The sequence below is a fragment of the Lolium perenne genome, chromosome 6, assembly GCF_019359855.2.
Source record: "Lolium perenne isolate Kyuss_39 chromosome 6, Kyuss_2.0, whole genome shotgun sequence".
NCBI classification, from domain to species: Eukaryota; Viridiplantae; Streptophyta; class Magnoliopsida; order Poales; family Poaceae; genus Lolium; species Lolium perenne.
This window is the reverse complement of record NC_067249.2, coordinates 153,102,337-153,173,719: the sequence shown is the minus strand read 5'-3', so window position 1 is coordinate 153,173,719 and position 71,383 is coordinate 153,102,337. Positions and strand designations below refer to the sequence as shown.

At 48.7% G+C, this 71,383-nt stretch overlaps 3 protein-coding genes, 1 non-coding gene and 1 pseudogene across 5 annotated transcripts; 3 read left to right on the top strand and 2 right to left on the bottom strand.

Annotated features, from left to right (window-relative positions):
* The first annotated feature begins 18,063 nt into the window (after positions 1-18,063).
* LOC127310293 (U-box domain-containing protein 52-like) lies at positions 18,064-21,341 on the top strand (annotated as a pseudogene).
* Positions 21,342-34,832: 13,491 nt separating this feature from the next.
* LOC127307182 (probable protein phosphatase 2C 16) lies at positions 34,833-37,808 on the top strand. 2 transcript variants are annotated; one of them, XM_051337896.2, is made up of 4 exons: positions 34,833-36,132; positions 36,253-36,322; positions 37,015-37,120; positions 37,244-37,808. In XM_051337896.2, exons 1-4 carry the CDS (start codon positions 35,923-35,925, stop codon positions 37,275-37,277), a joined length of 420 nt encoding a protein of 139 aa, XP_051193856.1. In that variant the 5' UTR covers positions 34,833-35,922; the 3' UTR covers positions 37,278-37,808. The 2 variants fall into 2 exon arrangements, with proteins under 2 accessions (XP_051193856.1, XP_051193855.1); XM_051337895.2 differs by having other exon boundaries at positions 34,847-36,132; positions 37,266-37,808.
* LOC127307183 (probable protein phosphatase 2C 21) lies at positions 37,369-40,425 on the top strand (the record flags this gene model as incomplete). Its single annotated transcript, XM_071822320.1, has 7 exons — positions 37,369-37,401; positions 38,182-38,292; positions 38,414-38,588; positions 38,671-38,747; positions 38,835-38,887; positions 39,533-39,587; positions 39,853-40,425. Coding segments are annotated over 7 exons (867 nt in total), but the record flags the coding sequence as incomplete, so codon positions are not given.
* A 387-nt stretch (positions 40,426-40,812) lies between these two features.
* LOC139832813 (uncharacterized) lies at positions 40,813-45,697 on the bottom strand. Its single transcript, XM_071822750.1, has 2 exons — positions 42,319-45,697; positions 40,813-41,913 (listed from the first exon to the last, which is right to left on the bottom strand). The coding sequence occupies exons 1-2, from the start codon at positions 45,070-45,072 to the stop codon at positions 40,852-40,854; spliced, it is 3,816 nt and encodes a 1,271-aa protein (XP_071678851.1). The 5' UTR covers positions 45,073-45,697; the 3' UTR covers positions 40,813-40,851.
* Positions 45,698-51,298: 5,601 nt separating this feature from the next.
* Positions 51,299-51,380, bottom strand: TRNAS-AGA (transfer RNA serine (anticodon AGA)). The gene has a single exon. It is a non-coding gene; the product is annotated as a tRNA-Ser (tRNA).
* Between the last annotated feature and the right edge of the window lie 20,003 nt (positions 51,381-71,383).

Sequence of the window (71,383 nt, the reverse complement as noted above, 5' to 3'; positions counted from 1 at the left end):
TATAACGAGGAGGACGAGGAGATGGAGGACATGCCACCTCCATCCACTATGAAGATGGAGGCGCTCTTCCCCGACAACTACGACGAAGAGGCGGCCACGGCCGTCGCCTTGGTAGTGTCAAAGGTTGACGAGGACTCAAAGTGGTCCTGGCCCAGGTTGGAGGAAGTCGTCCATGTGTTTGCACTGGTGGTGGAGCATGTTGCTTCCCGTGCCACCGGCACCGCCATTTCCACCGCACGCGCCAACACAAGCAGCGTGGCACGGCCAGATGGTCCCACCTTCGTAGTACGCGCCGCCGGCCACACCGGCGCAGTAGCCACCGCTACAGCTGCACTACATGTCGCAGCCGCTGGAGGTCCCTGCTTGGGGGCAGCAGGTGTGGGCACCCCTGCCGTTCTTCGACCTCATATCCGGCAACGATGAAGACGAAGACGCTAGAAACTAGGGTTATATTTTGAATTAATGAATTTTTTATCGAATTTTCGTGCACTTTTTAAACTTCATTCCAAATTGTCTGTTGATGTCTACTCACGCTTCTTTTCCTGTAGACAGTGTTGGGCCTCCAAGAGGAGAGGTTTGTAGAACAGCAGCAAGTTTTCTCTTAAGTGGATCACCCAAGGTTTATCGAACTCAGGGAGGAAGAGGTCAAAGATATCCCTCTCAAGCAACCCTGCAACCACAAAGCAAGAAGTCTCTTGTGTCCCCAACACACCTAATACACTTGTCAGATGTATAGGTGCACTAGTTCGGCGAAGAGATAGTGAAATACATGTGGTATGAATGTATATGAGCAGTAGTAACGGCACCAGAAAATAGCTTGATGCTACGACTAGCGTGTGGTTGATGGTGGTAATATTGCAGGCAGTACAGATGCAGTAAAACAGTAAACAAGCGGTGATTGCAGTATTTGGGAACAAGGCCTAGGGATTATACTTTCACTAGTGGACACTCTCAACATTGATCACATAACAGAATAGATAAATGCTATACTCTACACTCTCTTGTTGGATGATGAACACCACTAATTGCGTAGGATTACACGAACCCTCAATGCCGGAGTTAACAAGCTCCACAATATTCGATATTCATGTTTAAATAACCTTAGAGTGCATGATAGATCATTGCAATTACACCAAGTACTAACATAGCATGCACACTGTCACCATCACACTATGAAGGAGGCATAGATCACATCAATACTATCATAGCAATAATTAACTTCATAATCTACAAGAGATTACAATCATAACCTATGCCAAGTACTACACGATGCACGCACTGTCACCATTACACCGTGCAGGAGGAATAGAGTACTTTAATAACATCACTAGAGTAGCACATAGATGAATAGTGATACAAAACACATTGCAATCATAAAGGGATATAAATAAGCACTTCACTATGCCATCCATAACAGTGAATAAGTATTCTGTGAAATATAGCCTAAGAGACCCACACGGTGCACACACTGTCACCTTTACACACGTGGGACAAGGAGTCTCCGGAGATCACATAAGTAAAATTCACTTGACTAGCATAACGACATCTAGATTACAAGCATCATCATATGGATCTCAATCATGTAAGGCAGCTCATGAGATCATTGTATTGAAGTACATAGGGAAGAGATTAACCACATAGCTACCGGTACAGCCCTTAGCCTCGATGGAGAACTACTCCCTCCTCATGGGAGACAGCAGCGGTGATGAAGATGGCGGTGGTGTCGATGGAGGAGCCTTCCGGGGGCACTTCCCCGTCCCGGCGGCGTGCCGGAACAGAGACTCCTGTCCCTCAGATCTTGGCTTCGCGATGGCGGCGGCTCTGGAAGGTTTCTCGTACCGTGGTTTTTCCGTATTGAAGATTTAGGTCAGGGACCTTTATATAGGCGAAGAGGCGGAGTCGGAAGGCTAACGAGGCGACGACACAATAGGGGGGCGCGGCCCACCCCCTGGCCGCTCCAGCCTGATGTGTGGGGCCCCCAGGGCTCCCCTCTGGCGGCTCTCGGGTGTTCTGGAAGCTTCGTCCAATTCTAAGACTCTGGGCGTTGATTTCGTCCAATTCCGAGAATATTTCCTTACTAGGATTTCTGAAACCAAAAACAGCAAAAAATAGGAACTGGCACTTCGGCATCTCGTCAATAGGTTAGTTCCGGAAAACGCATAAAATCATCATAAAGTGTGAACAAAACATGTAGGTATTGTCATAAAACAAGCATGGAACATAAGAAATTATCGATACGTCGGAGACGTATCAGCATCCCCAAGCTTAGTTCCTACTCGTCCCCGAGTAGGTAAACGATAACAAAGATAATTTCTGAAGTGACATGCTACCAACATGATCTTGATCATACTATTGTAAAGCATATGAGATGAATGCAGCGATTCAAAGCAATGATAAAGACAATGATTAAACAACTGAACCATATAGCAAAGACTTTTCATGAATAACACTTTCAAGACAAGCATCAATAAGTCTTGCATAAGAGTTAACTCATAAAGCAATAGATTCTAAATAAAGGCATTGAAGCAACACAAAGGAAGATTAAGTTTCAGCGGTTGCTTTCAACTTCAACATGTATATCTCATGGATATTGTCAACATAAAGTAATATGATGAATGCAAATATGCAAGCATGTAAGGATCAATGCACAGTTAACACAAGTGTTTGCTTCTAAGATAGAGAGAAATGGGTAAACTGACTCAACATAGAAGTAGAAGAAAGGCCCTTCGCGGAGGGAAGCATTGATTGCTATATTTGTGCTAGAGCTTTTATTTTGAAAACAAGAAACAATTTTGTCAACGGTAGTAATAAAGCATATGTATCATGTAAATTATATCCTACAAGTTGCTAGCCTCATGCATAGTATACCAATAGTGCCCGCACCTTGTCCTAATTAGCTCGGATTACCTGGATTATCATCGCAATACATATGTTTTAACCAAGTATCACAAAGGGGTACCTCTATGCCGCCTGTACAAAGGTCTAAGGAGAAAGCTCGCATTGGATTTCTCGCTTTTGATTATTCTCAACTTAGACATCCATACCGGGACAACATAGACAACAGATAATGGACTCCTCTTTAATGCATAAGAATTTAGCAACAAATAATATTCTCATAAGAGATTGAGGATTGTTGTCCAAAACTGAAACTTCCACCATGGATCATGGCTTTAGTTAGCGGCCCAATGTTCTTCTCTAACAATATGCATGCTCAAACCATTCAACTCATGGTAAATCGCCCTTACTTCAGACAAGACGAACATGCATAGCAACTCACATGATATTCAACAAAGAGTAGTTGATGGCGTCCCCAGGAACATGGTTATCGCTCAACAAGCAACTTATAAGAGATAAAATGCATAAGTACATATTCAATACCACAATAGTTTTTAGGCTATTTGTCCCATGAGCTATATATTGCAAAGATGAAGGATAGAAATTTAAAGGTAGCACTCAAGCAATTTACTTTGGAATGGCGGAGAAATACCATGTAGTAGGTAGGTATGGTGGACACAAATGGCATAGTTATTGGCTCAAGGATTTTGGATGCATGAGAAGTAATCCCTCTCAATACAAGGCTTAGGCTAGCAAGGTTATTTGAAACAAACACAAGTATGAACTAGTACAGCAAAACTCACATAAAAATATATTGCAAGCATTATAAGACTCTACACTGTCTTCCTTGTTGTTCAAACCCTTACTAGAAAATATCTAGACCTTAGAGAGACCAATCATGCAAACCAAATTTTAGCAAGCTCTATGTATTTCTTCACTAATTGGTGCAAAGTATATGATGCAAGAGATTAAACATGATCCTTATGAGCATAACAATTGCCAAGTATCAAATTATTCAAGACATCATACCAATTACAACATGTAGCATTTCCCGTTTCCAACCATACAACAATTAACGAAGCAGTTTCAACCTTCGCCATGAACATTAAAAGCTAAGAACACATGTGTTCCTATGAACCATCGGAGCGTGTCTCTCTCCCACACAAGCATTTATTCAAATAAAAACAAAAACAAAAACATACAGACGCTCCAAGTAAAGTACATAAGATGTGACCGAATAAAAATATAGTTTCAAGGGAAGAACCTCATAAATTGTCGATGAAGAAGGGGATGCCTTGGGCATCCCCAAGCTTAGATGCTTGAGTCTTCTTGAAATATGCAGGGATGAACCACCGGGGCATCCCCAAGCTTAGACTTTTCACTCTTCTTGATCATATTGTATCATCCTCCTCTATTGACCCTTGAAAACTTCCTCCACACCAAACTCAAAACAACTCATTAGAGGGTTAGTGCATAATCAAAAATTCACATGTTCAGAGGTGACACAATCATTCTTAACACTTCTGGACATTGCACAAAGCTTCTGAAAGTTAATGGAACAAAGAAATCCATTCAACACAGCAAAAGAGGCAATGCGAAATAAAAGGCAGAATCTGTCAAAACAGAACAGTCCGTAAAGACGAATTTCTAAGAGGCACCAGACTTGCTAAAATGAAAATGCTCAAATTGAATGAAAGTTGCGTACATATCTGAGGATCACTCACGTAAATTGGCGGAATTTTCTGAGTTACCTACAGAGAATTCAACCCAGATTCGTGACAGACAGAAATCTGTTTCTGCGCAGTAATCCAAATCTAGTATGAACCTTACTATCAAAGACTTTACTTGGCACAACAATGCAAAAAAATTAAGATAAGGAGAGGTTGCTACAGTAGCAACAACTTCCAAGACACAAATATAAAACCAAGTACTGTAGTAAAATAAAAACATGGGTTATCTCCCAAGAAGTTCTTTCTTTATAGCCATTAAGGTGGGCTCAGCAGTTTTAATGATGCACTCGCAAGAAATAGTATTTGAAGCAAAAGAGAGCATCAAGAGGCAAATTCAAAACACATTTAAGCCTAACATGCTTCCTGTGAAAAGGAATCTTGTAAATAAACAAGTTCATGAAGAGCAAAGTAACAAGCATAGGAAGATAGAACAAGTGTAGCTTCAAAAATTTCAGCACATAGAGAGGTGTTTTAGTAACATGAAAATTTCTACAACCATATTTTCCTCTCTCATAACAATATCCAGTAGCATCATGAGCAAACTCAACAATATAACTATCACATAAAGCATTCTTATCATGAGTCTCATGCATAAAATTATTACTACTCTCCACATAAGCATAGTCAATTTTATTAATTGTAGTGGGAGCAAATTCAACAAAGTAGCTATCATTATTATTCTCATAATCAAATATAGGAGGCATATTGTAATCATAATCAAATTTATCCTCCATAACAAGTGGCACCAAAAGACTACTATCATTATAATCATCATAAATAGGAGGCAAAGTATCATCAAAGTAAATTTTCTCCTCAATGCTTGGGGGACTAAAAAGATCATGCTCATCAAAACCAGCTTCCCCAAGCTTAGAATTTTCCATATCATTAGCAACAATGGTGTTCAAAGTATTCATACTAATATGTTCCATGGGTTTTTTAATTTTCGCATGAAACCATCCATGTCTTAACTCAGGAAATAATTTTAAAAGCTCACTGTTGCTTTCCATTATGCCAAACTAGTGTAAAACAAGAAACAAAAAGATGCAATTGCAGGATCTAAAGGAAATAGCTTCGAGTACTTACAACGGTGCCGGAAAATAGCTTAGTAGCCGAGATCCGGAGTGTGAGTACCTTTTACCTTTCCTCCCCGGCAACGGCGCCAGAAAATATGCTTGATGTCTACTCACGCTTCTTTTCCTGTAGACAGTGTTGGGCCTCCAAGAGAAGAGGTTTGTAGAACAACAGCAAGTTTTCCCTTAAGTGGATCACCCAAGGTTTATCGAACTCAGGGAGGAAGAGGTCAAAGATATCCCTCTCAAGCAACCCTGCAACCACAAAGCAAGAAGTCTCTTGTGTCCCCAACACACCTAATACACTTGTCAGATGTATAGGTGCACTAGTTCGGCGAAGAGCTAGTGAAATACAGGTGGTATGAATGTATATGAGCAGTAGTAACGGCACCAGAAAATAGCTTGATGCTACGACTGGCGTGTGGTTGATGGTGGTAATATTGCAGGCAGTACAGATGCAGTAAAACAGTAAACAAGCGGTGATTGCAGTATTTGGGAACAAGGCCTAGGGATTATACTTTCACTAGTGGACACTCTCAACATTGATCACATAACAGAATAGATAAATGCTATACTCTACACTCTCTTGTTGGATGATGAACACCACTAATTGCGTAGGATTACACGAACCCTCAATGCCGGAGTTAACAAGCTCCACAATATTCGATATTCATGTTTAAATAACCTTAGAGTGCGTGATAGATCATTGCAATTACACCAAGTACTAACATAGCATGCACACTGTCACCATCACACTATGAAGGAGGCATAGATCACATCAATACTATCATAGCAATAATTAACTTCATAATCTACAAGAGATTACAATCATAACCTACGCCAAGTAGTACACGATGCACACATTGTCACCATTACACCGTGCAGGAGGAATAGAGTACTTTAATAACATCACTAGAGTAGCACATAGATGAATAGTGATACAAAACACATTGCAATCATAAATGGATATAAATAAGCACTTCACTATGCCATCCATAACAGTGAATAAGTATTCTGTGAAATATAGCCTAATAGACCCACACGGTGCACACACTGTCACCTTTACACACGTGGGACAAGGAGTCTCCGGAGATCACATAAGTAAAATTCACTTGACTAGCATAACGACATCTAGATTACAAGCATCATCATATGGATCTCAATCATGTAAGGCAGCTCATGAGATCATTGTATTGAAGTACATAGGGAAGAGATTAACCACATAGCTACCGGTACAGCCCTTAGCCTCGATGGAGAACTACTCCCTCCTCATGGGAGACAGCAGCGGTGATGAAGATGGCGGTGGTGTCGATGGAGGAGCCTTCCGGAGGCACTTCCCCATCCCGGCGGCGTGCCGGAACAGAGACTCCTGTCCCCCAGATCTTGGCTTCGCGATGGCGGCGGCTCTGGAAGGTTTCTCGTACCGTGGATTTTCCGTATCGAAGATTTAGGTCAGGGACCTTTATACAGGCGAAGAGGCGGAGTCGGAGGGCTAACGAGGTGACGACACAACAGGGGGGCGTGGCCCACCCCCTGGCCGCGCCAGCCTAATGTGTGGGGCCCCCAGGGCTCCCCTCTGGCGACTCTCGGGTGTTCTGGAAGCTTCGTCCAATTCTAAGACTCTGGGCAATGATTTCGTCCAATTCCGAGAATATTTCCTTACTAGGATTTCTGAAACCAAAAACAGCAGAAAACAGGAACTGGCACTTCGGCATCTCGTCAATAGGTTAGTTCTAGAAAACGCATAAAATCATCATAAAGTGTGAACAAAACATGTAGGTATTGTCATAAAACAAGCATGGAACATAAGAAATTATCGATACGTCGGAGACGTATCATCTGTCTCCGGTGAGCGGGCCAAATAGCCAGCGGACCAAATGGATGGCGCTGTTGCGCGTACTATCCTGGTTGGCTGGACAACTACCACTGAACTATCCGCGAACCGACCCAAACGTACCAAAATGAGTGAATTACATAAATATATCACAATTGCGGCAGTGGTAATAGGTCAGTACCATTCTTAGATTTTTTTCTAAAAACTATAACTTCAAGGGTAATCCGCAAAAGATTGCGCAAACATCGAGGTGAGAGTAGTTTAAGGGATGCGGGCCCACTATCAGGGCCAACGGCCATTTTCTCTCCGTTAGACGGGAGTTGGTTAAGACTGAACTAGTCGGTTACGAACGCACCAGTCACTCCCCTCTCCAGTCCATTCCTTCCCGCTCGAGCTCCTTTCGTTTCCCGCTCAGATGGAGGAGCCGACGAATCCCGGTGGCGGGGGCGGCCACGGCGGCGAAGAGCACATCGGGTGGAGTGGAGTCTCCGGTGCCGACAAAGGACAGGGTGGCTGAGGCCACAGAGTCGATGACAAAAGCAGCGTTGAAGACCTGTAGGAGCTTTGGTCGTCGCGTCCATTGAATGCGGTGGCGATGCTCGCTCAGAATTGGGTGGACAACCCTGAATCGAGCGAGTGATTCACCTTCGGTCTTGGAGGGATAGAGTATGTACCCGATAACTTCTTTCTTTTCCTTCTAGCATTGGTGTTCTTGGCCACATTGGGGTTTTAGGGTTAGGGTTTACTGATTTGGGGATTTTTTTGACACTGTTGTAGCTTGAAACCAGAAATTTTGGAAGTCAGAATTTACTTAGATGGGATGGATAACCTAGAGAGAAGACTTGCTCGTGATGACATAATTGTGATGAATATTTATGCAATAATAGAGACATAGGGCTTTGCTTTCAGTGACAGTATATATTGCAGACAGGGTGAGGGCATGGTAGTTATTCAGAACAATGACCAGATATATGATTTGCTTGAGCATTATGAGTCAACCCAAGTACTTACCTTGTTAGTCAAGAGAGGCATGCAGAAAAATAATGTTGTGTATGATCATGTGGATGCGAATGAAGATGAAGGCATTGCAGGATCTCAGTCTGCTTCATGCATTATAAATTATGAAGACCTGTTGTGTATGATCTTACTCCTCCACCTGTGTATGTTGTTGATGGTGAAGGCACTGTATTTACAAGTTAGAGTTCTTATTTTGCTACTCAAGAGAACAGAAATGATGCAGCAAATAAAATTCCTGATCTCAATGAAGAAAGCAATGTAGACCTGGACTTTGACATGGGTGTAGCTGATTTCAACATGATGGAGGAAATGAGGAGGATGGAACAAGCTGAGATAGCTGAAAGGATTGAGGAGATGAGGCAGGAGAGAATGGATCCTTTGATGCATTGTGTAGGAGATACTGACATTGAAGATCTATTTGTAACTGAAGAAGTTGAAGCTGCAGCTGTTTATCTTGATTCAGTTGCTCCTGTAACTGCAAGTGAGCCTGTACCTTCAGTTCTATTTGAGAAGTGGAGGATGAAAAGGAAGGGACCAACTGTGAGATGTGAATCAATTCAGAGAGGCATTGATTAACCTGCACATTTCACAGAGTAGGAATTACAGTCATCACAAAAATTATAATGTGAGAATTAGTGTGCAGTGCATACACAGGAGAAGTGCCCTTTCTACATGGTTTCTTCAGAGATAAAAGGTGAGAAAACATTTGTCATAAGGAAGATGCAGCTCATCCATACTTGTGACACAACAACTGACATGACAAGGGTGAGTGCAAGATGGTTTGCTAGGAACTATGAAGCTACATTCAGGTCAGATCCAAATGCCAGCATTTAGACACTGATAGATAGTGCTAGGCAACAACATGGTGTTGAAGTCCCTAGGATATGATGGCCTATAGGGCAAAAAACTTGGCACTTGATGCAGTGTTAGGGGATCATAGGCAGTAGTATGTCAGGCTTAGGGATTTTGCACAAACTGTGATTGACACTAACCCAGGAAGTATGGTGATTGTGACAACTGTGACTCTTCCACCCTCTGAAGAGAATCCTCATCATGGGCCCTCTTTCCATGGGTTATTTTTCTGCATTAATGGAGCCAGAGAAGGTTTTCTTAAGGGCTGCAGACCATTTATAGGTGAGTAATTGTTTGCAAATTTACTTTATATGCTTGTTTATGTGCAGGGTTGGATGGATGTTTCTTGTCTAACTTAAGCTAATGTGCAAGGTTAGATGGATGTTTCATTAAGCTATGCACTGGGGCTCAAATATTGGCTGCTACTGGCAAAGATGGCAACAGCAACATGTATCCAGTTGCACTTGCTATTGTGCCAAAGGAAGGCACAACTAATTGGTTTTGGTTCATGACTCAACTGAAGTATGCTCTAGGTGGGGAAGAGGGTCAATTTGGCAAGTACACTATAATGTCCGACAGGCAGAAGGTTTTTAATTCTTACTTACCAAGCTATACACATGGTTATATTGAGCAACAATGGTAGTTAACATAAACTAGTTGTCGTTGACAAGTCGTTATCGACTATTTTACAATGGTACTTAACCTAAAGTACTTGTCATCGACAAGTCGTCATTGACTATTTTACAATGGTACTTAATCTTAACTAGTTGTTGTCGAGAAGTCGCCATCGACAATTTTACAATGGTACTTAACCTAAACTAGTTGTCGTCGACAAGTCATCATTGACTATTTTACAATGGTACTTAACCTAAAGTAGTTGTCGTGGACAAGTCGTCATCGACTAGTTACATATGGTACATAACCTAAACTAGTTGTTGTCCACAAGTTGTCATTGACTAGTTAAGTAGTGCTATTCGATGATGACCTGTGGACCTCAAATAGTCTACGACATTTGTCTAGGATCTTCAATTTAGGTTAAGTAGTGTGACATAATTGTATACAAACTTTGAGTAGTTATTAATAACTTATTTGCTGATCTAGGGCCTTCTTAAATCAATCAGTACAATATTTTCAAGTTGTTGCCCTCAAAGATATTGCCTACGACACATCTATGCAAACGTTCAAGCAGCAGGATTTCACGGTGAGGACCTTAAGAAATGTATGGATGCAGCAAGTTATGCTTTTCATAAGGATGAGTTTGATATTTCCATGGAGAACTTGAAGACAGAGAGTGAGGATGCATGGAAGTGGCTCAGTGCAATCCCAGTGCACACATGTGCTAGACATGCATTTGACACAAATTGCAAAACTGAGCTGGTGGTGAACAACTGAGTGAGGTGTTCAATAAGTACATCTTGGATGTGAGGAAGAAGCCAATTAAAACAATGATTGAGGGGATTTAAAACAAGATGATGACAAGAAACCATGAGAAAAGGGTAGGTGGTGGTACTGCTAGGTGGAAAATCACTCCCCACTTCACTGAATTGCTTGAGATGGCCAAAAATGCTCAAGGTTTTGCACCCCAAGGGTTGCAGATGTTGGCATGTGGCAGGTGACTAATTCTAAGGGCATTGCAACACATGTGGTCAAACTTTGAAGTAAGAACTTATGGATGGATAAGGTGGGATGTCACTGGGCCGCCTTGCAACATTGCATGCAGTGCCATAATTAGAGCTAAGATGAGGCCACAGGACTTTGTGAACCCTTTCTTCAAGAAGGCAATGTACCTTGAAGCTTTCAAACCAGTCGTCTCCCTAGTGCCTGGACAACATGACTGGACAAAGGAAGATACTCCTGACACTGTACCACCCAAGTTCACCATCCATAGAGGGAGGAAGCAAGAGAAGAGGAGGAAGGGCAAGTATGAAGTGCCAAAACCAAAAGATACATCAAGAACGGGCACAATTACATGTTCTAACTGCAAGCTGCAGGGGCACAAGTACACAAGATGTCTCCAACAGTTGAGGCCAGACTTGCTTATGAGGAAGAACACGCATGTGGTTAGTACTATCAACCATTTATTGATTACAAGTGCTACTCATGTTTTCTCTGCTGCATTTTAATGACATTTCCTTATTTATTGATGTGTGCAGCAGCCAAGTGAAGGTGATCAAGCTGGTCCTTCTGCTGCTAAGCTCCTCCTCCTCAAGCACATGCTGGTCAAGCTCCTCCTCCTCAAGCTCCTGCTCCAAGGCCTGATGCTGCTCAAGCTACTACTCCAAGAGCTCCTGCTCCAATAGCTCTTGCTCCAAGAGATACTGCTCCAACAACTACTGCTCCAAGAGCTCCTGCTCCAAGAGCTTCTGCATCTCAACCTTCTCCAAGCTACACCTTTGTGCCAAGAAGCCATTTCATTCCACCAAGGGCTGCTGCAACAGATGGAGAAGGACCTAGCCAGCTTACAAGAAAACAAGGACCTAGGGATACTTCAACAGTGGGTATGCATCAGATGGTGAAGAAGGTGGTTCTATGTAGTAGATGATTTGTAGTAGACAATGATGTGATGTAATCCAGAATTTTGCTGGTTCTTTTGGTGAATTGCCTGTTGCACTACTAGTTGGAGTAGTCCACTAGTTGATGAGTTGTGGCATGTTAAATGCTTGTGAATTATGAACAAGTCCACTACTAGCTGCTAAATGAACAAGCTGGTTCTTTTGGTGACATTCCTTTGCTGCATTTCTGTTAATTTAACTGTGAGATTCCTTTGCTGGTTATTTCTGTGAATTTAACTATGACATTCCTTAACTGTAACCATAAACTGGAGGTGCCACCATGCTGATGCTGCTGACGGTGACCATATATTGGTAGCGCCGCTGTGCTGACTACACACATCAACTTGTTCACCTAGCAGAAGGATTTGAATAACATAAAATGGTTCACCTGGCAAGTTGTTCACCTAACAGAATTTTCTATATGAAGCAAATTAATAAAATCAGCAAACATAGCCTCACTTAGACACTCACATACATATTAATAACATTGACTGGTTCACCTACACATGGACATCGCATCATTTAGAGAACACCAACATCATTTAGACAATGAGTTCAACAACATAGCATCATTTAGACAATGAGTTCAACAACATTGACTGGTTCACTTACACATAGCCATAGCATCATTTAGAGAACACCAACATCAACTGGTTCAACTACACATTAAGGAGTTTAACAGGATAGCTCGAACTACTTAATTATTACAAGGTCAACATTCATTCCACACATATTTCAGCTATCTTCTTCATCTTCTCCTTGTGAACATGGTGGACCTTCAGCAGATCTGCCACATAGTACTCCAGCTGTGTCTTTTCTTCCATTAAAGTGGCAACTCTTCCCTCTTCCTCTAGCCTCTTTGCCACTTCAACCTCCAGCTTCTTCTTCTCTTTCATCAAAGTGGCAACATCTTCTCCTGCCTTCAACCTTCTTGCTATCTCAAACTCCACCTTCTTCTTTTCTTCCTTCAAACTAGCAACCTGGAGCTATGCCTCCTGCCTCTTTGCAACCTCAAGCTCATGGTTGGTTGCCTCTGCAACATACTCCAGAGTGTCACTCAACTGCTTATGTAGCTCCAAGTTCCTCTTCTCTAAATCCCTTTTCTGTAGGACTAGCTGGTAATTCTTAGTAGCATACTCTACATTCCCATGGATTCTTGAGTCCCTCTTCTCCTCATACATAACCCAAACTTTCATCAAAGCTTTCTTCAGTATACATGGCCACTCTTGATCAACCCAGTGAACTGTATCACACAAAACCTTCTCCTAGATAATACAAAAGTAAGTAAAACCCTAGACCAGAATATAGACAAGACATGAATTATATAGGAAGTATCACAAAGCTTTATAGGAAGTACAAAAATTATGAATGCACTGCATACATTAAACAACAAAGCTTTTCTAGGCAGGGATGAATTATAAATGCAGTAGGTTAAATAAAATATAGGAAGAGAAGATTATTAATGCAGGGATAATTATATATGCACTTGGTAAACTACAAACAATGTGAACCTAAATTGAATTATATAGGAAGTATCAAAAAGCTTTGTAGGCAGTAAACAAATTATGTATGCAGAACTTGCCAGCTCCTTCAAAGCAAACATACCTGTACGTCAGCATGCCATGCTTGCATCCCAAATCACAGTCCTCATACCCAGTGTACTATGTGAGTAAAATGCTTTCTAGCGTCTAAAACATGGCACATGAAGCAAGAATTAAACCTCAATCCGACGAATCGGAGCTTCAATCCAAAAAAATCCCAAATCACTGCAAACCCTAACCCTAAACATACACATACCGGCAGACGGGGGCTAATGTCGTGCCCCTGGTCGAACTCCGAGAGGAGGCTGTCGCCACTGCTTTCTCCGTCGTTCCACGACGGCATTGCGTCAGTAGGGACGGGGCGGCGCTGCGCCGCGGCGGCGAAGGAGAGAAGCAGTGGACTGAGGAAGATTGTGCGAGTGGTGCGGTCGGAACCGACCGAGCCATCTTAACCAGCTCCACTTCGGCAACTAACGAGAAGAAACGGCCGTTGGCCATGACAGTGGGCCCGCATCTCTTAAACTGCTCGCACCTTGTTGTTTGCGCGATCTGTTGCGGATCACCTCTAAAGTTGTAGTTTTTAGCAAAACATTTTAAGAATGGTACCACCGCCACAATTGTGGTAGATTTTTTATGTAACTAGATGATACCCCGCACATTGTTGCGGGACATTCAAAGAGTTTTCTATGATGACGAATTTTAGATTAAGATTTTTTAGTGTAGTGGTTAATTCCATTATAATAAATTTTAATATTGTCTATGCGATACAAAGTATTGGGAGGAAAAAAAAAAATCCTTGCATGTATACATACTGAGCACAAAAACTAACAAATAATCAACCATGGTAAATTATCATCCATTACTTGATTGAGTGATATGCAAATTTTAGTTAGTAGATATAGCCAAATTAATCTGAAATAACATGCTAACAGAGAAGATATAACGATCCCATGCGAATATCAATAATTCTTAATAACGGCCCTGGAAAAAGGTGAGTCTTATTGTGATTAAAATTAGTACTTGTGAAATCTTGCATGTAGCCCACACTACCAATATTTTTTATACAACAAATAATATGCTTCTAATATGAATTGCTAACAACAGTAAATTATAGATCTAAAACTTCTCTTCTAAAAAATATTTTCTAGAAGATTAGATGTCAAATACAAATGATGAAATCCAACACTACATGCACCATGACCATTTATCATCATTGTTTGGACGTAGGAAAACAAACAGCTTAATTTCTCAAGGTAGGCTTTCATAAGTACGGTGTATTTGGTAGTGCCTCCTTCCACTCTGCATGGACTTGCTTGAACGAAAGATGTTCTGTGAAGAACCAAAAGAAAGAAATATATAAGCTCAAACAATACATATTTGAAAGGTGCATTGCCGGCAATATATTTTCAAGGAAGACTAGACAGGAAAAGATTACTTTGCTTAAGTGTACACGCTTACCAACAACACCAACCAAACATCAAGTCCGTTAAAAAGTTGGAAACCAAGCTAAGAGCCACACCTATGCCTCAATTAACTATTAAAGATGTTATATGTACTTAGAATGTAACATGCTTTATCTTTGGCAGGCTCATGTAAAAATTCTTACAGAAAAGATACCCGGTTCCTCACATAGCAGTTTGTACATGAACACTCAAGTTCCAGAATTATATGCGATCGATATATGAAGTCACCAGTATTGAGAAGTAAGTTCTCTATGATACAATCTGCGAAATAGTGAATTACCTATATGGTGTTGGCACTAAATATTCACTTCACGGAATATTTCAAAAGTCAAGCAATTTCTAGAAGTAATTATCTTGTGGGAATATAGATAGTGCCGTAAGATTTATCATAAATCATGTCTAGTTTAAGAGGTATTCCCAACTTGACATGCATAGATAAAAGAACCAATAAGACGCCTGTGTGCTTGTACATGCAGCTATAAATGTGATGAGAAGTAGTATAGAATATATCACTGGACATGAGAGTATCCAAAATAAAAGAATCAAAATTTTCTTACAAATCTCATAGACCAGAACAGGGAGTCAAGGAATACCTATCAGGCAGTTGACATTAGGGGTATTCTGTAGAGCAGCAGGCAGGCAAGTAAATACCCGTTGCTGCACTCCATCAACGTAGAAGATGAGGGCATAAATCTTGCATTAGTGCTCATGGGATGCAGGGCGAATCCACCAGGTAACCTACTACCCAACATCCCATCCCTACCAGATCCCTATGGATGAAATAGAATTGACGAGAATAGTGTGATCTGCAATGACATTTAGAGAGAAAGAGAGCCAATCCTCGTCCCAGCCTATCGGCAGTTTTGCTCAGCTCATATGCGAGCGCCTACACTTCAAGGCAAGAACCTCAGAATGCCAACAAAGATCAGAGGTTGGAGAAACGTAATGGAAACTCGAGGTAGACAGAAAGTGATGTTCTCGAAGGGGGCGAAGGAGGGACACTGAGAGGAAGTAGGTATATATACACCTCAAAAGGAAGCATGATGGGGGATAAAATTTAAGGGAAGAACCATGGTGGGAGATGGAATGGGAGGACACATCATCATAATGGGAAGGTAAGGGGAGCTGAAGGGGAACGGACCATGCCAGACTTCGGAGCGCTGATCAATGGCTGCATAATGGTGGGGGTGATGTTACTTGGTGTTGAAAAATAGAGATAATAATGCTATAGACATAATTTATTTATGATGCGGTGGATGACATGGTGAATGATGATGTAAGGCTTGCATGACTTGGCAAGTTAGGATTGGTCAAGGATGTTTGACGAGGTGGATAGGCTGCATGTGAAGAGAAATGAGATCACCTATTAAAAATAGAAAGATTCACTCTACCAAAACAGATCAAATCTATTTCCGATCGGCCCGATGGATATGGCCTTAGGGCATCTCCAACCGCGCGACCCAAACGGACGCGTTGGCCGTTCGTTTTGGGCCGTTTGGGTGGCCGAGCGGACACGCGGACAGCGGCCCGCGTCCGCGTGTCCGTTTGGGTCGCACGCTGCGCCCAACGCGCGGACGCAGCGCATATGTAATAAAAAACAAAAATGAAAATGAAAAAGGAAAAGGAAAACAACAAAAAAATAAATTAAAACTAGTTGTTAATTAAACTTAGCCCTATTTTGGGAAATTTTTTACACAAAAGAAAGCCCTATATAGGCTTTAAACTAAAAAAAAATCAAACCCTAGCAAGGGTTTGCGAGCACGCGGTGGCCGCCGGCAGTACTACCCCCAGTAGTACTCGTCGTCGTCGGCATCGATGACGACGATGCCCCCCGGCGGCGAAGTGCTGTTCCGGCTCGAAACGCCGGAGGGCGCCGGGGACTCCGGCCAGGGCGACCACTGCGCCCTTTCCTAGGCGGAGTGCGGATTCGGTAGGCTCGCCGTCCTGCGCAGCCGTGCCCTCCGCGCGGACTCCTGGCGGAGCTGCTCCTCCTCCTCCGCCCGGAGCGCGGCCCGGCGCTCCTCCTCCTCCCGGAGCGCCGCCTGGCGCGTGTCCTCCTCCTGCCGGCGCGCCATCTCGAGGAAGGCCCAAGCCTCCGCCTGGGCGTTCTCCTGGGCCTTCCTGGCCTTCTCCACCAGCGCGGAGGCGCGCAGCGTCTCAGCGAGGTGAGGCCATTTTTCCATCTCGTCGAGGTCGCACTGCTCGCGGGACGCCGCGAGCGCCGCCTGCAGCTCCGGGTCGTCCTCGTCCTCTTGCTGCTGGGCCTGTGGCAGGGTCTGCTGCTGGGGCTGGGGCTGGGGCTCGGAAATGTACAGGCCGCCGGGGCGGCGGCCAGCCCGCTTGGCAGGTTTGCGCGGCTGCGCGCGAGGCCGTGCCGTCGCCGACGTGAAGCACGTGTGCCGGCGCGCATCGTGCTCCACCTCGAACCACAAGTCCTAGTTGGGATTTGCGTCGCCGGGGTCCTCCTAGAGGTCCGCCGGCAGCTGTGCGTGGCGCCTCCGGATCTCCGCGACGCGGGCGCGGCCGGACGCCGGGATGGGCGGCACCGGAACCCGATCTGGGCTCAGGTGCCAGCCGTGGGGGAGGTGCACGTCCCCCCACGGCATTGGGACGCCGGCGTCCCAGAACATCTGCGCCACCGCAACGGTGACGTAGATCCGGTCGCGTCTGGGGATAGCTGGCGGCCCCATGGCGAACGCTGCCGGCCTCGTGGTCATTCGCGGACGGGAGAGGGGCCATGGCGGCGCGGAAGCTCGAGCCCGCGCGTGCGTGTGGCCGGAGTGGAGAGTGGGGACTAGATAGGGACAGTCCCCCTCCCCCAGTCCACATTTAATAGGGCCAGGGCAGACAATTTGGGCCGCCACGACGACCGACGGCGGACACGCGAGGACGCCGTGTGCCATCCGCGGCCACGCAAACTCGGTCCAGGTTTGCGTCGTTCCGAACGCCGCAGCCATCCGCTTTTGCGGTGCGTCCCCGCATTGGACCGCGTTTTTATCCGGCTGAACCCATCCGCACGCACGGGCACGAGATGGGTCGCCCGGTTGGAGATGCCCTTATGCCCGGTCCAGATGGCCTTAACGAGCTAATCCTGTCACCCCTTCCACATCATGGAAACCTCGGCCTATCAACAACACTCACTTAGGACCACTGATTCCGCACCGTCTCCATGACTGTGGATGTGTTGGTCAAGGCGGCCGCCGGGAGGCCGACGCGCTCGGCGACTGTGAGTACTCTGTCGTCCACCTCACTTTAGTGCTCTCGTTCGGCGCGGAGCCCTAACTGTTTCGGCGGCCATGTCCAGATCCCTTCGCCCAGAGGGTGCTGCTTACGCTGGAGGCGAAGGAGGTGTCGTACAAGATGATGCTCGTCGACCTCAGTAACAAGCCCGAGTGGTTCGTCCATGTCCAATCCTCCTCCTCACTCTAAATGTCCCACCCATGCTAAAACACTGAAACCAAAAGGCACTTTGACAAGTGCTGGGCGGATTTCCAGTTGGTCAATGTCTGATTTTCCGAATTGTTTGAGCCATTTCTGCAGTAATTCACTAGTTAGTTCGCGTCTGGTGAAGTAGGAATACTGGGGACTGAGGTTCTTTGGATTGTGCTATGGGTATGCGGCGCTGTCTAGATTCTTCGGATTTGGTAGATCCCATGCGGAAAATAGCCCTGGAATTGGGACTGATGTTGATGGTTGGTATAGGCTTGGGCTCTGCGCTGTACCTTCCATTTTTGGATTGTGAAAAGCAAACATGAGTAATATGTAAGGGTTTTTTCTCATTGCAAAAAAGTCTACGTTTGATCCAAATTACAAATATACTACTAACAAATCTGTGCCCACATAGGAGTACCATGATAAATTTTGCTCTCTGGGGTGGAATTTCTTCATTGCAAAGATGACCTGTATACTGTAGTAAGTCTCTTGGTTTGTATATGGAGCATATGTTGGGAAGTTGTGGTAAGATGGCTCAAGATAAAAATAACAGAGATATAGTTTAATTTGTTTTTGGTCAACTAGCTTGATAATTAGAAACTGGTTTACTTACGCACTTAACCTGTCTGGATATGCTACATTGCAATAGTTTAACTTTGTCTCAGTAGTGCCTTACTGCCTTAGCAACCAAGACGTGGGCATCTGTTCAGTCTGAACATCTGTCTGGCTTGATCGCTCGAACCAAACATGTGCTAACACCATGACCAAATCTGTGTTGTCAGGGGCCCTACATCAATGGGGAGTACGTGTCGGCTGCAGATCTCAGCCTGGGACTGAAGCTCTTCCATCTCCAGGTTGCTCTGGAGCATTTCAAAGGCTGGAAGATCCCTGAAACTCTGACCAGCGTCCATGCCTACACCGAGGTACACCAGATGTTTACTGAATTAGGCAGAATGGTTGATTACCAAAACTTCTGCCATTTCCAGAACTTGTTCATAGCTGTTAAGTTACTAAGCTTTGCGTTGTGTTTGTTTGTGCAGGCTCTCTTCACCAAGGAGTCTTTTGTGAAGACAAAGCCAGCCAGAGAGCACCTGATCGCTGGGTGGGCGCCAAAGGTGAACCCGTAAGCTCTCACTGTTCGAAAGACCACCCGTTTGTGTCCGTTTGGGCCTTGTCAGCAGTGGTGATGGCCAGTAGGCCTACTATCTAGCTTGATCGCGTGATCTGGGTTGGAATAATGCGAAGCCTTACTGATATCAGTCGATTGAATTAGCTGCAATGCATGGAAGGGGAAGTCCAATTAAGAGAGATGCAGTCCAGGGTGGATAAGGCCAACAAGGACATACAAGAAGAGATGGCACATAGATATGCCGCAGAGGAGGCAAGCGCCCGTGCTAAGGATCTTGTAAGAGCGGAGGTTATGTAGAAAAATAAGCTGCTGGCACAGGCATCCAAAGACGCTGATAAGAAGTTGAGATTGGAGCAGCTCTTTCCATTTCAAGACAACTCATACTTGATGTTCACTTGGGTGGAGATTAATAACGCCACATCATCATTCTCAGAATCAAACAAGATTGGAACTGGATCTAATGGAACGGTAGACGAGGGCTATCTCAAACACTTCGATGTAGCAATGAAGCAACCCCATTCTAATGACAGCACCAGTACCAAGCATATCAACCAAGAGGTATTGTCTGAAATTTGTGCTTCTTCCAGTAACCAGTTCACTGTTTTAGTCAACTTTTCATAGCATAGTCAAACTCTGTCCCATCTTGTGAATGAGTCATATTCATTGTGGTGAAAAGAGAAACAACTTGACTTGGATAGATATACTGTGGTGTTCCCATATATTTTGCCGAATGTTGCCTGTTAACTTGCTGTGTAAACCTGTCCAGTCTGATCACCAGATTGTTTTAAATCTCAAGCGAAGTTAGTGTTCAAATGTTTAATCAAGTGCCTATTTGTGCAGATCGAGGTTCTGAGCAGGATACACCATCCACACCTATTGATGCTCCTCGGAGCCTGCCCGGACAGTGGCTGCTTGGTGTACGAGTGCAGGGAGAACGGCAGCCTTGCGGATCCTCTGCAATGCATAAATGGCACACCAGCAATCCCATGGTTCCACCTCTTCTGCATGGCCTAGGAAATCGTGTCAGCCCTTATGTTCCTTGACAGCACAAAGCTCAACCCGATCATCCACCGTGACCTGATGCCTGAAAACGTGCTGCTCTTAACCTAGTCAGCAAAATTTGTGATGTTGGCCTGTCAACACTAGTCCCACTGCAGGAGTCTTTGTCAAGCCATACGGTGTGCAAGAAGATCGGTCTAGCTATTCTACCTAGACCCAGAGTACCAGTGAACTGGGCAGGTGTCCGTCAAGTCTGACACGTACTCCTTTGGCATGGTGATCCTGCGGCTGCTGACGGCGAGGCCACCGATTGGGTTTACCTGAACTAGTGGAGGGAGCAGTGGAAGGTGTTGAACTTAAGTATTTGCTGGATGAAAGTGCAGGGAACTGGTCCTTGGAAGAAGCGTGTGATCTAGCTTAGCTGGGCCTAAGGTGTCTGGAAATGTGCGGCCTGACCTTAGAAGCATGGCGGCGGTAGAGCTGGAAAGCTGAAGCATAGGAGCGCAACGTGGTCGAGATGTGGATGTGTGAGAACAATGTATCGCCGACGATGAAATCACTGCTACTTAACAAGACGCTGGTGCCTAATCGGTCGCTTCTGACCGTGATCATGAGCTGGAGGTCCCAGGCAGGCATTTTATTGAGGCTAATGGTAAATAGTTAGTCTAACCGCACGTATCTTCAGGGTCAGAGGAGAAGATCAATCTATGTGATGTTATGTTATAGAAGAGGCAGTAGAGCTTTTTTCTGGTCTGTTTGCCTGTCTGTTTGTCTCACCTGCTGTATGCAGTTTCCACATAAAGTGAAGCAGTATTTTTGCAACTATAATTACCATAATGTGTAAGCTTACTATCACTCTATCAGCAGTCGATTGGCTAATGTTTCCACTGAATTTTCTTTTTGACAAACAAGTTAAAGACAAAGGAAAATGTATTCCCTGAAAGAAAGAAAGAAAGAAAGAAAGAAAGAAAGAAAGAAACACAGCAGGGATATTATGACAGTGCCCTTTTTATTTGACATCATGTAGCAGCATAACAAAACAGCAGCGCATCCGGAAAGTACAAATTGCATCGTATCCATGCATACAAACTGGTACTCACTCGTGCTTGAAGCGGCATCGCTCGCCGTAGATGCAGGAACCGATGTTTCGGCAGAGCACGGTCCTGTAGTTGCGGGGTCCGTGAACCTGGAGCAGCTCCGCCTCGCCGTGCGCAAAGCGGCAATCCCTGCCAAGACGGCACCTCCCTGTACTGGCCCAATGTCTGCACATCTCCGTCTTAGGATCACCCTGCCGGGTTAGACGAGGAGCATGGTGCGCTGGAGGAGGAGCCTGGTGGAACGCTGGAGGAGGAAGAGCATGCTGGAGCGCTGGACGAGGAGGAGCCTGCAGGAGCGCTGCACGAGGAGGAGCCTGGAGGAGGGCTGCACGAGGAGGCGCTGGACGAGGAACAGGCAGAGCATTGAGCGCTGGAGGAGGACGAGCTTGGTGAAGCGCTGGAGGAGGAAGAGGCAGAGCACGGAGCGCTGGAGGAGGACGAGCGTGCACGGCTTCGGTAGCAGGCCGAGCGCTGGTGATGGGCATTGGCATCGCATGCCCGAAGTAGTCTGCGGATCGAGCGAGGAAGTCGTCATGCCCGCTGGTGATGGGCATTGGCATCGCATGCCCGAAGTAGTCTGCGGATCGAGCGAGGAAGTCGTCATGCCCGCTGGAGTCGGCGCCGAGGGTCAGGAAGCTGGTGCGGCTGGTCGAAGGCGCGGCGTAGTAGCCGTTCGAGGGCGCGGAGGAGTAGCCGTGCCCGTGCGACGAGCCAGCGCGGTTGCCGTCGCCGTACTGGAAGGCTGGAGGAGCGAAGCCGGACGACGAGGGCGTGCCGTTTCCGTAGGGGAAAGCTGGCGCGGCGAGCATGACGGGGGCCGATGTCGTTGTCGGATACACCTCCCCTGCGATGTTGACGCCGAGGGCGGGGCCCGAGGAGGCCGCGCCGCCGTGGTAGACGAGGCCGGCGTGGGGTGGCGCGGAGTAGTAGGCGGTCGAGGGCGGCGCGGTGAAGCGGACGGGGCGCGATGTGGCCACGGCGTTGTTGAGGCCGAGGGTGGTGGAGCCCGAGGAGGCCGCGCCGCCGTGGTAGACGAGGCCGGCGTACGGGGGCGCGGAGTAGTAGCCGGCGTAGGAGGGCGCGGTGGCGAAGAGGAAGGGGGGCGATGCCACGGCGGTGTTGAGGCCGTGGGTGGAGCTCGAGGAGGACGCGTCGCCTTGGTAGACGAGGCCGCCGTAGGGGGGCGCGGAGTAGTAGCCAGCGTAGGAGGGTGAGGGGGCGAAGGGGACGGCGGGCGATGTGGCCATGGCGGCGTTGAGGCCGAGGGCGGAGCCCGAGGAGGACGCGCCGCCGTCGTAGGGGGGCGCGGGCGCGGAGTCGACCTCCCCGTTGATGATGGCGTCGGCGGGCGCGGTGGTGTGGTGGGTGCTCGAGCCTGCACCGGCCGTCATGCCGCCAGCGAGGAACTTGGCGGCCCGCGCGTCGAGGATGTTCTTCTGACTCATGGTGGCGCGCGGCTGGAGATGACGGAGATGGCTTGCTGCGGTGGAGAGAGACGGGCATATATATACCGAGCGACACGCGCCTGCGTTCGCTGCTTCTGCTTGCGCTAACTCGTTTGGGTATGTCGGTTCCCAACACCATGGTACCATATGCTATGCTAGGAGCCTACTCTACGATGGTCTATGAATCTAGGCACTAGTTAGAGTATCAATGAGATCATGGAAAGTACTCCTACTCCGGCCTCCGGACAAGAGTTTCGCTCGCAACTCCTACTTAGAGCATCTCCACTCGTTGGAGGCCCCCGGGCTGAATTTCGGACGAAATTAGCTCCGGATTGGATCAATTTTTGGCATGAGGGGCAACAAACTTCCAACCATGTGCACCCCACGCCGAGCTGCTCATGAGGTGTTCGACGATGGACAATGCCGGCTACGACCTCGCCCACGCTGGTCTCGCTGGCCTCGACATCCTGCACCTCGCCTCCGCCGGCCAGCCACGACCAGCCTGGCCACGACTTCGCCCGCGCTGGCCTCGCTTGGCCTCGACCTACCGCGCCTCCGCGGGCTCGAGGGCGCCACGGCCTCGCCTCGCTCAGGACGTGAGCAGGTGGGTGTGCGGGGGCCAGCCGAGTGAGAAGAACGGTGCTGACCAAGTGAGGAGAGCGGGCGGCCGCTGGTGGTGCGGCGGCGAGCTGGGACGGCCTCGCCGGGCGCGGAGGCGTGCAGGCGTGGCCGGCGGCGCGGATGGAAGAGGCCCAGCCTCGACGCCCGGCAGCGGGAAGAGACCGGCGGGGACCGGGCGCCCGCCGCCGATGGCGTCAACGAAGGCGGAGTGGCGTGAGGGGCGGCGTGGCCGGAGGGTCGGGAGGGTGGGGCGGTGGGTCGGCTTGGCCGGTGGCCGGCGGGGCGGGAGAGCCAGGGCGTGGTCGGCGTGGCCGGTGGCGTCGGGGAGAGAGAAAGGATGGGAGAGAGAGAGGTGGGTGGGGGACCCGTGTTTATTCTCTATCCTTCACTGACAGTGGCCCAGCGTGCGTGATTCGCTCCATCCGGAGCCCCCGGGAAGACCCCGGGGAACCGGGGTTGGAGTGGGGAGTCCGGATGAAGTAAGCTCAAATCCGGACAAAACGAGGAACCCGGGGCCTGACTGGACCGTTTTTTGCCGTCCGGTCGTGGGGGGACTTCTCGGGGAGACGAGTGGGGATGCTCTTAGCCGTTGTTGGTTCCATTTATGGAATATTGGCAGCCGATTGGGTTTGCAGACACTTTGCGTCATCCATGCATGGGCCCATGGGATGACTTGGAAGCATGCGACGCTCATTTGGCACCCTGACAAGTTACTAGTGACAACTAACCTGGCCAAGTACACAATGCAATAATCTCAATTTTCCTTTCGCTCTTGTTTTGTTTGCAAAGTAATCCATCCTTCTTCAAATCACCACTCCCAAACACAAACCCATGCTGCTTGATCTCCATCTATCGAGTGGACGACGGACAACTCTCCTCCCTGCCGTCAGGCGACCTGAGGCGTTAACGGTGAGGGCCGCGCGGCGCATGGACAGCTAGCTTGGTGGCGTTCCACGCTGGCGGTGCGATCACACGGAGAAGATGTGGCCACTCTAGCTGTTGGTTGTTGTTCGCAATGGCGTTAAGGAGTTGCTGCCTAGTGGGCTCCTCCGGCGGATGTATGCAACCCTTCTTGCCCATATCCGGCCATCCAAGCAATGGAAATGGCTAGTAGGTATAGGAGAGTGTTGCGGTGGTGGAGCTTGGTGTGGTGGATGTGATCCTCGAAGAAGCAGCGACAAGGAGGTGTTGCGGTGGCGACATTGTGGCTCAGTGGTGGCGGCTTTGATGTGCTTAGTGAAGATCCGGTGTGTGAGGGGATTGGGCTTTGACCGTCATTTCTTTTCCTGTTTTCTGTTTTTTCTGATTTCTTTTTTCTAGTATGAACAACTTCAAAAACTGAATAATTTTTTAAATCCAAATAATTTAAATTTGTTAATGTTTTCATAACAGATCAATTTTCAATTTTGAACTTTTTTAAAAATTTAAACATCTAAAAATCCGAACAATTTTTCTACTCCCTCCGGTTCATATTAATGGACTCTAATATGGATGTATCTAGACATATTTTAGTTCTAGATACATCCATATTGAAGTCAATTAATATGAATAAATGTTAATATGAATCGGAGTAGTTCGAACATTTTTCTAATTTTAACATTTTCTAATCTAAACATTTTTCTAGTTTCAACATTTTTTGAAATCTGATTTTTTATTTGAATAGTTTTCCAATTTAACATTTATTCAAAATAAAAAGCACTTGAAAACTGAGAAACCAACCAACGATCGAGTAGGGAACAACCGCTGATAGTGCGACCGCGTAGGTAAATGGGCCTGGCCCAGATCATGTTCGCTTAAGCGATGTGGTATGGTTGGATGGCTTAATGTGATGTATATGTGCACGTGGGTTGGCTTCACTTGTAGTATCCGATAAGCCCCCGATTAGTACCTTTAATGAGACGGCTGATCTTGAGATGTTGATGCAGTTGGCCTTGCTCCTGGATGAACATGCCTGATGAGCCTGATGTCTTCATTGACCTGGATGGAAGGTCTTGTGGGCGCCAATGATCCGGATGCTAGGTATTTAAAGGCTCCGTACGATCTGATGAACAGGTGGTGGAAATCTTTTTTTTTTTTTTTTTTTTTTCGAGAGTACGCGACCGCGTACCATACTTTTATAGAAGGCTGAAAAATAATTACAAGAGAGGCCTACAACAAGCCGCAGGCCTCGGGTCTCCAAGAACACACACACGACTATAGCTACTACTCACTAACCATTGTCAAAAACTCCTCTCCCCTCCCTATGAGCAGCTCTAAGCATTCTGTACTCTACCAGGACCCGAGAGGCCACTCCCCTAGCATTCGTTTGCCGTTGCACATTGTTGAAACAGTAGGCGTTTCTGTTTTTCCAAATCGCATAGCTAACCGTGCATACCAGGCCATCAAACCACCTCCTGTTCTTGTCTCTGAATCTTTGGCGCTCCCTGGTCCACCAGTCTTGGAGGGTACTGTCAAGTGTAGGGATAGAAAACTGAACTCTGAGCTCCTGTTGACAGTAATGCCAAACCTCTCGGGCGCAAACACATTGCATGAGGATGTGCTCGGCCGTATCCTCCTCCTGAAGGCAAAGGTAGCAGGGTGAGGAAGCATTCTGAAGTCCATGCCTCGCACGCCGATCAGATGTCCAGATCCTATGTTGAGCTGCCAACCAGCAAAAAAGCTTGCTCTTGGGCGCAGCCTTGCAGCGCCAGATTGCTTCAGCCAGGACGAATCTGATGCTCCCCTGCGAGAACATGTGATACGCCGATGCCGCAGTGTAAACCCCCGAAGCCGTCCAGGGCCAGATAAACCTGTCTGGCGTGTTGCAGTTCCGCCTAACCGAATTTACAGCAGCCCAAAGTCTGACACATTCCCTGGCACCTAGGGTTGCCACACACCCTTGGATATCTAGCATCCACCTGTTATTTTGCATGGCTTGCTCGACAGTCCTTGCGTTGCGAGCACGCTGCAGCACATACATCGTAATGCCTGGGGCGATCTCTGCAGCCGTTCTCCCAAGAATCCAACGATCAACCCAGAACAAGACCTTCCTTCCGTCTCCAACCTCAATACGAATCAAACTGTCAAAAGCAGCCCGAGCCTTCTCATCCTTAAGCATTGGCAAGCCTTGCCAAGGTCTGTTGGGGTCTACACGCCTTAGCCACTCCCATCTCAATCTAAGGGCCAGCCCTTGCAAGCGCAAACTTCTGATGCCCAACCCTCCAAACTCCTTGGGCTTACAAACTTGCTCCCAGGCGACTAGACATTGCCCTCCATTAGCTCTCTCCTTGGCCGCCCAAAGGAATCCCCTAAATCGTCTGTCGATTTCTTCAAAGACCCAGACAGGAGCATCCATAACCAGCAGATGATGTATGGGGCGCGCAGACATAACTGCCTGTACCAGAACCAGCCTTCCTTGCTTGTTAATAAGTCCACGCTGCCAGGCAGGCACAATCTTTAGGGCAGCCTCCAGCATTGGCATCCATTGCGCCTTAGTAAGTGGTCGAAGCGCTAACTGTAGCCCCAGGTACTTGATTGGAAACGGAGCTACCTGACACCGCAACACCTCAATCACCATCTGTTGCTCGGCTTCCCCTCCACGGATGAGTGTGGCAGCAGTCTTGCTGTAATTGACGCGCAGCCCCGACGCTTCTCCAAACACCCTCAAGAGCTCCCTTACTGTCACCAGATCCTGGACAGTAGGCTTCACGAAGAGGACCACATCGTCAGCAAAAATGGAAAGCCTCTGAACTTGGGTGCAATTTCCCACCGGCAAGAGTAGCCCCTGATCAGCTGCCCTCCTGAAGATGAGTGTGACAATCTCCATCGCGAGCACAAACAGCTGGGGTGACAGAGGGTCGCCCTGACGCAATCCCCTTGCATGCGCTATCTTCCTCCCCGGGCTCCCATTAACAAGAACCTTTGTACTGGCTGTACGAAGAGCAATCGCTGTCCATTTGATCCAGATATCTGGGAAGCCCATTGTTCTCAAGATTTCCAACAGAAAGCCCCAGGAAACAGAGTCAAATGCACGGGAAATATCCAATTTCAGCAACACTCCCTCCTCCTTTCGGCTATTTATCTTCCTTGCGAGCTGGCGAACTAGGATGAAGTTGTCATGCAGGTTACGACCCTTGATGAAGGCAGACTGATTACTGCTGACCAGCAACTCCAATTTCGGCCTAAGGCGATTCGACATAAGCTTCGAGAATAGCTTCGCAAAACTGTGCACCAAGCTTATGGGTCGAAAATCGCACACTTCCTGTGCATCAGTTTTCTTGGGCACCAACGTGATCAGAGCTCTGTTAAGCTTCCCAAAACCACGACCATCTCCCACAAAGAGCTTGAGAACCGCAGCCATAACCTCATTTTTGATCGTACTCCAAGCTCGATGGTAGAAGGCACCAACGAAGCCGTCCGGGCCAGGCGCTTTGTCCGCCGGTAGCTCCTTGATCACCTGCCAGACCTCTTCTTCAGAGAAAATGTTTCCCAGGTCTTGCAAGTGTTCAGACATATCGGCCAGGCCTAATGCCTGTAAGTCGAGAGTGAAGTCCCTGTTCTGAACTTGTCCAAGCAGTCCTCTGTAAGCGTCATCAAACAGGTTCTGGATTGCACTCTGATCCGTAATGAGCTCGTCATTGTGTTTAATGCTGGGTATGAAGTTTCGAGCTCTCCTGCCATTTGCCACCGCATGGAAAAGTCTTGTGTTGGCATCGCCCTCCTTGAGCCATCTAACCCTCGATCGCTGCCTGGCCATTGTTCTTTCCAAAGACGACAGTCCCAAAACTGTTTGTTTGAGCGTTCTCCGCAGCCACCATTCTCCAGGCGTCAACAGCCGACTGTCCTGGGCCTTGTCAAAACAGTGGATCAAGATATTTGCCATCGCAATCTGCAACTTCAGGTTCCCTATCTTGCTGTCGCTCCATGATTGGAGGTGCTTTGCTAGGTTTCTGAAGCATTCATCCAAGCGAGAAAAAGGGTCCACAACACTGTCCCGACATTTCCAACCCTCCTTTACTGCCTCCTGGAAACCATCAAGTTTGAGCCAGAAGAGTTCGAAGCGAAACCTCCTCTTGGGGTAATGGCTGGCGTTCATCGACAGGTGAAGCGGAGCATGATCCGAGACAGATGAGGAGATGGCTTGCAGCAAAGAATTGGGGTAGCTCATCTCCCAATCGATTGAAACCAGTGCTCTGTCAAGCTTGGACAGCGTCGGCGCCCGACGCTCATTACTCCAAGTGAACCTCCTCCCATGCATGAACACTTCCTTCAGCTCCTCAGAACTGACGAAATCCCTAAAGCGAGCCATAACGCCATGGTGAAGATTAGAGTTGTTCTTTTCGGAAGCATGTAGTATCATGTTAAAATCGCCGATGACTAGCCACGCCCCAGGACAGAGAGATCTTCTGACCGAAAGTTCAGTCAGGAACTGACGTTTCTCCGCTTCCTGCTGTGGCCCATAGACCACAGTGAGCCACCAAGCTTCCCCTCCTCTAGTGTGCACCTCCCCAGTTATAGAGTACGTATCATGCGAGATGGACGACACAGCAACCACATCGGAGTTCCAGGCTAACAAAATGCCCCCCCCTGGTCTCCTCCGCCGGCAAGTAGTCAAAGCCATCAAAAGATGGCCCCAAGCATTGATTAACTATGAACGAGTCAATTACAGCCATCTTAGTCTCCTGAAAACACACCAAATTGACTCACAGCGAGTCAACTACCTCCCTAACAGAATCCCGTTTGGCTGGATCATTCAGCCCTCTCGGGTTCCAACATAGCAGCTCCGGGTTTATATCCATAAGGACGATCGGGACCTCTCCTCCTAAGCTATGTGCTTAAGCACACACGCTTATCTCCACCGCGCCCTGGCGCGCCAGGTCTTGTGCGCTCGGCATTGTCTTCCCAAACACAGACGCCAGAACCTTGATGTGCTGCTCCCGAATTGGAGAATCGAAAAGGAGCTTGAACTCCTGCAGGGCGTCCTCGTCCACGTTAAGATCCGCCTGGGTGATGCCCAACGCTTTTAGGAGCACAGCCTCTGCCGCTGTTGCCTTCCTGGGTTGCTTGGCGACCGGAGCTACCGGAGTTACCGCCGCGGAACTGCTCCTAGTGCATCTACGCGGAGTGAAAGGCTCAGCATCCGAGCGTAGGGCCGAAGAAGCTTGGACCTCGCGAAGCAACGGTGGTGCTAGCGCTTTTAGAATTCGAGCACAAAACGCTTTCATTCTCCCCAGAGCAACGATCTCCGCATCCTTCATGCCCCCACCGGCGGCAACGCGATCCTTTAAAACGAGCTGCATGGCACTGTTGGGCCCAGTATAGGACGGCTCAGGCGATTGACCACACGTTTCCTCGCTCCCGGCAGTTCTCTCCATATCCACCGGAGGGCAGGCCGTCCCCGATCGGACTTGGTCTGGGCTGGGCCTCACTGGATCCTGGGCTTCCTCTTCCTCCTGCGCTGTCAGCGAAATCTGAATATAACCCTCAAGATTTCCCGCGCCGTCCGTACGACGATCATCCTCCACGCCCAAGATCGCATCAGATTCCTCCTCCGTAGGTGCAGTGCCCGAGTCAGCAGTGGAGCACGAGTCAGTCGAGACGGACTGACCAGTTCCAACCTGCTCCCGATGCACCACGTCCACCGGACCAGCCTGAACCGCTGGCACCACATCCAGCGCCCCACCCGACAACGCCTTCTCAGTCACCAGAGTGGGTCCCTGCACACCCTGCAACACTGGCTGGGCAGCATCCACTTTGGGATCCTCCTTGTCTGGCGAAAGCTCCTTTGCCAAAGTCACTTCTGTCGGAAGGGGCGGAGCGGCTACCAACGTGTCGATTGACTGCGGCACCAGGTTTGAATCGCTCCTCCTCTGACCAGGACCATCCATGGGCGGAAGCTGCCAACCAACTGGCACCGCAGCTGCCACCAGACAGTAGGACCGTTGATGACCGGCCGTACGTTGGCGAAACCCTCCGCCGCCGCGATTGTCCGGCACCCCGGGGCGCCATGGCAGCCGCCGCGAGGTCGTGCTGTCCCAGTTCCCACCGAAACCCCCCGGCGGACTAGGCAGCCCTTGATCGCTTACCGGAGAAGACGGCCGCATGAACATCTCCGGGTCCTGCTCCTCAACAACGCTGTCAACGTGTATCAGCACTTTGTACCTCAGCATCTTCTTCGCCGTAGCCGGCCTCACCGGCGGCGTACTCCGAGAGTCCTCTGAGCACCCCCTTGCCGGCGAAGGGGTCTCCTCTCCCACCTCCTCCGGTTCAGGTACCACCAGCACCATGGCTGGCGGAATCCTCTCCACATCAGCAGTCCAACCCGACGCCTTGAACAGAGCAAGGTTGGCTCTGGATGCCGTCTCCGGCGCGACCTCCGCCAACGCACACGAAGAGCCCAGCAGACTTTGCACTACCTCCCTGTCCCAGGCATGCGGCGGGATGCCTTCCACTACCAGTTGGACCTTGGCTCTCCAGGACTCCATGGTGGCTTGTGCCTGCCTCGTCCACTTTCTAAGGAACAGCTGAAACCCCCGGTGATGGAGCCTTCCAGCCGATGCACGGTCCCTGAACTCAGCCGAAGCGAAAACGATGATGAAGTCCTCCGGTTGAAAGGGGTGCACTGAGAAGCCATCACGAGGAATCCCCTTTTGCTGCACCAGTGCCTCCTTAACCTGTGCACAGTTCACCTCCGGTCGATTCCCCCCAACATGCGCGACCATGGCAAACTGGAGGCGCCGCTCGAGATCTACCATTCCTTGAGATCGCCGCACGACACACACCGGCACGCCATCTTCCTCCATAGCCAAACCCTGCACCTCCCCACCCAAGGTGCCTCCTACTGCAGAGCGGGGTTGCCGCCACGCCGGCGTGGTGCACAGCAAGTTCGGCTCCTGTTCACAGCGCGCCAGCTTGGCTAGCGCTTGCCTCCGCAGATCTTCCTCCTCCGCACTTGGGCTACGCGGACGCTTGCAGTCCGCCGCCGCGTGCCCGGAGTTGCTGCACCTGAGACAGATGATGTCAAAGGTGCAGTCTTTCTTCTTGTGACCTGGCCTGCCGCACTTGAAACAGAGCCCCCACCACGGCGACCCTTCCGGAGACGAAGAGCGCCGCCCAGCAGTCTCCGCCGCCAGGCGCTCCGCCTCACGACGGCGCTGCTCAGCCTTGCGGCGCCGCCATTTCGCCTTCCTGGAAGGCTCCGGCTGTAGCCACTCCAGCCTGTCTTGGATCCTGCCACGACTCGGTGCAACCTCCGCCGCCGCCCTCTGCTCTTCCGCGGAAGAAGCCGGCGACGACGGACGATCAGAAGCAGGGGAGAGCCCCAGCCCAGACACCACCGGCCGGGCGCTGCTGCTCGCGGAGGAGGCCGATCCAGGGCTCACCGGCTGCCAGCGCAGGCCTCTGCCGGCGCTAGCATGTCCGGCCCCAGATCCGGCCGAGTTGTTCCCCGCCATGGCGCGTGCAACCGACGAGGGCACGAGAAGCAGGGGGTATGAATCCCCTTGAGAAAGCGATGTAGGTGGTGGAAATCCAAGACCCGGATGATTGCTTCCTTGGCGCCTTCTTGGCTCCAATGTGTAAATGACATGCCCGGTAGATCTTGGAACTCTTGTGAACGTGGCAACTTTGATTTCAGCATTCCGGATGTAGATGATCCTCATGAGTCGTTGGAAAAAGTTCCGCTTCTTCTTCTATTTTTTGTGGTAGGGGTTTGTGTATGACTATTCTGATGCTCATATTTTATTATATTTTATTCAGATTTTTTGTGCCTATGTGGCCCAAAAATAATTATTTGTATAACTATTATATTGCAAACAATTTGTAAAATATGCAAATATTGATCGAGTTATGTTGGACAAATAAATCAACGCTTAAAATGAGATGATGACTAAGGGCATGTTTGGATTGAAGCACGCCACATGCCACAATCTCTTAGGACATGTGCAATGGTTGCATGCCACAATTTCTTAGGATATGTGCAAGGGTTGATAAGACATGTCTTACCTTACCCTGTCACGTAACCTTGATATAATGATCAAATAAAATGTGTAATGAGTCATTTTTAGTCTTATCACTACAAGCAAGATATCCAAATATGTGGTGAGAGAGATTGTGCTCAGAGGTCATCTCATAATTAAGAGAAGATAAATCTTTTTTTTTTATTCTGTTTCATCTACCTCATTGTTTATCCTACGTGTCACTGATAAGATATCATCCTTGTACATGCCCTTAGCTCTCTACCTCACATGTCATACTCACTCTGGCCCTAAATAATTGTCATGTGCCCAGTAAATATAGATTTATTTTAGCCTAGCTATATTTTTTCTAAATATGCAAAACTACTTAAGGCCAGAGGGTGCACACATGATATAACTCTTCACACAAGTATGTTGAGCAATTTGCGCACTACAAATGTTGTGACGTGCCACAAGTTTGGAAAAAGAAGTGTGGTATGGATAGGCATCAAGCAAACAAGCAGTAAGAAATAAAGATGGCAAATCACCTTACAAATAGGCGCTACATATATATATGTTCTTTTGTAATTGGTTACACATATATAAATACGATTGATGAAAAGTCAGTTCCGCTTTTTTTGTGTGGTTAGGGTTTAGACGGTAGGGTTTATACTTTAGAGTATGATGTAATCATGACTGTTCCAATGCTCATATTTTATTTGGATTTTCTATACCTAAGTTACAAGAAAATGGTTACTATTTCTTAAAACAATCAATCACATAATTTCTAAAAACATGTAAAGATTGATGGAGTTTCGTTGGACAATGAATCAACACTTAGGGTTACAGACTAACAAATAATGTTCGACAATCAACTTAAAAGAAGACGCTTCAAATCGTGACCCATAAGTGCAGCATCATAAGTAAAGCATATTGAGATTGTAGTTGAGTCTGCACCAAGGTTTCTTTTCTCGACCGGTATTTTCGAGATTTCGTCCAAAAATGAATCTCTAGGTCCCTAAAATGGGCCTGGCTGTCATCCAAATAAATTTGGCACACAATTTAATTAGACCCTCTCAGCCTGCAAATTACAAGCGTTGTAACTCGTAACCCTAGCCTACATATCGCCTTAGCCCACTCACGTAGCCCTAAACCTTTCTCCCATTCGTCCACTCCACTCTGGCACTTCTTCTTCCCACTTTGTGGTATTTCCCAGAAAACTGATGTGGCAGAAAGTTTGGGTCAATCATTCGCAAGGTTCTTGAAACTCAAAAATACATGAAGTAAGGGTTTCTTTCTTCCGATTCCCTGTATCTTTATTTTTTGTTTGTTTGCTGCTGTTCCTAGATCATCATAAGTCTATTGAGTTGTATCCAAAGGCCCTCTTCGTGTATTTGGTCTCTCTTTTGTGATGATTCTAGTAGTGTTTGGTCTCTCTCATGATGGGATTTTACTGAAGTTAGCTACTCTCTCTCTCTCTTCATTAGTGATTCTACGAATACTTGTTGATCTCTCACATGAGATTCTACCTTAAGGTCTCTCCCTCGTGATATTATTGGGACGGTGGTTTGGGACGGTGAAAGCAAACTGATTTTCACCGGGTGGCTGATGTGCGTTTGTATCAAGGTTTTTTTTCTTATTCCCTAAAAAATATCGGTGGGCACTGGTATTACCGGTTACCAAAAATACAAGGAGAAATACCATTCGAGTTTTTTTTCAACTAAAATTCAAATGTTATCTAGAATTTATCAATATCCGTCAAATTTGAGTAGATTACACACATTTTGGTAAATACCGACTAGTAAAATTTTATTATACTAGTACGTACCAAGAAATCGTTTACCAGCGAGATTTAGGAAATTTTGTTCCAGAAAAAAAACCTTATTAGTGGATAGTGCAGGTCCTGCTGGCGGCAGAGACGAACATGTGGCGACGGACCTTCGAGGGAGAAGTCGGGGTGGCAGCAAATCGACGAAGGAAGAGCGTTTGGGAGGGCGATGCGCTGAGGCGACGCGGGAGTGACGCTGGCCACGGGATTGAGGCAGGTGAACTGAACTGAACCTTGGTGTGTGCCTTCCCCCCCGCGGCGGTTAGACTCTTTCACCCTCATCTCCAACGATGGTGTTCCTTCTTCTCTCTGTTCCGGCAACAACATTGCTTCGAGCCTGGTTGAAATCGACCGTTGGTACGGGTGCTCGGAACATAGCACCGCATAAAAGAAGAAACTCGGGACAAATAAGTTTTCAGAATCATCTTGTTTTTCGTATTTTTAGAATCTGGGCTGAGGTAGGAGAAGGGCAAGTGGGTTAGACTTGGACCAGGTTGTACAAGTAGCAAGGTGAAGCCGTCCATGTTCAGTGGAGAGAAGAAGGCCCAATTTCCCGATTGTTGGCTCTCGATCTCTCTCTTCTATAGGAAAAGGCTTTGGTAAAAGAAAAGCGTCTGCTCGCCTTCTCCGGCGGCGCCGCGGCGGTAGGAAAGGAGGCGGGTTCCGGCGGTTCTCCTATGAGGAGGAGGCTGGGGCACGCTATGTTCCGCAGCCACCTTGTGCGCGGGATTTATCTGAGCTCAGGCCAAGGCTAGGAGGGTTGGGGGTGGCCAGCGTGAGCAGAAGCAACCGGGCAAGCAACGGCAAGTGGAGTCGACGGCGAGGGCAAGCGCGGGGATTCCGTGGAGCTAGAGCAGGGAAATCTCCATCCGGCCGGGCGCCGGAGATTTCGGGATGGAGGGTTTCCGCTGGAGCGGGCGGCGAACAAGCGGCGGTCGACGGCGGCGACGGGTGCGGGGATCCGTTGATTCTGCTCCGACGGCCTCCTCCTTCCCCGCTCCGCGCAGATCAAGGCGACTCCGGCGGCGCGACCCCTGCGCGCGGTGGCCGCTGAGCCATGGCGCCGCCGCAGTCCAAAATGGTCCAAGAGCCGAAGAGACCCAGACAACATAATCTCATCCAAAATGGTAAGGAGGTGAGTAGTTTGTAGACGACGGCGACGGCAAACGAGCTCGCCCTGCTGTGCCTATCGGGCGCACAGAGAGGCTGCAAAACGCAGGCTGGAACCAGAACCAGAACCAGAACCAGGGCACGGGCTTGTGGGGTTACCTGAATAATGCAATCTTCTCATGTAACACAAGCATCCTAGAATGCACTCTATCCACCCAGGCTCTGTGAATCCAAGCATACGAGTTAACCCTGCTTACGAAATGCTTTACTTATGCTCTGCAAATAGTTATGCTTTCCTTTCTGCAAATGTAGTTCTAGCTGTTCATGCAGTAACATGATGAAGCCAGCCGCTTAACTATGTTTAAGCCATGATTTCTGGCATGTAATGCAGCCATGTCTGAGAATTTCAGTATTCTTGTTCTCCTAGTTTTTCTATGGACCATTTCTGTACTATTGAATTCACACTTAAATCTTTCAGGAAAGCAAACCTTGCGATGGGTCAAGGTCTATCTAATATAGAGGCGTGGCAACTAAAATGGAACACACCACAGTCTATATCCAAGTATACTGAAAGACAAGAGAATGTCAGAATCAAGTATGCTCTGTCATCTATGCAAGGATTGTGCCCATACATGGAAGATGCTGTGAGTAACAATGCACTACTTTGTACAATTCTTGGGATGTTGTACACAAATATAATGATCGGTAGGCAGGAATTTGTGGTGAAATCCTAATGTTGATTTTTTTTCTCTTACTGTTTTCAGCATGCAGCTATCCCGGATCTAGATGGTGCAAGGACGACATCATTCTTTGGTGTTTATGATGGCCATGGAGGTTTGATCTTCATTTCTGATCTTTTTATGACAAGCCGAAACCTCTCATCCGTACCATAACTGACCACTTCATGCTTTGACTAAAATATCGTAAATTACATAGTTCTGTGGAAAATAAATGTCATGTGTGTCAGTATGTCAGTGTGTCTGTGTGTCTATGCGTGTGTATGTATGTATAACATTATTGAATACATGCTATGAACAGTTCCAGTTTATGTTGTAATTTTCAGCTGTCAATAGATTACATATCTGTACCGAACATTTCTTCAATGCTGCTAGAGTTTAACATACATGATCTCCTGGGGAGGTACATGATCAACTTATGGCATCGATTCTTTGTGGGATACTGCAGATATAATGTGAATTGTGCAGAATTAATACTTCCGATGGAACAAAATTATCATGAGTTCTAGTTCTGATTATTGTATTATGAAGTGTTCTGAGTTGTGAGAAATAATCAGAACATTCCTTGATCTTTGCTGAAAGTGGAGCGGTGTATATTATCACCGTGTGGACTGTTGGCTGTACCATTTCTTTCCAGTGATACCAATATCGAAGTGATATTCAACTAGTGGTGTTCATCACATTCTTTTGAATATAAGCTTATTTGCACATTCTACTGATTCCCCATTCTTGTTCTTTTATATACTTATATATGAAATGCCAGATTGAGCTATATATTTTCTGTTTCAGGAGCTAATGTAGCAAAGTATTGTGCGGAAAAAGTTCATACCGAGCTACTGTTAGATGAAGGGTATCCCAACGATCTGGGTAATGCATTGGGGCGCGTATTTTCCAGGTTAGTTAATTGAATCATGTGCTCTACATTTCAGGCAACGTAGCTTTTCTCCCTTTTCAGTAGCCAAAGTTGAATGGGTTGATGCTTACACCTATTTTGTTCATAGCTCTCATGTTCTCATAGAAAATTGTTGGGCATGTTGCAGGTGCAAATCTGAATCTTCATGCTTAATCTTTGCAAAATAGATGTGCAGTTGAAAGAATACGATGAATGGAGGGCGTTAGCTAACCCCCCATCAAACCAATCTGCTAAGTTGCCTCCAGACTCCTGCTTGTGTTCAGGTTTGGTTTCCTCCAAGATGAATATCAAGTAATTAATACTACCTCCGATTCAAGGAATAAGGCGCCCTCGTTTTACGTGTTTTTCGTTTGACTAAGTATTACTTCAAATATATAAAGATTGTTTGTATAAAATCAACATCATTAGAAAGTGCTTTTCAATACGAATCCAACGATACTAATTACATATAATATAACCAAGATTTTGTTGCTCAATTTTTATGGTCAAAGTTCGTCTTGGAATACGCGTGCGCCTTATTCCTTGGGACGGAGGTAGTATGATTTAAGATCAAGCTATTGAAGGAGTTAAGATTGTATCACTTGGATGATATGCATACTATTACCTGTAAAATCGAACTGGAAGGAAGGTGTGATATGGATTATGGAGGATTTATTATACTTTCTTGAGATATGCTTTTCAGTTGGAAGTGGCATATAAATATATTTACATATAGCTCCTCTACCCAATTATTGAGTTGGAAGTTGGAGTAGTTGGTATATGTATTGAGTACCGGGTTTACTGAGTTGGAGGACATCTACTTCTAAGTTCTGGTTGGTCATTGCACCTTGGCTGTTATCATATTCCCAGATTCAAGGTATGAGATGAGAAATAACTCTTTTCATGTGACCGAATTCATCATTCGTTTCTTATATTGGTTTGATTCTTTTATCGAAGTGCACACAGAAAAGTTTTTCTCATAGTGGTCCGCACTGCTTGTTCTTCCGTAAGAGTTAGAACGTTTTATATATATATAATTTAGTTTGGAAACTTTTTCCTTTCAGGGAGCCCCTAAATTTGAAGGAAGCACAGCCTGTGTGGCTCTCATTAGAGGATACGAGATCATTGTTGGAAATGTCAGTGATTCTCGCTGCGTACTCTCAAGGAATGGTCAGGTATAGTGACTGTTTCCTTGTCAAACGTCTAGGTTGATGGCACTTAATTGTCCACTTTTTCTCATAATAAATGCATTCAGTGGGTGTGGGTACCTAAAAATCCTTCTTATTTCATCCGAAGGCAATCGATTTATCCACCGATCACAGACCAAACCTTCCAGAGGAACTTCAGAGAATTGAAAATGCTGGACGACAAGTAATCAAGGATGGGGTCTATTTTAGGTGTTCAGGGCAAGCAGGAGTACCTAAGGGTGGCTATCCTGTTAATGGGATGTTACCCATGTCCAGAGCTATTGGTATAACCTTATCTATTTTCTTTTGGTCAGTTGCGTACTATCTATTTCATTGTGCTTAGCATTTTGCCTACATGCATTTCAGGTGATTTTTACTTCAAGTCGAACGAAACTTTGCTTGCTACGGAACAGGCAGTGACATGTAATCCTGACGTTCGCACTGTAAGTTTGTAATTTAGCTGTGTTAGTGCAGTATAAATTTGTTTCCATGGGTGTGTGTTCTAATGGATAATGCCTTTTTTTTAACAGGAGGCCATAACTCATGATACTGATTTTCTTCTTATAGCAAGTGACGGCATCTGGTTAGTCCTTTTCTAAAAAGTATTGAAGTGGTTGTTTTATTTTACTTCCTTCTAAGTGCATTTTCGTCTAGAATAAATCTACCAAAATGACAGTTGTTCTGCATGCTTGTGTAGCCTTAGGACAGAAGAATATTTCCAGAGCGGTTTGTACAATTTGGTTGAGTTAAATTCGTTGTGGCCTCGACTGATAGCTTCTGAGTTCAAGCTATATCCATCGCATGTGTAGTTCTTCTTTGTGTGGTTTCTTGTACTGGATGACTTGAACATGTGCCAATCCTTACAGTAGCTAGTTATTCACCATGTCCAGATAATTAGTGAATTTTATGGTTTTGTATCTGTTTTACTGAGCTAGTTGGAAACGTATGCCTCATTCATCTTGCATAGCTGGCTTAACAGTGTTACCACTTCATGAAACATTAATACCGGTAAGAATCTTCTGAACTTGTGGAATAATATATCTCATAGTATTCTGTTCAGCTCGGAGAATCCTAAAAATAATACTACAACAATAAACTCGTTTTTTGGTTAAGAACGTTGGATTAACCTCAACTCACAATATCCCATAAGTCATATTTTTTATGCTCCTGTAAATTCATTGATGTTACAATATTCAAATTACATGCCTCTGTTTCCCCCCTCCTTCAGGGATTTTGTGTCAAGTCAGGAAGCTGTTGATTTTGTACAAGAAAAGTTCGCCGGAGTAAGTCTTTTTACCCATTCTTCCTTGTTTTAAAAGTAAAAAAAACAAAAATCCTACTGGTTGACAAGTTCTTATGAAAGACCATGTGTAATGTATCTGCTCATGTACCATATGTATGTCCTGTGCATGATCTGCTGCTATTCCACAGTTCATTGATACCTAAAGCCTTTTAGCTGAAAAGCATAGCAATAGCATTTCTTTTCATTGTATGCTTATGTTGATATAATTGTCACTCATGCTACACATATATGCTGTGTCAACACAGGGGACGTCAGATCTGTGTACCATTTGTGAGGAGCTTCTTGATCATTGCTATAGCTCGAAGGGCAACTCAACGGTGATACTGGTTCAGTTCAGGCATGCCGCCAGGCTTCCTCATCCAGCCCCCGACCTGCCAGTGGCCCACCCAACCGACGGTGGTGGCAGTAGCAACCCATCTTCCAGTGCCGGCATCACTCAAGACACTGGTGCTGACGCCAAGGCCACTACTGACACCAACGCCGAGAACAAGGAAGATGTGTATCCCTCGTGGCTCCATCAACTTAGAGAGCTCCTGGGTTGGGAAGGGTGCAGTGCTATTTGCTTTCCTATTTTGCGAAGACGATCTCGATGTGATGCCACTGTGTAGGGTGACGATACCATGTGTAGGAGTATAGTCGAGCTTACTCTCTCTTGTTGCTGCTTCCTGGGAACTCTTCAGGAGATTTTGTCAGAGAGCCACTTGGAGTAGGATTCAGGCACTTTGTTTTCTCGTTCTGATCTTGGATCGTGAAGATGCTCAATTACCGATGTTCACTGCGTTGAGAATTCCTCTGGTAGCAGTATTATGCCTTGTGAATTCTTGCTCTGATCTTGGATCTTGAAGTTGCGTAGTTGAGCAGTATTTCTGTGAAAGCTCACCTTCTTGAGAGAATTCCTCATTGTTTCTGATCTTACATCCCATTTGTCTGGTGTGCATTTTCTGAGGAAATCAAACTCGCAAATACAATTAGCAGTATTTCTGTGAAAGCTCACCTTCTTGAGAGAATTCCTCATTGTTTCTGATCTTACATCCCATTTGTCTGGTATGCATTTTCTGAGGAAATCAAACTCGCAAATACAATTAGCAGTCCCGCTGGTTTTGGTCGGTTTCACTCGTAGCCAGGTTATTCTTCAAACATGGCGCCAAAAAAAAGTTATTCTTAAACATGCATATTTCTTTCAAGGAATTCAGTCATCAATTTTTTTTTTTTTTTTTTTTTTGAACATAAAAGATTTATTCAACTTATGTGCATTTTACAGAGATAAGCGTGAAAGGTTCCACACTTGTTACAGAAAGGATGTCCTTGCCAGGACATTGACCTGCTTCTGGGCATAAGCATCGAATAACTAAAGAGGCATTGCGAATTTTAAGAGCTAGACGAGCATGATGATCCGCTTTGATATTCCTGCTCCTGTCAATATGGGCTACTTTATTGCAGTGAAAAGATGGAGATGCCTGAATTGCTGCAAGATGAGGCCTGTTTTCCCAGTGTCCTGGAGCGTTGAATACACTTGGAGATGATGCCGTCAATGCTAACACTGAACTGTCGGTGTAAAAGTAAGGGTCTTGAATCTGCAGAAGATCTGCTAGTTTTGTTGCTAGAAGCAAACCAAAAGTCTCTGCCTGTAGAGGTGAGGAAGCTGGTGGAGAGAGCGCTGAAACATGCAGCTGCCGGAGGTGTTGATTGTCAAGCATGTGTATGATGACGCCTAGTCCAGCTCGGCTGGTGTCTTCCCCTGTTTTTCTTTTCCAAGCTGCGTCGCAATAGATAACATTTCCTGTGAAGTAGTCATCATGTTGAACTTGAGTAATTTGAGGAGGTCTTTGGTCTGACTGTTGTGTGTTCTCGTGTCCTTGCTGGCGTGTGGATTTGCTGTCTTCTAAATTGGTTCCCTTGATTATTGCATTTGCTGCTCCATATATCTGAGAAGGTCTGCCTACTTTCCTGCAAAATAAAGCATCGTTTCGTGCTTTCCATAGGCACCACAAGAATGTGTAAAGAGTAGTAACGTTTATTTGTGGATGTTGAGAAGTTAGTAAAGTTTGAATCATATCAGTGACAGATGGATGATGCTTAGCAATAAATTCAATTTTAATAAACCAAGGGTGACAGTACCATGCAGCCTTTGAAAAGGGGCATAAGAACAACATATGCATTTCATCTTCTAGGTTGCCACATCTAGAGCAGTTTTCATTGATGTGCTTTGAGCACCGGCTCGCCCTCTTACCAGTAGGAAGCGCTTTCCTAAGAAGTCTCCATGCAAATGTTTGAACTCTTGGTGCCATCTGTTTGTCTCGCCATACCTGTTTAAGAAGAGATATAACCTGTGGTGGCACAATTTTTGGTCTTTTTCTTGGTGGGAGCTCAAGATTATTATAACATTGTTTATAAGCACTTTTAGGGGAGAACTGACCTGTCGGGGTTAGTTTCCAAATCAAAGTATCCTCTCCATTGGCATTAATGATGGGTGTTTGGAGAATAGCATTTGCAGTTTCAGTACTAAATAGAGAGTTAATCAAGTTTGTGTTCCAAGTTTTATGCCCATGAATCCAAAGGTCTTTTACTTGTGCGGGATAAACAAAAGGTTGCTGTTGTAATATAAGATTATCATAAATGCTTTCCCAACCAGTAAACCAAGGAGAACTCCATATGGAACTATTCCCATCAACAATCTGATATAAAGATGCGGAAACTAAAAGGGGTTTTACCTTAAGAATTGCAGACCAGAAGGCTGATTTAGGCTTATTTGGTTTTGCTCTCCAAATTGAAGTATCTGGATGATACTTGGCCTTGAGGATCTGAGCTAGCTGGCCATGTGGTTCCTTCGCCAATCTCCACGCCGTCGAGAGGATGAGTCCTTGGTTCATTGCCTGCAAATTTCTAATACCAAGACCACCAATATTTTTGTCAATACAAACATCAGCCCATGCCCGTAGGCAAAGACTTCTAGTTGTTTGATCTTCTTGTACACCTGTCCACCAAAAGTTTCTGATAATCGTTGTCAGTTTAGCTAGAAATTTTTTTGAGAAAAGAAGGTTCGACATGTAGTAGACAGGGATAGAGGAGAACACGGATTTTATGAGTGTTAATCTGGCTGCATGCGAAAGGCGATTAGCTTTATAGGTGGAGAGCTTGGATTTGAATTTGTCATAAACAAAGGCATATGCAGCTGATCTTTCTTTGGAGGGAAGGATGATAGGATGGCCTAGATGAGTGAAGGAATTGTCTATGTCTGGAACTGGGAAGAACCTTCGTATATCTTCTTTAACCTGCATAGTAACATTCTTACTGAAAAGAATTCCTGATTTACTCCAGTTTGGAGTTTGACCGGAGTGCTGACAAAAATGATCAATAATTTGGGATATAGTTTGAGCCTCCTGAACGTTAGCTTTGCCACAAATAATTAGGTCGTCTGCAAACATTAAAGAGTGTATAGGTGGGCAATTTGGTCCAAGTAAAATACCTCTGAGTTGATTGGCTTGCAGGGCATCTTGAAGTGCCAGAGATAGTTCATTCACCGCAAAGACAAAAAGATACGGAGACAACGGACATCCCTGCCTGATGCCTCTGGTACTACTAAACTTTGCAAAAGTTTGGCCATTAATGATCACCGAGAAAGTTGGTGAGGAAATACAAGCATGCACAAGATTAATGAAATGATCCTTAAGCCCTTTGCGTGCAAGCGCGGCAACAATGAAGTGCCATTCTACCCTATCAAAAGCTTTGGCAAGATCAATTTTTAACATGAAGTCAAGGCTTTCCCAAGAAGTGAGAGCGAAAGAGTGAGCAATTTCTTGAGCAATTATAATATTATTGCTAATGCGTCTACCTTTAATAAAAGCTTGTTGAGAGGGATGGATATAATCAGGAAGATGTTCTTTCAATCTATTTGCTAAGGATTTTGCAATAATTTTGTAGACTACATTACACAAGCTTATGGGTCTAAAGTCCGAAGGTAGGTGACAAACAAGCTTTTTTGGAATAAGAGCAATATGAGTATCATTAAGATGAGGAGGGAGCACACCTGTAATATAGAAATTCCTTACCACATTTGTTACATCATCTCCAATCCAGGCCCAAGAAGAAGTGTAAAATCCAACGTTAAAACCATCAGGTCCCGGTGAAGCATTTCTCCTCATTTCTTTGAGTATTCCCCAAACCTCCTGCTTATCGGGTACCGAATTGGTGAAGTCTCCAGTGTCTTGCGATAATGTTGTATGTAAGAAGGGTCTGCCATGGTTAGTAGTCGAGGAACAAAAAATGGATTTGAAATAACGAACAAATTCAGTTGCAATATCATCTGGATCATATAAATCATTTCCATGAGCGTTCCTAATAGATACAATGCGGTTTCGACGTTTACGCTTTTGAACAGCATTATGAAAGAAGGCGGTATTCCTGTCACCTTCAGTAGCCCAATGTTTTTTTGCACGTTGCCGATAATATTCCGTGAGCTTGGTCATGTTTTCTTCATATTGTGCTATAAGGCTGACCTCGAGGTTGTGATCCTGTAGCTGTACTGGCTTCATTTGAATCTCTTTGATCTGTTCCTGAATGCAATTAAGCTGCTGCTGGATAGATTTTTTCTTCTTACACCATCTCTTCAGTGTTCCTGCAAGGTTAGTTGTTCTAGCATGGAAGGATTTATTTCTAGTAGCATTCCAAGCATTTTGTGCAACACCTTGAAAGTCATCTTCATAGGTCCACCAATTTTCAAATTTGAATCTAAGATTAGGTCTATGGAAAGTAGATTCAGTTGAGATCAAAATAGGAGCATGATCGCCAATGATGATTGGTAAATTAAAAACATTAGTATTAGGAAAAAGAGTGCACCATTCTGCATTAGCAAGACAACGATCAAGTCTCTCAAAGACAGGGGTAGAAGAGAAACGCTTATTCGTCCAAGTATAAGCCGGACCACTAAAACCTAGATCAAACAAGCCACATTGTTTTACATAGGAATTGAAAGAACGCATACGAGACTTATTTATATTTATAGAGGTGGTGTCTTTATCACACATGATTTCATTCAAGTCTCCAAAACAAACTACCGGCTTGCCAAGATTTTCATGAACAAAATTAGAAACATGATCCCAAATCATTCTAGTGTGACGATGATGGGGATCTCCATAGATACAAGCCAGAACAAAATCAGTATTTGTAGCTTTATCTACAACTATAGCTAAAATCATATGGTGGTTGGAGAACTTAACAGAGACACAAACTTCTTCAGACCAAAGCATCCAGAGCCCACCAGACCGTCCATTGGAAGAAACTACAAAGCTATCAAGTACATTAAAATGAGAGTTGAGTTGGGAAGCATTATACCTAGAGGTCTGAGTTTCAGAGACAAAAGTTACATGGGCACCCGTAGAGTTCATAAACTTGGTAAGGTATTCCATCTTGGTGGAACGGCCGAGATCTTTGCCTGCACCTTGGCAATTCCAGCCTACAAACTTCATGGAGTCTGTAGCTCCTTTGAGGCCGGCGCCACTTGAATTTGGTTGCTGATGATTCCTTCAAACTGTTGATGAAGAAGCTGTGAGGCGCTGGGAGCCACGATTTGTATGAGCAAGGCATATGCCTCGCCTTTGCCGTTGGACGCCGATGTGCTGCAGCCACCGTGCACTTACGTCCGCATCTTCTACTCTCACTTCACCTCTATCTCTTTGCAGGGCACTGAGTTACCTATGTACAAGCACAGGCTCCTCAAGAAAATCCACCGGAGGACAGCCCTAGAACAGTCTGATTGGTGTCTAGGATTCGATTAGGCTTGAGGTAAGGGTTTGTTGGTGAATATGGAAAACGATTGAAAAATAGTTGGAGGATTTGATTGGGAATCGGATGTTTAAGGATTTGGAGAATTTTTTTTTTTTTTGGTCAAAGCTCACAAGAGGAAGAAGTGGGGATTTGGTTTTGGAAAGGAACGGATCTGAAAGAGAGAGACGAACTAGGGAAAGAAGCTTCAGAGAGGAACGGATGTGGGGATAATCTGGCAACAAACCTTAGAGAAGGATTGAGGAAGAAGAAAGAAACGGCATCACGCCATTCGCCGGCATATCGCCATCAATCGCCACGGAGGGCACCCGTCACCTCTGCAAAGCAGACATTCAGTCATCAAATAAAACTCGCAAATACCATTGCCGCGTTTCCAGTAGCGTATGTTTTCCGCGCAGCGCGTATACTCCAATTGTGATCGAAATCTTACCGACGGGCGACGGCAACAACAGTAGCGTAGCTTCCACGGTTGCAATTGGAATCCGACTCTAGCGATTAAACCCACTACGTATTACGAGACCGATATGGTTTCCAATCCTGGAGCCATGGATATATAGGCAGGACTCGACCAGTCCCAGACCCTTCCTCCTCTCGTACCCTAGCTCCTAGACCTAGACTCGATCCCTTCTCTTATCCATCTGGATCAAGCCATGGATCCCTGCAGCTTTGAGCTTATTCCGGGCACTCCTCTCTCCGCCGTCTTCTCAGGCTGCGTCCATCAGTCGACGACGATTGAGTTTGATGACGCCTACCTCCGGGCCATCGGCGCACTTCCTCCACTTGCACCTGTCCGCTTCTCTTCTTCCTCCCCCATCCATCACGCGGCGGCCCTCCACGACTCCATCGAGCTCCCGGCGACGTGCGAGGTGTCCGACTACGATGCTGACATCGACGTCAACCTCCGGGAGATGGAGAAGGACGCCAAGCAGTGGCCCTCGCCAGAGTATCTGAAGACGGTGCAGGGAGGTCTGATGACCAAGTCCAGGCGCGCGGAGCTCGTGTCCTGGATGGACGACTTCACCCGCTACTTCGACCTCGCCCCCGGCACGCTGCACCGCGCCGTCTCCTACGTCGACCGCGTCCTCTCGCAGCGAACCCTGCCGGAGACTGACACGGAGCACCAGCTCCAGCTCCTGGGCGCCACGGCCGTCTACACCGCCGCCAAATACGAGGAGCAGTGCTCAACACACAAGCTGAACGCCACGGCCGTCGCCGGGATCTGCGGGCTCGACACGACCAGCAAGGAGGTGATCGCCATGGAGCTCGTCATGGTGGAGACGCTGGAGTACGACCTCAGCGGACCCACGGCCTACACCTTCGTCGAGCACTTCATGAGGTACGCCGGCAGAGGAGAGCAGGATTCGGAGGTTCGGCGGCTGGCGCATCACCTCGCCAACAGATCGCTCTACGACTACAGCCTGCTGCAGCTCCTGCCGTCCGTGGTGGCGGCGTCGGCGGTCTTCCTCGCCCGGCTAATCCTGAACCCGAATGCCATCGACGTGCGGCAGTGGAACGAAGACTTCGAGGAGCTCACGGGGTACAAGCCCACGGACATCATCCTTGGCATCGAGTCCTTGTACATGAAGAATCACGATTCTCGCTTCGACGTGGTGCCAGACTTCTTGGAAGGCCAATTGATGGATTTTAGGTTTTTTTTTTCGAAATGGGGCAGTGCCCTGATGGATTTTAGGTGAAAGATTTAGGGTTAAGGGATGGAGAAGCACTCTTGAATCTTGAGTTGTAAACGAGGTTAAAATGTTGTAGCGTTGTACATGAGTACATTGTTACTTTGATATATGCTGATATTACGTCGTCGTATAGTTGAAATCAGCTAGCAGAACGGATTCATGCACCGACTTGTGGTAGCAGGATGCTCCTTGATATCATTGCAGACCTCGTGGCTGCGGATTGTAATTCAGTTCCATGCCATGCAATCAGTAATGAATCTCTCTTCTTGATGAAGAAACAGTTCTGCTTCTTTATTTCATGATTGTTTTAGGGTTTTAGGGTATGACTCTTTCGATGCTAATATTTTATTCGGATTTTCTGTACCTAATTCACACGAGAAATAATTCTTTGTGTAATGATAAATAATTATTTTTATAACAACGAAATTGCAAAAAAAATCTAAATATGCAAATATTTCTCCAGTTTCTTTGGAAAAATAAATTAACGCTTAGGATGATCACAAAGAAAGAAAAAAAGTCCGCCAATCAACTTACAAAAAGGCGCTTCATTTTTTCCTTTTACAATTTGTGATGCATATATAAATGCAATTGATGAAACAAATAGTTATGTTTCTACTTTTTTCTGTGGCTAGGGATTAGGGTATGATGACTCTTCCGATGTACATATTATATTCAGATTTTCTCAGCAGTGCAAAACTTGAGTATCCAAGACAGAACCTAGAGCTGGTTTACATACACAAACAAAAATAAATCGAGTCTAAACACACGAAAAAAAAGTCTGACTCTAAAGAAAAAGATCAGATGGGCGATAATTCCTCTCAGTCTCTAATAAAGTTGGAGCTGATTTTTTTACATACGGCCGTCTCCAAAAATATTTTCACTCGAGCCAGCCAAGAACACCAACAACTTAGAAGAAATTAACCTAAGGTAGTCAGAAACTATAGCCATCTTAAAAAGTAATAGTATTGGAGACGGTCATTATTATCGATGGCCTCTACGCTCATAGAGTCGGCCTTAAAGAATAGCCTCCTCCAAATATATATTTTTAGAACCGATTTGAATTCAAAATCAAATTAAATCTCCTCTCCATGTTGCTTTTAAATTCACGACACTATTCATGCTAGTGATGCCAAGTGGGGCACGATGTGCCAACGTTTATAAGAAAATTTGAGGGTCCGACAAACTTAGGATGTTAACATTTCACCAAATATTTTCCATTTTGAACCTATTTTTATCATTTTTTTGAAAAATATATTTCTGATGCAAACACAACATATATACATGTTCATCATAATTGTAACATTTTGGGATATTAAAATTTTATCATTTCATATAGGAAATTGCAAACATATAAGTGTATAGACACCCACACTTTCATCAGTTTCTCTCCATGTTCATCATAATTGTAACATACTCCTTCCGTAGTAAAATATAAGACACAAATTTTTCGCACGGTTTTTTATGCACAAACTTTGACGTCTAATATATATTAAAATTATGGATTGAGAATTTACAAATGGCATCCTTTCTTTCGTCTTATAATTCTCTTTGATTTCATATATATGTATACAAACTTTCGGGATATATTATATATACAAATTATAGTCAAAGGTGCAAGTCGTTGACCAATGAAATTTAAGGGCACCTTATATTTTTGGGCCGAAGGGAGCACAAATTTCCATTCACACAAATTTCTACCTTTTTTTTGTCTAGAATCATGACAGCTACTTCGCACATCAAAAAAATACTAACATAGGAATTATAAAAGTGTTTAGAATAACAATAGCACGCAAGGCATATTGTAGACATTCCTTCCAGAGTGCATACATTTTGATCCTACTCATCTTCGGTCTAATTGCTTGCGCATTGATGTTGTGTCCATCGGCAATATCTACCAATTGCAACTCTATTTGCATCTTATCTTCTACTACTTATTTATTTTTAATCCATTCTCATTGCTTCCTTCATCTTCTAGATTGTTGCGAGCTAGCCCTAGATTCTTTTTGGCCTTCTTCCTTTTTTCATAGGAGTTTCTCTTCTCATCGTCCCTTGTAAAGTTTCATTATTCTAAAGGAAGCAGTTTACTTCTAGAGATTGTTAAAACTCGGTACAACCCCCCCCCCCCCCCCCCCCAATACCACATTCACATGTTAATTCGTAAGAAAAGTTCAAAAGAAGTTGGATTGGGAAAACCTCATAAAAATCACGCTGAAGCCAAGGAGCCACTACTAGGAAAAAGTTACCCGTGGCGCACCACTTTTTGCTAGTCATGGCACACTATGGTGCGCCATGGCTAGCGCACCACTGATAACAAGTAGGTGTGGCGCACGGTTTGGTGCACCACGGGTAGTGGACATAGTCGTGGTGCACCAAGAGTATGATTTTGAAATTTTGAAATCTTTTTGGAATGTTTTTTGATTTTTTTAATTATTTTTCCTCTCTGTTCTATGTTGTTCTGGTCGAACCCTAGCTGGGGAGGAGGGCGGCGGCAACCGAAGAGTAGGCAGCAGCGAAGAGGAGGTGGGCGGGAGGGGCGCATCACGACCTAAGTAGGTGGCGGCGGCAAGAGAGGAGGTCGGGATGGGTGTGAAAAGGTCTAGGTAGGCGGCGATGGCCGAGAGCAGAGGAGGTGGCACCGGTGATTGAGAGCAGAGGAGGGAGGAGACCGAGAGCAGAGGATGCGAGGGCGCCCGCGGAGGAGGCAGGGGCGCCGCGGAGGAAGGCCACCATATCTTCATGTGCGTAAAGCCATATCTTTGTGTGTGTGAATTTTAGCCGGAGAGAGAGGGAGGAAGAAGAGCAAGGAGTGAGGAAAGTGAGGTGGATAAGGTGTGGATGGGCGGATTATTTTCTATAAAATCATGTTTCTATGAATCAAATAACTAGTATACAAAATTTTCTATAGAATCTAGATTATATATAATTTCTATATAAATCGTACGAATGAAATGAGCCCTAATTAGCTCGTGCCATTAACAAGCACAACCAAAGGTTGGTCTTCTCCCCCGAAAAAGAACAAAACAACTGCTGCCCACGGTGTGAGCTTCAGCATTTCAGCTAGGCTAGCACAAACGGTTCGCTGACCCCCATGTTCACTCTTCAGCAAGCGACATCCGTCGGAGGCGGCTGTTCCCTGGCGGCTGCCACTTCTGTCTCGAGCGTCGTCTCTCGACATGCACCGTCTCCTCGCGCCGACGCGCGGCCAGCTCGTCGAGCACGAACCTCCGCATCAACGCGCGGTCCGTCAGCGACCTCCCCCTCCTCATCGTCCCCTCCCACGCCGGCGCCACCGGAGGCCTGGTCGGAGCAGACACCGCCGGGGCGGGAGAGATATCACCGGCCGAACAGCTGCCGCTCCTCCTCGGCGTCGGCGCTGCGGCGTCGACGTGCACGCCCAGCCGCAGGACGGCTTCGTGGGAGCACGCCGGGGCGCAGAGCCGCAAAAGCCTCGCGAACGCCAACGCCGCGGCCTTCAAAGAAGAGCAGACGCGCGGACTCCCGTCCTCCCCCGACGCCGGCGGCGGCGCTACGGCAGGCTGCATCCACATGTGCAGGCAATCCAACGCTCTCCCGTACCACGGTCGCTTCTTGCCGGCGCTCCACGTGCGCGCATTCCTGCAATATCAGACGCATGGTTACTGATTCAACGATCGCACCGTCCAAAATCAGCAGCACGCCATTGCACAAATCGACCAATTCACATAAGTAAGTAGAGAACTTATTTGCTCTTCCCACAAATATTAAGAAAAACTGAGAGAAAACACAGTAGAGTAACATTCTGGCGCGTGTACGTGTGATGCACACCTTGGTTGCTGCTGCTGCATCAGGATTCGAGAGAACTCTGTCTCCGGATTGTGAAGGAATCGATCTATCCGTCTCTACCAGCTATGGGTACTGTTGTTACTGCCTGATCCTGTTAAGTGCGGGACTTTGGTAAAAGAAAGTGAATATTTATTGTAATTTTTTAATCGCATAGATTGATTCACCATTAACTTGAGTACTGTATACACGAAATCATTTCGGTAGAGCAAAATAAATGAGTACATTTATGATTTGCACTGCTAAAATAAATTAATGAGTACATTCATGCCGTTTGGTGGACGTACGTGAACACGAGTGGATAAATATTAATCCGTCACATTTTCACGAAAAACCATATCAAAGTGTTGGGAAATTCAAGGAGTGACTTAGCTGAAAATCGAAAGCAGCAGAACCGAAAAATCGTGGTCGGCAGGATTCGAACCTGCGCGGGCAAAGCCCACATGATTTCTAGTCATGCCCGATAACCACTCCGGCACGACCACGCTGTTGGTAAAAGTTGAATTCAAGGATATAGATCCTGTAACTAATTCACTTACGCAACTAGTAAAAGATCTATACTAAGGAGCTAAGCATGTAAAACAATTTTCAAATTTCCAACATACGCTTCGATGTATTAGGCTTTCCAATGAGTTGTACCAACGGCCAGCTAAGTTTCGCTTTTGATAGGGGATCGTAGTAGCTGCTGTTTGGAAGATTCCAATGATGTGTTGGCCGGTCTGAGAGAAGTAGGGTTGCTTTGCCATTTTGGTACCATGGCAGCTACTCCGTACTTCATTAGTATCAGCCGTGGAACATACGAAATCAGCCAGATGTACACTTTTTTCCCGTATGGCACGAAGAGAAAACATATTTTGTTTGAGGCATTGGGAGAGCACATGATTCTAGAGTTTGATGTCTTCCACAAATTGGGTTGTACTTCTGCGTGCACGACTTATTAAGATGGTTTTTGCTCAAGTGCAGTGGTTTATAACTCAAGCACAGTGAGTCACTTGATTGCTCTATTTTATTCAACATGATCTGCGGGAAGCTACGTACTCTTCAGACTCCCTCCATTTGAGTGGGAAATCACTTCTTTTTCTTAGTGTTAATCTTCTCAAACCATATAACTAAACAACTTAATTAGAGCATCTCCACCGATGACTTCCATGTAGTAGCCGGCAACACACATCAAATTTACTTGATCCTAATCCACCTCGCCCTATAAAAGCCATCTACTTGATCTGTTATAGAAGTGTCCAAACAAAACTTGCATCAAGTTATCAACTGACCTAAAAAGAAATTGACTTTTCTACACCCTATGTTTGTACATGGACAACAGGATGGAAGACCTTAAGGTAATGCTATCCACTATTTTGCACATGCTACCTCTGTCTATAAAAGAATGTTGCAAGTTTGTCTACATTTAGATGTATTTAGATGCTTTTTAGTGTAGAGATACATTCGAATTTAGATAAATCTCCGACATCCTTTTATGAACCGCCACATATTGTTAAAATGAAGCTTTGGAATTTATTTGGATGTATTGTGGACAGCTTGCTAAGAACAATGCAGAATTAAGCTTGAGGATTGACCATTATAATGTGTCAGGGTAAAGAAAAAATGGTTGTATAAGATTTGTGATTAAGCCTCTTCTTGATCAACAATTTAAATAAATCATATAGTGTTGTTCTGGTGCAAGTCCAGAGAAAAGAACAGGCCTCCTGCCTGAGCAGTTGCTTGGGCTCGCCGGAGGCTCAACACTATACCTCATGTAAAAAATTGTGGTTAAACACAAGAAAATACTCCCTCCATCCATAAAAGAATGATGGGGATTTATCTAAATTCAAATGTATCTATACAATAAATAGTATTTAGATACATCTAAATTTAGATAAACTTGCGACATCCCTTTATAGATAACACTATATCTAATGTAAATAAATTGTGGTTACACGCAAGAAAGTACTCACCCTGTCCATAAAAGAATGTCGAAGATTTATCTAAATTCGGATGTACTTATATACTAAATAGTGTTTGGATACATTTAAATTTAGACAAACTTGCGACATCTTTTTATGAACAGAGGTAATAGTATTTTAGGTAACGTAGTTTGTGATTTATGTACGTAGTAAATGATACTGTTTTAACAATCCCCAATCAAACACATCTCCATGCCTTCCTTATTAGGGCACGTTTAATGTCATGGTAAGAAGACGAGACTTGCTTTATCTATGCAGTTTGTTTAAACTCTGATCATGCATCGTTGTAGTAATTTTGAGTTAAACAGGGAATTCCTGAAGATTTAGTGATGGTTCTTTAGTTGTGTGCAGCTTTTATCATCAGTTACACTGAAGCACATCGAGGCTTCCTTTCTTTCCACTTTGTTTGCAGCTGGGTAACATGGCTATGTGCCTATGTTATGTTGCTTCCTGAACTAAGCACTACTAGAAAAAAGGCTTTCAGTGGCGCACCACATATAGCCATCAGTGGCGCACTAGTGGTGCGCCACTGTTATCACGCCACTGCTAACTCATAGTAGTGGCGCACTAGCCTGGATACCTGTGGCGCACTGACTGGTGCGCCATTGACATGTCCTCTAGTGCGCCACTACTACTCCAAAGTGGTGCGCCACTGTTGGTCAGAGGCAGTGCGCCACCACTGTGTAGAAGAGGTGCGCCACTGCTACCGTCTTGCGTGCGCCACTGGTCCAGCGAGGAGGTGCGCCACTGCTGCGTGAGTACGTGCGCTGTCGGGGGGATGACCCCCGGTATGGCAAAGTCCTAGAGTTTACGAGCGCGCAGGAGTTCGCGGATCAAGAAAATATGCTACGATGCAAAAGATATGAAGAAAAGAAGATAAAAGGAGAAGAAGTGCGCGCTGGGCCGGCTTCCGGCTTCCCGCGGCCCGTCCGGCTGCGGCCTCCCTGGACTTCTCCAGCTTCCCGCAGCTGGGCCGCCTGCCGGCTCCCCAGGGCCTGCTCCGGCTCCACCCAGGCCGGCTTCCGGCTGTGCCCAGGCCGACTCCTGCCCTGGGCCCGTCTGGCTGCCGGGCCGTCGCCCACGCGCATGGGCCGACTGGCGCGCAACCCTCGCTAGGGAGCGGCCGGCTTCGTACCTCCATCGATCCAGCGTGCCGCATCCAGCGCTGGCCTCGCTCGTCCCAGCACACGTCCGGCTTGCCATCTCCTCCTAGCCGACGCGATCGAGGCCAGCTGCTCCCTGGCATGCATGCATACGCGCACGTCCGGCCGCTCTACGTACGCGCATGGCCGGCTGCCACTTCCTCTCTCCACGGTACGGGCTGGCCAAGATCAAGTCCAAGCCATGCACGAACCAGCTCCAGGCATCCACGTGAAGACCCAAGTGCATGGCCGGCTAATGAAGGCCACGTACCATCAAACCATCCGCTACGTACGTGAGGATAGGATCGATCCAGCATCGGGTGCTCTGCCAGCGACAAGACCAAGCGACCAGGCAACATGCTAGTCTACGTACAGGCTATCGCTAGACTTACTGTGGTGCAATAGTAGCACTATGTGTACAGTTGATTAGACCCCAGTAGTCATGTCATCAGCAGTGTGTGTGGGGCCATATGTCCCCTGAGTGTCCAGCAATATAAGCACACCAGGGGAGCCCCTCACGCTCATTCTCTGGAGGGCTCATACGCCTCTCTCTCTCAGCTCACATACGAGCAGCCGGCCAGGCTCTCTTCAAGCCGGCCAGGCTCCTTCTTAGCTCACAGTAGCTTCTTCCTTCTCAGGACAAACAGCTCAAGGAGCAACTATGTAACACCATATACTGTCATATACATCAGACATGCAGGAGTAGGGGTTTTACCTCCACCGCGAGGGCCCTGAACCTGGGTACATCACCGCGTGCTGTGTACCAATCCCGCATCCGGATACCGTCGACGCCCATACAGGAACCACCTCTCTTTAGCTACCCTGTAGCATATGCCGTGACGATACCACGACATTTGGCGCCCACCGTGGGGCCGTAAGTGGCGCCGGCCGGAGTTCGTCCGGACGGGACCCTTCCTCATCATCGTCACCGCCGCGGCCTTCAACGCCGCCGGCATTGCCGCCCTCTTCGGGCACGTCCTCACCGCCGCGGCCTTCAACGCCGCGAGCTTCTTCACCATCCTTGCCGTCGCCGGGCTCGACGCCGCGGCCACCTTCTCCACCAACGCCGCCGCGGGCTGCGCCCCCGCCACGTGCTCTTCATCTTCACCAACACCGGTGTCTGCAAGAAAACCGGAGGCCTGGCCCCGGGAGCTGCTGCATGCCTAGCTGGCCCGGCCGCACCATCCAAAGCAAGCCAAGCCACACATGCCTGCACGCATGAGCTGCGGCGTACCGCGCGTGCGCATGCGGGCAGCAGAGAAGCATAGCCAAAGCGCATGGACCGCCTCCGCGTTCGCCCGCACCATTCTGCGCCGTCGGCGTCGGCTGCGCCCGCACCCTCAAGCCCGGCGCCGCCCACATCGACCTCCGGCTCACCGCGCCGTCTCGGGCGCCATCCCAGGAGCGCGCACGGCGTCAAGCAGCGGTGCCGCCGAGCGCACAAACGCGAACCAGCACGCGTGTCGGCGTGCGTGAGCAGAGCAGCGCGCGCATGCAGCAGGCGCCATGCAGCGGCGACGACCACGTCCGCAATAGCCGGCTGTTGGAGCTAAGTCTCTTGTTTCCCTTTATCTTCTACCTCACATAAGCAAAGCTAGAGTAGAGCGGCAGCTAACTTTACGCATGCATCGCTCCATGTCAAACTAAAAGAGTCACGGTATATTATTTCATGTACTCTCACGGCCGCTGTTTCTCTCTCCTATAGCAAGGAAGCAACAACGAGCTTGGCCAAGCAGCAGCACGCACGCGCATACGTGCAGCGCCAGGAAACCAGGAGACGGCCGCGATAGCACTCGCTCCGCCCTGAGCCGGCCGACCGCGCAGCAAGAGCACAACAGCAGCGAATCGGCCCGCCACGGCCATCACCGGCTTCCGGGCTCCACGGCCTCTTGCGGCTCGCCGGCGTCGACCTCCGCCACGTCCGCCCGCCGGTCAGCGCTGCTCGGGCCACCTCCGGCTGCCGCGCGCAGCCGCGCCGGCGGCCAGCGAACACCTCACCAACGGCCATCACCAGCTCGGCTTCCGCTTCAGGCTCGCATGCGGCCACGCCTCGGCCGGCTCCGTCGCCAACACCTCCGGCTGCTGCGCACCTGCGCCCGTCCGGCGCCGCCGCGGCCATCTCCGCTTCCTCGCGCGCGCGCAACGCCTCGTCCGGCTCCGGCTGCGACGCCGCCGCGTCTGCGCCCCTACCGGCTCGCGCCATGGCCGGCTCACGGTAGCACCATCCGGGCATGCGTGAACTCCGCCGCGGCGGCCCGCTCCGGCGGCGCCCAGCTCAGCGCTCTTCCTCGTCCGGGGTGCCGCGCACCTGCCGTGGTCGACTCCGGCTATCCCGCGCCTCTACCGGCAGGGGTCCTCGCCATCGCCGGGCTGCCGGCTCGCGCCGTGGCCGGCTCACCGCTGCGTCATGCGGCTGCGCCACCGCCGACCTTGCCAACTCTTCCGCCGGCTCTGCGCCGTGCCATCCGCCGCCCGCGCCTCGCCATGGCCGGCTCTCGCGCCACCCGGCTCCGCGTCGGCCGCACCATCTCCGGCTGCTCCATGCAGCGCCTCGGCCGGCTTCGCCTCCAACTCCGGGTCGTGCGCCTTCAATAGCGCCGGCACCCACCGCTCGCGCCGCACGCAACTGCCGGCTCGAGGGCCGCACCCACGCCACCGGCCGCGCCTCCGCTACTCTCCGACCGCGGCGCCCGCACCTGGTCCTGCTCCCATCGACCACAGCTGGCTAGGCCTCCAGCCAAATACGAGTCCTATGCGAGGAGAAAACAGGTGGATAAAAGTCAAAAGAGCTGGGGCCGGCTCAGGGATTGTGCCGCCTGAAGTAAAGAAGGCAAGAGGCAAAAAGAAAAGAAAGGAAAAACGAATGGGGCCGGCTGAGCGCGTGACTGCCGGCTGAGAAAAATAAAAACGAATGGCAAAAAAGCAGTCGGCTAAAAGAAAAAAAAAAAGGTTTGCCGGCCAAAAGAGAAAAATAAGTTGCCGGCTGGGAAAAAAAAAAAAAAAAAAAAAAAAAAAGTTGCCAGCGAAAAAAAAAAAAATGGTGGGGCCGGCTGGAGGAGTGTGCCGGCTAGAAAAAGATACAAAATGAAAAAGAGTGGCCGGCCGAAATTGGAAAATTCTTGGCCGGCTGAAAAAAGAAAAAAGTCGCCGGCTGAAAACAATGTCATCCGGCAGGCTGAAAAAATATCCGGCTGAAAACATGCTGCTGCCGACGAAGTCTGTTTGATGTTCGATCGATCGAGCCGGCTGCACTAGTGCCGGCTGGACGGGTTGTCCTTAACCCGGCTGGGGCTGGGTTCGTTTGGTTGGTCACTCGACTCCGCTCGTACCGGTTCCGCCTGTCCAGGCCGGCTGGGAATGGGATGAGTGGAGCCTGCACCGACTGAACCAGCCCGAGCGCGTTTGGTCGCCCGTCCGGCTGAACCTGAGCAGCCGGAATCTGCATCGACTCGTACATCTGCAGCGCGTTTGGTAGCTTGGCCGGCTGGAGTCAAGCCGGCTGAGGCCATCAGCCATCGACACTTCCCCGCGCGCGCGAATCGGCCACCCCGAGAGACACTCGGGGGCTGCCCCCTCTCACACCGGCTGCGCCTCCGCACCTCTTCCGGCTGCGCCTTCACCGCCACCGGCCGCGCCTTCGCCCTCTTTCGGCCGCGCTTGCACCGACTCGCCTGCCGGCTGCGCCCCTCAGCGCCACCCGCAGCGCGTTTGATGGCTTGGCCGGACGGAGCCAAGCCGGCTGAGGCCACTAGCCACCCTCTCGCCTCTACGGCTTCAACAACTCGTCATCACTATCGAGATCAACCCTACAGCGAAAACACAATGTAAGTATTGTTGAGTAACTCTCCGCACCGCTGCTCAGCCGGGTAACCCGAGTTACACTCGGGGGCTACCCCCTCTTCCGCCGCACTTCGCTGCTTAACCCCGGACCGACTCAACTCGTCCCGGGGGCTCGCCGGCTGGTCCACAATGCTCTATCCCACAGACGGCTTAGTAGTGTGTACGGTACCAAAGGCCCACTCTTCGACTCAGCTGTTGTCCGCAACCCGGCTTCATGGCTAGCAAGAGCAAAAGCTGGAGGTCGCCTCACATGAACAACGTCCAAAGAGAGATCACCTTGGGCATCCCGGCCTTCGCCGATGTAGCTCGAATGAGTCCGCCCCTCAAAGTCTAAGTACTGTGCGCTCCACTTTGCGGCCCACTCTTGACCTAGCTACAGACCGCAATCCGGCTGTATGGCTGGCAAGAGAAAAAAGCCAAAGAGCGGGGGGGACATGAAAATGACTCCAGGGGGCTCGGACGAAACCGAGCCAACATCCCTCTACATAAAGCTAGCACTGCTAAGGCTGCACATATTATATGTCTTTACTGACTAACTTTGTCTCTTATATGACTATCTCCGATGGACTTCGTCGAGTTGGCGGACACAGAGTCCACCTTGCCAGCGGCCCAGAGCCCACGAGCTGGCGGTCCTTAGCGACCACTTCCGGGTGCTCTTCAGCACGAGCCGGCGGACACAGAGTCCACCTTGCCAGCGGCCCAGAGCCCTCGAGCTGGCGGTCCTTAGCGACCACTTCCGGGTGCTCTTCAGCACGAGCCGGCGGACACCGCGTCCACCTTGCCAGCGGCCCCGAGCCCTCGAGCAGGAGGACCTTAGCGAGCACTTACGGGTGCTCTTCAGGACGAGCCGGCGGACACAGAGTCCACCTTGCCAGCGGCCCAGAGCCCTCGAGCTGGCGGTCCTTAGCGACCACTTCCGGGTGCTCTTCAGCACGAGCCGGCGGACACAGAGTCCACCTTGCCAGCGGCCCAGAGCCCTCGAGCTGGCGGTCCTTAGCGACCACTTCCGGGTGCTCTTCAGCACGAGCCGGCGGACACAGAGTCCACCTTGCCAGCGGCCCAGAGCCCTCGAGCTGGCGGTCCTTAGCGACCACTTCCGGGTGCTCTTCAGCACGAGCCGGCGGACACCGCGTCCACCTTGCCAGCGGCCCAGAGCCTTCGAGCTGGCGGTCATCAGCGACCACTTCCGGGTGCTCTTCAGCACGAGCCGGCGGACACCGCGTCCACCTTGCCAGCGGCCTAGAGCCCTCGAGCTGGCGGTCCTCAGCGACCACTTCCGGGTGCTCTTCAGCACGAGCCGGCGGACACCGCGTCCACCTTGCCAGCGGCCTAGAGCCCTCGAGCTGGCGGTCCTCAGCGACCACTTCCGGGTGCTCTTCAGCACGAGCCGGCGGACACCGCGTCCACCTTGCCAGCGGCCTAGAGCCCTCGAGCTGGCGGTCCTTAGCGACCACTTCCGGGTGCTCTTCAGCACGAGCCGGCGGACACCGCGTCCACCTTGCCAGCGGCCCAGAGCCCTCGAGCTGGCGGTCCTCAGCGACCACTTCCGGGTGCTCTTCAGCACGAGCCGGCGGACACCGCGTCCACCTTGCCAGTGGCCCAGAGCCTTCGAGCTGGCGGTCCTCAGCGACCACTTCCGCCATCGTCCGGCTGCGCCTTCGCCGCCTCGTCCGGCTGGCTGCGCCTTCGCCGCCTTGTCCGGCTGCGCCTTCGCCGCCTCGTCCGGCTGGCTGCGCCTTCGCCGCCTCGTCCGGCTGCGCCTCCGCCGCCTCGTCCGGCTGGCTGCGCCTTCGCCGCATCGTCCGGCTGGCTTCGCCTCATCGTCCGGCTGCACCTTCGCCGCCTCGTCCGGCTGGCTGCGACTTCGTCGCCTCATCGTCCGGCTGCGCCGTCGCCGCCTCGTCCGGCTGGCTGCGCCTTCGCCGCCTCGTCCGGCTGCGCCTCCGCCGCCTCGTCCGGCTGCGCCTCCGCCGCCTCGTCCGGCTGCGTGCGGCTACGCCGCAACGTCCGGCTGGCTTCGCCGCATCCTGCGGCTGCGCCGTCGGCGCCGCGGCCGGCGGGCTGCGCCTTCGCCGCCTCGTCCGGCTGCGCCTCCGCCGCCTCGTCCGGCTGGCTGCGCCTTCGCCGCATCGTCCGGCTGCCTTCGCCTCATCGTCTGGCTGCACCTTCGCCGTCTCGTCCGGCTGCGACTTCATCGCCTCGTCCGGCTGCGTCTGCGCCGCCTCGTCCGGCTGCGCCTCGTCCGGCTGCGCCTTCGTCGTCTCGTCCGGCTGCGCCTTGTCCGGCTGCGACTTCGTCGCCTCGTCCGGCTGCGCCTTGTCCGGCTGCGACTTCGTCGCCTCGTCCGGCTGTGCCTTCGTCGCCTCGTCCGGCTGCGCCTTCTGCGCCTCGTCGGCTGCGCCTCGTCGCTGCGCTTTCGTCGTCTCGTCCGGCTGCGCCTTCGTCGCCTCGGCCGGCTGCGCCTTGTCCGGCTGCGACCGTCGCCTCATCCGGCTGCGCCTTCGCCGCACCGTCCGGCTGCGCCTCAGCCTCGTCCCGCCGCCTCGTCCGGCTGCGCCCTCGCCGCCTCGTCCGGCTGCGCCTTCGCGCCTCGTCGGCTGCGCCTTCGTCGCCTCGTCCGGCTGCGCCTTCATCGCCTCGTCCGGCTGCGCCTTCGCCGCACCGTCGGCTGCGCCTCAGCCTCGTCCCGCCGCCTCGTCCGGCTGCGCCCTCGCCGCCTCGTCCGGCTGCGCCTTCGCGCCTCGTCCGGCTGCGCCTCCGCCGCCTCGTCCGGCTGCGCCTTCATCGCCTCGTCCGGCTGCGCCTTCGCCGCCTCGTCCAGGCTGCGCCTTCGCCGCCTCGTCGGCTGCGCCTTCGCGCCTCGTCCAGCTGCGCCTTCACTGGCTGCGCCTTCGCCGCCTCGTCCGGCTGCGCCTTCGCCACCTCGACCGGCTGCGCCTTCGCCGCACCGTCCGGCTGCGCCTCAGCCTCGTCCCGCCGCCTCGTCCGGCTGCGCCCCCGCCGCCTCGTCCGGCTGCGCCCCTCGCCGCCATCATCCGGGTGCGCATTGGCCGCCTTACGCATGGTTGAGATCAGCCCTGGTGGCTCCGCGCCTCTCATTCACGCCACGCCATGGTTTACATCGACATCGCCATTACCATCTACATCAATAACATCGCGTTCAGGACCCTCCCCACGACTCGACTGCTATTCGAGTCCCACGCAGGCTCGGGGGCTAATGTCGGGGGGATGACCCCCGGTATGGCAAAGTCCTAGAGTTTACGAGCGCGCAGGAGTTCGCGGATCAAGAAAATATGCTACGATGCAAAAGATATGAAGAAAAGAAGATAAAAGGAGAAGAAGTGCGCGCTGGGCCGGCTTCCGGCTTCCCGCGGCCCGTCCGGCTGCGGCCTCCCTGGACTTCTCCAGCTTCCCGCAGCTGGGCCGCCTGCCGGCTCCCCAGGGCCTGCTCCGGCTCCACCCAGGCCGGCTTCCGGCTGTGCCTGTGCCGACTCCTGCCCGGGGCCCGTCTCGGCTGCCGGGCCGTCGCCCACGCGCATGGGCCGACCGGCGCGCAACCCTCGCTAGGGAGCGGCCGGCTTCGTACCTCCATCGATCCAGCGTGCCGCATCCAGCGCTGGCCTCGCTCGTCCCAGCACACGTCCGGCTTGCCATCTCCTCCTAGCCGACGCGATCGAGGCCAGCTGCTCCCTGGCATGCATGCATACGCGCACGTCCGGCCGCTCTACGTACGCGCATGGCCGGCTGCCACTTCCTCTCTCCACGGTACGGGCTGGCCAAGATCAAGTCCAAGCCATGCACGAACCAGCTCCAGGCATCCACGTGAAGACCCAAGTGCATGGCCGGCTAATGAAGGCCACGTACCATCAAACCATCCGCTACGTACGTGAGGATAGGATCGATCCAGCATCGGGTGCTCTGCCAGCGACAAGACCAAGCGACCAGGCAACATGCTAGTCTACGTACAGGCTATCGCTAGACTTACTGTGGTGCAATAGTAGCACTATGTGTACAGTTGATTAGACCCCAGTAGTCATGTCATCAGCAGTGTGTGTGGGGCCATATGTCCCCTGAGTGTCCAGCAATATAAGCACACCAGGGGAGCCCCTCACGCTCATTCTCTGGAGGGCTCATACGCCTCTCTCTCTCAGCTCACATACGAGCAGCCGGCCAGGCTCTCTTCAAGCCGGCCAGGCTCCTTCTTAGCTCACAGTAGCTTCTTCCTTCTCAGGACAAACAGCTCAAGGAGCAACTATGTAACACCATATACTGTCATATACATCAGACATGCAGGAGTAGGGGTTTTACCTCCACCGCGAGGGCCCTGAACCTGGGTACATCACCGCGTGCTGTGTACCAATCCCGCATCCGGATACCGTCGACGCCCATACAGGAACCACCTCTCTTTAGCTACCCTGTAGCATATGCCGTGACGATACCACGACATGCGCCGCTGCCCTCTCCAGGACGTGCGCCACTGCTACTTATCCTGGTGCGCCACTGCTAGTCTCGGAGAGGATCACAGGGCAGTGCGCCACTGGATCCAGAGCAGTGCGCCACTGCTACTTAGTGGTAGTGCGCCACAGATGGTCCACTAGTGCGCCACTGCTAAGATTTCGATTTTTTTTTTGTATCTTGGCAGGTATTTATACAGGTTGTATATGACAGTACAATAGCACAATACAGGATATATAACAGCATATAAACAACAGCACAGCTTATCCATACATAGTTCTTCACATTAGCCCCACATGATTCACAAGCATTCGCATTAGAGAAGAGGTTACAATGCAAGTTACGGTGTTACAAGTCACAAATGAGCTAGTGGTTATACAAGGTCGATCATCTAAACTAGCATCACATAGAAGAGAGCTAGAGTCACTACTAGCACCATCCCGATGAAAGTGTTCTTCATCCGGTTCCTCCTCCACTCCGTCCTCTCTCCCGCCAGATAGCGTGCGTATCTGTCTTCGGCCTCCGCTCTAGTGGTGTACCCTTTGTAGCTGTTACCGCTAAAACGGTGAACCTGTCTCCGACACTCCTCCCAGTCGTTGTAGACTCCGGGAACCTTGCCCTTGTACACGACATACCACGTCATATCTGCACATATATGAACAAGCCAAAGAAACATTAGTGCACGCTCATAGATGTTTGCAACGAATAAGAGCAAACTCAAAAACGATCCAAGTAGTATGAACTAAATGGAATGCCTCATACATTGTTGGTCGAAACAAATATGAACATCCCGGGATGGCGTTAGTGAGGCCAGGTAGGATGCACAAGAGATTGATATTTGTGCCATCACACCAGGCTCACTAGCGTCACCCCGGAGTGTAGTGACCACAAAATTTAATCATCGGCCAATGCAATTAAGAAGTGCAAACTAAAATAAGAGACAAGTAGCTAGTATGAACTAAATGGAATGCCTCATACATTGTTGGTCCAAACAAATATGAACATCCCGGGATGGTGTCAGCGAGGCCAGGTAGGATGCACAAGAGATTGATATTTGTGTCATCGCACCAGGCTCGCTGGCGTCACCCCGGAGTGTACAGTTGACCAAACATTCTAATCATCGGCACTAAAATGGAAGAAAGGCCAATGCAATTAAGAAGTGCCAACTCAAATAAGAGACAAGTAGCTATTATGAACTAAATGGAATGCCTCATATTTTGTTGGTCGGAACAAATATTAACATTTAGAGAAGGGGTAAGCGAAACCAAGTAGGATGCACAAGAGATTGATATTTGTGTCATCGCACCAGGTTCACTGGCCCCTCCTCCAAGTGTATAGGTGACCAAAACATTCTAATCATCGACATTCTGAAAAACCAAAGCAAATGGAATGACGATGGCCTCATACATTGTTGGTCGAAACATATATGAACATCCCGGGATGGCGTAAGTGAGGCCAGGTAGGATGCACAAGAGATTGATACTTGTGCCATCGCACCAGGCTCACTTGCGTCACCCCGGGGTCCTCTGTTGACCGAACATTCTAATCATCGGCACTAAAATGGAAGAAAGGGCTATGCAATTAAGAAGTGCCAACTCAAATAAGAGACAAGTAGCTATTATGAACTAAATGGAATGCCTCATATTTTGTTGGTCGGAACAAATATGAACATTTAGAGAAGGCGTCAGTGAAACCAAGTAGGATGCACAAGAGATTGATATTTGTGTCATCGCACCAGGTTCACTGGCCCCTCCTCCAAGTGTATAGGTGACCAAACATTCTAATCATCGACATTCTGAAAAATCAAAGCAAATGGAATGACGATGGCCTCATACATTGTTGGTCGAAACATATATGAACATCCCGGGATGGCGTAAGTGAGGCCAGGTAGGATGCACAAGAGATTGATACTTGTGCCATCACACCAGGCTCACTTGCGTCACCCCGGGGTGTACAGTTGACCGAACATTCTAATCATCGGCATTCTGAAAAACCAAAGCAAATGGAATGACGAGGGTCTCATACATTGTTGGTCAAAACAAATTTTAACATTCAGGGATGGAGTAAGCGAGGCCAGGTAGGATGCACAAGACATGGATATTTGTGCCATCACACCAGGCTCGCTTGCTCCACCCCCGAGTGTACAAGTGACCAACCATTCTAATCATCGGCATATGCAAACAAAATTAACGACCAAATCAAGTGCGGAAAACGACAGAGCCATATATATAAGTTCACAAACATAGTCGAACTAGTAATTAAACAGACATGCAAGTAAAGTGCTGGATAAAGTTTATTACAACACAAGCTCGTCTTTAGTTCACAACTACATAACTAGGCTCGCACATCAAGACTCGGCTATGTGGACTTAGGAGCATGGATAAAACCGCCGCCTTTCTTCAAGCACATCCATGAGCGGTAGTCGTCACCCTGCATTTGGAGCATTGTGTCTATTTCACTGTTCGACGGCTGATAGCCGGCATAGAACTCCCCCGCGCTTCTAATGACATCTTGAAAGATGATTTCACAGAACTCTACTTGGATGCGAAAGAAGTCTTGCTTTATGCCATCGTCAGGGACCCGCGACAATTTGTTGGCCCAGTCTCTGAGATGCTCAGGTAGCATAAGCTGCTGCTGGTCCCGTATGAACTTATCCATGTGATAGAGGGCTTAGTAGGCATCCTTGTTACTAGAAGGCGGCTTCTTGACGCAGGGAAACTTTGTTTGGTGCTTGAACACATGCTTCCCGTACCTAACATTTGGCCTCTGCATGTGGCCTTTCGCTTTGACGTAGCCATTGAGAGCATCATCAAGTACGGCCTTGACATTCGTGTAGTCCATTTTTGACTCACCGTCCGCATCGAGGTATGTGGCCACAGAATGTTTCAGGGTTATGGAGATGAGTGTGCAGGTTTTGTCTCTGCGTAGAACACATAATGCTTAAGAACATGACGATTGAAATCTAAAAAAATCATGAGTTAAGACCGGTACGGTGAGGGGTGACTTACTCGGGAAATACAGGCAGGAGGAGGTTACACTTCTTCTGGTTCGCTACGAAGAAGTCTTTGAGGTATCCACTCGCGACTGCCCGGTCTCCGGCGGTGGCCAAGTGGACGGCACGCATGTAGAAGGGGTCGGCTATCGCGATGTTCGGGATGTTGTTTCTAATGATCCGCATCGCCTTGCTGAGCGAGTATAGGCGAATGAAGGTGTAGTGCAGCGGATAAATGTTCAGCATGGCGAAGATGTCATCATACCGCAGGAAGATCTTCTCCGCATAGCCACTATCGACAAAGCCATGGCCCGAGGGCACCTTCGCAACATACACTGGGTATCCATGATCTTTCTCCCTGATACGCCGCTCCTCCATAAACTGAATACCGTCAACCAGAGATCGCATAGGACCGGGTGCAGCATCGTACAATCTTTGAATTAGCATACGCTGACCTGACACATGCACCCTCGACTCGATATTCTTGGGCACTGGTGGCCCGTCCTGAGCACGGATCGGTGCCGGCTGGCTGGCAGACTTGTCGTTCTTATTCTTTCTTTTCCGTCCCTTCGGCTTCGTATTTATTGGGACTGCATTCTCCTCTTCACAAGCCTTCTTCAGTGTGTTAGGACTGATAACACTTCTCACCTCGGCTATCGGCTGAGTCTCGGTGAAGTCGGCAGCTGGAGGCGTCTCCTGAGAACAGAATAGGGGCCGCTTGTTGCAATAGGTTTTCCCCTCGGCGGCAGCTTGAGAGGGTTGGCTACTGAGATCGTAGTCCGCCCCAAAATCAAAGTGGCAATCCAGGTTGGCGAACGTACTGTCCTCGTCCGGACCATCGTTCGGATCCTGTGCCATATGCATGTCCTCGTCGGCTGATGGCGGCACCGTTGGGGTGGTCTTGCCATGGCTTGGCGCCGGCACGGCTTGGGGTGCTGTCCGTGGGGTGGTGTCGCTCGCCCCCAAACGAATCTGGCTCTTTGGCCAAACCATGGACCAATTGAAGCATTGGTGGAGGGCAAGGACCTCATCTGCGTCGGCGCCATGGGGTTGAAAGGGAGGTACCACGTCGTCATAGCCACTAAGCACCTGAACCAGTTGAATCCTATAGACGTCGGGTGCCATGGGTACACCGTGTAACTGGCGGTTGCTCGGTTGAACGATTTTGGCCTTGGCAACATCGATCAACTCGCCGTTCACAAAATGCAGGAGAGTGCATGGGACGTCGGCGGCGGCACCCTGCGGAAAACATGTAGGGCGTTAGTGATGGCTAGCGTAGTCAAAGGCAAGGATATGGAAGTCATCGGAGACGAGGGTTGGTTACCGTGATGGCGTCCAGCTCGGCTAAGGTCGAGGCACCGCCGGCGGCGGGCGTGCCACTGATGGAGTGGCCGCTTGTTGGCGCGGTGCCGGGCGGCGTATTATCCGCAGCGACGGGTGCATTGAGCTGAAGTAATGGCGCCGCGGGAGACACCAAGGTTGGCGCCGCGGGAGACACCAAGGTTGGCGCCGCCGGAGCCACCAAGGTTGGCGCCGCGGGAGCCACCAATGCTGGCGCCGCCGGAGACACCATTGTTGCCGCCTGCGGACTCACCAATGGCTCCACGTTGTGGGAGTTGCTGCCCGTGAAACTGGGAACCGGGGGAGGCCCCTTTTTTCCTCCCCTATACCACGCGTCCAGACCGGCAACCAAGGTAGGGATGATGGAGCTAAGCATCGTGCCCACTTGGTCCTCCACTTACTGTCGTTGCGTCCTCTGTTGGGTCTCCACGATATGTTGCACTTGTTGCCGCACTTGCTCCTCGACCAATGTCTCGACCAATGTCGGGATCTGCGCAACTTGTGCCTTGAGATGTGCGACCTCCTTCTCATCGATGGTGGCCTTTTTCTCCTTTTTCCCCGACTTATAGTATTCTGACCATTTCATAGAGCATCCTTCGCCGACCACACGACCAGCCGACGTCGGCTTACTCAATGGATCCCTCTTCTTGTGGGCATTCAACGCCCTATTTAAAGGGTTGTCCCAAGGGGCACACTGCGAGGAGCTCGTGGACCCCGCGCCGCTACTAGCTTCCTTTTCACTTTCCGCAGTGAGCTCCTTAGCCTACGGGAGGAACATGCATGAACCATTTAGAAATTTGGATTCATCAATAAGAATGCAACCATAAAGGAGCTAATTAAGCGGGTGCATTCCTTACCAGAAGAGCCTCAAACTCCTTCACATCCGGAGTGGTGGTGAGCTCCTTTGTTTTCGGGTCAATACGGTACCGGGCCAGAGAAAGTTCCTGGTTTGCTTGTTTTTGTATTGCGGGAAGAGGGGCTCGAGGCCGTTCTTCACACGCTCCTCATCCGCGGCGTCCCATTTCGGTTGCGCCACCCTAAAACCGCCAGGACCAAGTTTGTGGGTGCCTAAGTTCAGTTTTCGCATGTCCTTCCCCCACTGACTAGAATCCGACGTTGACTCGCTCTCGCACTTGATCTTGAAATCAGCGTAGTCTTGCTCGGTGATCGAGGGATTTAACTCCTTGATCTTCTCGTAACTCTCACCACTATTAATCATTTTCTTCACTCGGTTCCTCCAACTAGCGAGGGCGGTGCTCATCTTCGTGAGGGCGGCATTGTGCACTTTGTTCCGCATGAGACGCTTTTCTGAGCAGTCCACCGGGAACTCGTATCGTTCGTGCAGCTTCTGGAAGAGGAGGGTGCGCAAATTCGCTCGGTCAGGATGCCTGAGGTTCTCGGTGTTGATCGAGACCGTGCTCCGGAGGATGCACCCGAGTTGGGCCGAGTACCCTTTGACTAACTCAGGGGGCGCCGTTGGATGCCCACTGGCGTTCACTTCGGTGAATGCCTGCTTCACGGTGCTGAGCACATTTGGGCGACGCTCCCTCCGTAGCTTCTTCCGTTTGCCGGTGTCATCCTCGCCGGCACCATCCGTGGTGTGGTCATCCTCGCCGGCACCATCAGTGGTGTCATCGTCGGCGGCATCGTCCGCTCGGTACTCTGGATCGGTGCCATCATCCTCGCCGTCGTCACGGCGAGGTTGTGACTCCATCACCTCCATTTCATCGGTAAGCATCTAAAATGGCTTGCTGCCGCTGCCGCCGGCCTCATCGTTGTCGGCCATGTTGGAACTAAGTAGGAAAAAATGCATAAATTAGCGCAAGATTTCACGGAAAAATTGGGCATGACCTATGCTAATTTATGTACATATGAGTGCCCCATTTTCGCCGAAACGGAAATGAATCAACATTTCGGCGATAATGGGCAACTCTGTCAATCCCTGCACAAGAATATGACAATATATAATGTTGATACCACCACATTCACACCAGCAAGCAGTACCAGCTAGTAGCACCAGCTAGCAGCAGCAAGCTAGCAGCAGCAAGCTAGCAGCAACAGCATTAGCTAGCAGTAGAAACAGCTAGCAGTAGCATCATCATCCATCCATGAAGAAATTATTCATCAACAATACATCATCAACAACAAAATGCACTAAGTGCTTCTCCAGGTGCTGCTCCATGGGCATACATCAAGCAGCAAGCAGCAACAAGCAGCAAGCAGCAACAAGCAGCAGCAGTAGCAAGCAACAGCTACCTTTCTGCAAGTGTGGCGGCGGTCCTCTGCGGTGGCGTCAGCGGTCGAGGGCGGCGCGGCGTGCTTCTCCAGCTGCTGCTCCAAGGTACGCGTGGCGGTAAGGGCGGCGCGGCGTGCAACAACTAGTGTTGTAAATATCAAAATGAACACTGTGAGCAACCAGACTATTTATAAAAACAAAATACCAGTACTGTAAACTATTAAATGAATGGAAAGCAGCAAGCAAGCAACAGCAGTTAGCAGCTACAGCTAGCAGCTAGCAGCAACAGCAAGTAGCTAGCAAGCAACATCAGCTAGCAAGCAACATCAGTTAGCAGCTAGCAGTAGCAAGCAGTAGCAAGCAGCAGCAGCAGCAAGCACCAGCAGCAAGCTCACCGTGCGTCGCGTGGAGTCGCCGAGAGGTGAGCTGTTGCTCCGGGTCGAGGAAGATGCGGCAGCGGGTCGAGGAAGATGCGGCAGCGATGGTCAGGTGCTATTGTTCCAGGGCTGTGAAAGAATGACCATATGGTAGTAAAGTGAGGTTGTATGATCACTATAACAGAAAATAAAATGCTGATACGGTAGCTGCAGTGTAAGAAACACCACTCAAAACATTAGTGAAATCAGTTGCTTTAAACAAACATCAACTAAGCTAATTCTCATTTCTTGTACAGAATATCAACTAAGCCATTTCAGTTATAGGTGTTAGTTTCAGTTAACACTTAGCCTTTTTTTCTTCAGTCAAGGGTTTACCCTGATCACAAACCACTTGGCATTTTGAAGGTTTGCCAATGGGCTCTATAACAAAATGAATGATTTTTCAATGCATTTGTTCTAAAAAATAGAGGATACGTAACCTAACAGCAGCAGCACCTAGTGATGCATACAGAGCATCATTGCATAGTGCATACAGAGCATCGAAAATCAAACTTCCACTGTTACACCTCAACACAGATAGAGTAATAAGAACACCCTGCTGCTTCATTCACATCAGCTGTGCCTATGTGAGCTATGATAAGCAAGACATATAGTTTCCTGGAGTTTCTCATACAATGTTACTGCCTGCCATAGTGCACTTCAACACACCGACTAGTATCAACTGTCATTGTATATCTCAAACACCAGAGGACTCTGTTTGACTAGGAGCTAGCCTCCAACTAGCTGCTCGCCCTTAAATTTCCCCTGGGTTATCCTTGTATCAAATGTTGAAGGGATTGAGAAGACAACAGGAAGCAACCGGGATCAAATAAAACAGCACCCTGTATTTATACTGACATGGAAAAATCACGAAGCCAACTACTGTTCTGTGAACACTTTTGCTTCACAACTCCATTCACAGATATATTGTGCCCACAGGATACATATAGGAGTACAACGCAATGCAGAAAATATAACATAACAGAGCCAGAGGCGGTACTAAACTGCATCCCACAAATCAAAAAAGAGCAAAAGACAGAGGCATCATAGGCATTCATATCATACATATAGCCACAGAACAAAGCTAAACTGCTACTCCACAGATCAAAGGAAGGAACATAGATCGAGCATCTGCACATCCTAGAGAAGAAGCAACCCACAAATCAGAGGAGAGCTATTAGTGGAGAAAAATTCAGAGGAGAGCAACATGATCATAAACAATTCATAGCTCACATAGGCACATAGCAAAGCTAATGAAACTGGTATACTCAACAAATCAAAGGAATCAACAGAGATCGAGCAACTGAGCAACAGCATCATCACATCATGAGCAGAAAGCAAGCAAAATTGCATCAATTGAGCAATTCAGATTCAGATCATGTCGATCACATAGCAGTGGTTCATCTTACTAGAGCAAGCAATCATGAGGCATCTTACTGAAGAAAGGAGCTCACTTTTACCCCATTTTTTTGGCGCAGGTAGTGGTACACTTGGATTAAGGCTGTGCTCCTATGCAAGGAAAGCTTCTAATGCCTAGCGACTTGGCTGTCTAGCTTTATGCTGAGGAATTGTCTAATATACCCCCAAAGTCAAGAACATGTATAATTGCTGATCTATGTGTATAAGCGTATCTGTGAGTATGTCGCAGAAAACTGAGTGCGGTATGCATCCCAAATAGAATCAAACTTTGCAAAGTAATACCAAACTATATCACAAAAAACACTAGACTATTAATTAAACGGATTTTGCAAAGCAGCACATGGGTAGCAGCAACAAGCATAGCAATAGCATAGTATATTTTTCCATGCAAGTATCTAAATCATTTTTCCCGATAAAAGCACCATCACATCAGTACCATCATCACAAGCATCAAGCAATATCACAGCATCAATCAAGATCATAGTACCAACATCGGTACCAGCAGCAAGAATCCAACAGGAGCTGAAGGAGAGAGGTACAGGAGGCTCACCTTGCGGGAGGTCGGCTGGGGAGGAGCGGGCGGAGTCGAGGTCCCGGCCAAGGAGGGCGTCTGCCGGCGGGGCCGACTCAGAGGATGTTGGCTCCGTCTACCTTGCGGGAGCGGGCGAGGACGGTAGGGTCCGTCC

What these genes read in the sequence shown, in the direction of transcription:
- LOC139832813 (XM_071822750.1), bottom strand. Translation starts at nt 45,072, where the DNA reads ATGAAGTTTGTAGGCTGGAATTGCCAAGGTGCAGGCAAAGATCTCGGC. An exon ending in TCTGGTCTGCAATTCTTAAG is followed by an intron (nt 41,914 to 42,318) that starts GTAAAACCCCTT and finishes CTTCTTAAACAG; the next exon opens with GTATGGCGAGACAAACAGAT.
- LOC127307182 (XM_051337895.2), top strand. Translation starts at nt 35,923, where the DNA reads ATGGACCATTTCTGTACTATTGAATTCACACTTAAATCTTTCAGGAAA. An exon ending in GCCCATACATGGAAGATGCT is followed by an intron (nt 36,133 to 36,252) that starts GTGAGTAACAAT and finishes TACTGTTTTCAG; the next exon opens with CATGCAGCTATCCCGGATCT. An exon ending in TGTTTATGATGGCCATGGAG is followed by an intron (nt 36,323 to 37,014) that starts GTTTGATCTTCA and finishes TTTCTGTTTCAG; the next exon opens with GAGCTAATGTAGCAAAGTAT.